The sequence below is a fragment of the Ceratotherium simum genome, chromosome 33, assembly GCF_057802395.1.
Source record: "Ceratotherium simum simum isolate JZ-2026a chromosome 33, ASM5780239v1, whole genome shotgun sequence".
Taxonomy (NCBI): Eukaryota; Metazoa; Chordata; class Mammalia; order Perissodactyla; family Rhinocerotidae; genus Ceratotherium; species Ceratotherium simum.
The window spans coordinates 15500989-15570625 of NC_141932.1; the positions used below are offsets into that span (position 1 = coordinate 15500989).

Consider the following 69637-nt stretch of genomic DNA (forward strand, 5'->3'; position numbering starts at 1 on the left):
TTAGTCCTTGTGGGCTCAGCTAGGGGTTTATCCTGAGAACACTGGGGGCCATGGAGTTGCCTAGAACAGGGGAAGGACACCATCAACCCTCCATCTTGCAAAGGAAACTCGGCCAGGGTGGCGATGGCTGAGCCCCACCTGGGGCCAACATGGGGAGACAGGAGGGCAGCCACCTAGACAGCCAGATGGGAGCCACAGTGCAGGTGCATTTATTTAGTCCATTCACAATGGTGTGCAACTGTCTCGTCTATCTAGCTTCAGAGCATCTCCATCACCCCTGAAGAAACCTCGTACCCATTAAGCTCACTCCCCATTCTCCCTTCCCTCCAGCCTCAGGCAACCACTGATCTTTCTGTCTCTATGGCTTTGCCTGTTCTGGATATTTCGTGGAAACGGAATCACCATGATGTGGTCTTTTGTGTCTGGCGTCTTCCCTTAGCATAATGTTGTCAAGGTTCACTGTTGTAGCACGTGCCAGACCTTCATTCCTTTTTACGGCTGAGTTAATATTCCATTGTATGGAGCTAGCACACTTTTTAATCCATTCAGCCGTGACGGACAGTTGGGTTGTCTCTGCCTTTTGGCGATGGTGAATAGCGCTGCTATGGACATCTGCGTACTAGTTCTTGTTTGAATACTTGTTTTCACTCCTTTGGGATGTATACTAGGAGTGGAAATTGTTTACCCTCGGGAGGAACTACCATACGGTTCTCCACAGTGCTGTGCCATCTTCCCTTCCCGCCAGCAATGCACGAGGGCTCCCGTTTCTCCCCGGCCGCCTGTCTTTAACGTACAGGCTGCAAAGCACGAGGCCCCTGGGACCTGACGCTGCCCCCTTACTCGGCCAGAGCTGGGTGCTCCCCTCACCCGTCCGGGCACTCCCCGGCTTCAACTGCTCCTGCCCACGTTCGCTTTCAAATTCCTCAAGCTGGCTCCCCTTTGGGCCTACAGCCTTGTGGTTACGTTAACTCTGGATTTAGGCAGCCCTGGATTCGAATCCTGACTCCGTGCTTACGCTGTGTGCCCCGGGACAAGTGGCTTCGCCTCTCTGTGCCTTTTTCCCCCATCTGTCACACGAAGCAGCTGTTGAAGGCAGGGCAGCAACAGGACATGGAGAGCAATTTGGCACATGGATCAGGTGATGATTCATTCTGTCCAGCACACCCGCTGTGCCAGGGGCGATTCTAGCACTGAGGACAGAAGTCCCTGCCCTCAGGGGCTGACGGGGCCCCTGTATTGGGGACACAGGCAGGGAACATGACCAGCAAACGATACAGCGTGTTGGAAGCTGGCAGGGGCTCTGGAGGAAGGCTGGGGCAGGAGGGAGACGGGAGTGCTGGAGGAGGGGGTGTCACCATGCGCCTTCTCTGAACAGAGACCTGAGGGCAGGAGGGAGATGTTTAAGCAGGTGAGAAAGAGCAAAATGGAAAAAGACAGAGCAAGTGCTAAGGCTCTGAGGCAGGCATGCCTGGAAGGTTCCAGAACACCAAGGAGCCTTGTAAGAATCTGGCTTTTACTAAGACAGGGCCACAGGACGGCGATGAGCAGAGGAGGAACCCACAGGCTCAGTTACCCCATCTGTCAGGGGCAGAGCTGTGTGTGTGTGTGTGTGTGTGTGTGTGTGTGTGTGTGTGTTTGTGTGGCAGGGCAATCTGTCACTTTGGCTGCCAAGCAGCTGATGTCCCCTGACAGGTGGGAGGCAGGTCCCCCCCTGTGCTGCGGAGAGTGGGGAATCTCTGCCTGCCCCTGGTGGCCAGGGCTTGGGCCTGTGACCTAATCACAGCCAATGACAGATATGGGGGGGCAGTACATGAGAGAAGACAGCTTGAAAGGGACCAAGAGAAAGGCAGACACAGAGAGAGAACCCCAGGTCCCGGCTGCCTGCGAGTCCCGGCTCTGTCCAGTGGGGCAGCCGCCTAGGTCCACTGCGGCCAGCAGGGGCAGGAGGCTTCTGAGACCCTTCCCAGTTCTCTGGCCTCTCCTGTGCGGCCATCCCTCACTCTAGCAGGCCCTCGTTGGGTGGTGGGGGGTCTCAGGCCCCCTCATTCATGCCCATGACTCCAGGGACCCCCGCATCCACTCCTGCCCAGACCCCAGGCCCTCTGGTGGCCTGTGACACCATCAGACATCGCGGTGTCTACACCTGACCTCAGCGTCTCCTGCACCCCTACCCGTGCGCCTTCTGTGTCCCCAGCCTGGTGACTCTAACCAGGGTGGTGTCCCCCATCTCAGCATCCCTGGATTTTAATGACCTGTTTCCATGGGCATCTCCTGGTCAAACTCCCTTTTAGAAGTTAGATGTTGTTTTTTTGTTCAGCTAACTGCCCTTAACCTCAGACCTTGACTCCTGTGTGTCCCTACTGATTCCTTCAAACGCACTGACTCAGAGATCTCTCACCCCACAAGGGATGTCCCTCCCCATTACGTCCCTTCTGCGCCCCCACCCCACCTCCACCACGTTGATCTGTTTACAGTTTCAGTTCTTGTTGTGAGTAAACTTTTTCTTTGTTCTTGACTTTTGTTAGGACAATAAACTTGACCAAGATCTTGATCACTGTACCTTCCGTGTCCCTCGAAGCATCTCCTGAATCGGCTTCTATTCTCATTTAAAAACTTCCTCCGATAGCCACTTGGAAAAAGATAAAATGAGATTGGTCTCTCACACCATGGACGAGAATAAACACCAAATAGACCCGTGATCTGGAAGTAAAGAATGAAATCGTACCAACACCGGAAGAAAACCTGAGGGCCTTTCCCTGAAACCCGGGGGCGGGGGAAGGTTCTAACTCTGACTCACTCCCAGAGGCAACAAAAGAAAACCCGATACACTTGCTTTCATGAAAATAAACTTTGGCATGGCAAAAACACCACCAGCAAAGTTTGAAGATAAAAGATTGGGCTATGATAATGTGGGAGATCAAAATTGGCCACCCTGAAATATGTCTCTTTACCTTATTTTCTCTGATGGACATTTGACCTCCCCCACTAACTGCCTAAAGGAATTTAACTCTGGGTATGGACAGACTGGCAGGGTCCTTGCTAAACCCATTCTTACTGAATTTCTATCTACCAAATATTTACATTTGTAAAGGTATCTCCCTCTGTGTAGTGGGAAGAGGGGGGGATGACCTTATCTGTGGAAACTCTTATCAGGATGGAAGGAGAGGCCTTATATCTACATACTCTTGATTACCAGAATTTCTGTCTCTCCAGCCACATTCTCTATAGGTGGCCCTGCAAAGAACTATCTGACAAACATTTACATTTCCCTCTCCATGTAAATTGTCTTCTTCCCTTCTGAAATCCCAAACCACACCCACCCCCCTAACATCCTCCTTTGTCTTTAGCTGAAGATAGTATTTAAGATGAAAATCTCCACCATTTGTGGAGAAACTCAGTGTCCCTGGTTTCTCCCATGTATACATGTTATTAAACTTGGTATTGTTTTCTCCTGCTAACCTGTCTTTTAATGATTTGGCCAGCCATAAGAACCTTAAGGGAAAGGGCGGAGAGGGATTCTCCCTCTTCCCCAACAATAAACTTCATGTGTTTTTACCACAATTATTAAAAAAGATAGACTGGGAGAAAATTATTTGCCACATTTATCACAAATACAGGGCTGTTAGTGCATCACTCACGTACTGTTGCAGCTGCAGAGCCACGCCCAGAGTCTAATCACGAAGAAACATCAGACAAATGCCAAACAAACCTTCTTCAAACAAAGGGGATGGGGAAGGAACGTATTCTTCACAGATGTCAATGTCATAGGACAAAGGGGCTGAGGAAATGCTCCAGATTAAAGGGGACTAAAGAGAGGGGACGAATAAATGTAACACAGGGCATCACTGGGTCCACTGGGTCCACTGGGTCCACTGGAACACAGGCGGTGGACTCAAATACAAGTGTCAGATCAACGTGAACTCTCCTGGTGGATAAAGTGGTTAAAGGGCCATGACCTACACGCTGCAGTTTACTCTCAAATGGCTCAGGAAACAAGCGTGTGTGTATATACACACGTACACACACACACACACAATAGGTGAATCTGGGTAAAGGATACACAGGTGTTCTTTGTGCCTTTCTTGCAAATTTTGTTACGTTTAAAGTTTTTTCCAAATAAAAAGCTAAAAAGAAACCATCAGGATTTTCTAGGGGACGCCAGCAGCGTGCAATCTGGAACTGAGTCATCCTTCACATCTAAAGCCAAGCAGCTGACAAATCAAATGCTAGCTGTGGGCCTCTTTCTAAAGGGAAAACTGCATCTCTGGGCTTAAAGTTAATTCCAAGCATCTTGAGATCAACAATAAATTTACTTTTAATCAGAAATTCAAATAACTAAGAAACTTCCTCTAGAAGGGTTGTCAGCATCGTGGTGAGGCCCCGCGTGGCAGGCAGGGCTGCAGTGTCTCCGTCAAGAGGAGCTGGGGGCTGCTTCCCGCCCCTTGAATCTGGCTCCGCCTTGGCGCCGTGCTTGATGGACGGAACGCGGCGAAGTGACCCACTGGGACTTCCGAGACCAGGTCATGAGGTCTTGCGGCTTCACCTGGACATCCGGGATGCTCCCTCGTGGGGCCAGGCTGCCACGTCGTGAGAAGCCCAAGCCACAAGGAGGCCCCGCGTGGGCGCCCCGGCGACAGGTCCCGCCAGCAGCCCGCACCGACCGCCAGGCATGCGAGTGAGCCACCCTGGACGGCAGGCCAGGCCAGCCTTCAGATGCCACGTGGCCACCCATGCTGAAGACTCAAGTGAGAACAGCACAGCCTCGCCCCCCAACCCACGGAACTGAGACAGGCGGATGGATACGCACGCGGTAAAGCCAGTGAGCTCCAGGGTTGTTTGCTGCGCAGCGAAGGGCTCTCCTGGCCCAGGTCCCGGGAGGGGCCCTCAGCCCTGGGAACATCTTCCCTGGCGAGGGACTTGTTTACTGGGGACCTCAGGCCACTCCAGGTGGCCGATACCAGGTGACATGTCACCTATGCTGGGGACCCTGGGCCACACGGCACCGGCTAGTCTCTCTGGGGACTAAGGTCAGCCATGTGGGCTGGGCAGTCAACGTGAGCAACCCCAATAAAGACCCTGGAGACAAGGCTTGGGTGAGCTTCCCTGGTGGGCGACACTCTGCGTGTCGTCACGTGACACTGCTGGGAGAGACAGCTGGAAGCCGGCGCCTGGTCTCCCGGGCTCCTCCCTACGCTCCTCTTCTCTTTGCTGACTTCAATCTCTGTGTCTGCTGTGATAAACTGTAACCATGAGTATAAGGGCTTTCCTGAGTTCTGTGAGTCCTTCTTGCAAATTAAGGAACAGGAGGGCGGGCTTGTGGACCCCTGGGCTGCAGCACCAGGTACCCCAACACCCAGCCTGCCCGGGAATGCTGCAGCTTCTCTGGCTGAACTCCACCTGGGGGCCTGAAGGACTCCTCAGAGCACTTCTCTCTCTCGGGGAAAATAAATGGTATTGGCACACTGGGCTTCACTCTGAACCTTGCCCACACCCCCCAGGAAGATGGCTCACTGTTACTGCAACGCCGACTTGCTTTAGGGAAGGCAGCCTCCCCAAGGGGCCTCTCTGAACGCCAGAAAAGGACAAGACTGTGATCCCCTCTTTTCTGCCCCCCTCTTCCCTCCTGCTCATTTCAACCAGGGGGTCAGAGCACTCACCGACTCCACCCTCCATCCCATGCCACCTGCCCACAGACACCACCCCGGGTCTACGTCTCCCAGGAAAAAGGTGGGTGCAGAAGAGCTCAGACTTGAAAACAGGAACCTCTCCCAAAGGCCCAGTCCAGGCAGAGCAGTGGAACAGGACTCAATCTTCACCGCTGATGGAGAATCAAGGGGGGGTGGTAGGAAATACCTCCGGTCTTCCTTGGTGGGCGGAAGTGTCTGCTTCGTGTGTGATGTAAGAACCAAAGCCAGGCCTGCCCGGGGGGGACAGTGAGCAGCCGACAGGGGGGCTATGCGGAGCAGCCTTAGTGAACACTTGCTGACAGGGATCGGCAGAGGGAAGGATGAGCTCCTTCCAGCTTCCATGCTGACCCACCTCACTGGCCCACTCTGCGCTCCATCCCGGTGTGCACAGAATCCAGTTGACCAGGGCTCTCTGTGTCCTGGGTGGCAGGACAACTCTCCCTCAAGAGCCCACAGCCATGGACAGACACGGGCTGCTTGGCTGGTGAGCCCCAGGCTGGGGCCCTCCAGGCTCCAGGGCGCCCCAGGGAGACGGGAGATGAGGGGGTGGGACTTTGTGGCACCCCACCCCTCTGGATCTCCTAATGAAGTGGTCACCTCAATCGCAGCAGCTCCACCATCTGAGACAAGCTGACTTACAATAATGACTTTATTTTAACATTTAATTACAGACATAAAATAGCTGGGGAAGGGGGTGAGCCCCAGCCTAGCCCCGCTCTGGGGCTGCCAGGAGGCGGTGCAGGCGAGGCCTCCCTGATGACCCTCCTTTAGGGTCTTCCTGTGGCAGGGGCCCTATTGCTTTAGCGGGGGAGGGGCCATGCAAACGAGGGGGGCGGGGAAGCCCCTGGGCCCCGCCCGACCCCCCGAGGCCCGCCTCCCTCCAGAATGCCCGGTAGGCGCCCCAACCCTGCCTCTCCACCTCCTTCCTCTTTGTCCAGGGAGCAGACCCTCTGGCCAGCCCCCGCCCCCTCTGCAAACCTAAAGGGGAATAAATACAAACTTTACAAAGTAAAAGGGGTTCCAACGCTGCCCTGGGCTGGCCTCACATCATCCCTAACTGCAGCAGCGTGCTGGCGTAGGCCATGGGCTTGACGTCGGGATGAGGCTGCGGAACCAGACGCACGCGGCGGGGCGGCAGAGACAGGCGGGGCAGCTTCAGCGGGAGTGTCTGAGCGCCAGACGCAGAACCCAGCCCTACCCCCCAGAGCTGCTGCCCGCCCTCTGACCAGGCCCCTCAGCCTCTCCCTCCCCAGCCCCAGGCCCGGGAGAGCAGGGGACCCCAAGGCGTGACTCACCACTGCTGTGAACTGGTGGAACTGGGGCCGCAGGTCGGAGCCCCGGAGGTGGATGTATGAGGCTTTATTCCCCATCTGGTCGCTGCGGGGACAGGGGCAGAGTAGCCGGTCACGGGCTGGGCGGGGCTGGCGGATAAAGAAGGAAGGGCCGTGCAGAGAGGAGAGAGGGAGGGAGCAAGGAGGAGGCTGGATGGCAGAAAGGCTGAGAGAGAAGAGGGAGACAGAGGGACAGAGCCCATCGCAGACACTGACAGAAACAGACAGAGACGTCGAGAGGCGGAGAGTCAAGGGCAGAGATGGACACAGAGAGAGACAGGAGTGGGAAAGAGGCCAACAGAGGAGGAGAGAGGAATCCAGACAGAAGGGGGCCTGGGATGGGGCATGAGAGGAGAGAGAGGGTGGACGCAGAGAGCACACGGGGAGCAGAGGGCCTTCCTGACAGGATGGCGCAGCCGCACGGAGGCTGGACTCTTGCCAAAACCCAGACTCCAACCCAACCACGCCCTGGCTCTAACCACCAGGAAACATGGGGACAGAGGAACGTGGTGCCCGGCACCCCGAGGATGGAATCAGCCTGGTCTGGGGCACAGCCAACTCGGCAGGACAAGGGGCCTGGTTTTCTCAACCAAACAGTGGCAAACGGGGTGGGTGAGAAAGGGACCGGGAACTCGAAGGTCAGGAGACTGGAAGTGTGGCCCTTGTGTGGGCCCAGCCCGGGAGAAACGCACCGAAGAGACATTTATGAGATGTGGGGAAGCGGAACTCTGGCTGGTTCAGGCGACCTTTCTTGAAGGTGTGACAGTGGTATTGCGGTTATGTACAGAAAAGAAGAGCTCTTCCTTTCAGGAACAGACGGGGGGCTCAACGGAAGAAAGAGATGGTGCCTGGGGTTCTTGGGGACGGGGGTGGTCAGAGCTGCGGAGATGGGCCAGAGTCGGCAGCCACTGAATCCAGGTGAGGGGTGTGTGGGCGTTCATTACACTATTTCATCTACTCTTGTTATCTGTGGAATTTTCTACCATAAAAAGTTAAAAAAGAAACAACCAGTGGGCTGGGAGAAGAGGCCTGGACGTGGGGTGGGGGCCGCACCAGTAGTTGGGGGCAGAGAAGACGGTGACGCAGCGGCCGCCATGCGCCACCTCGTAGCCCTCGGCCTTGACCTCGTGGCTGCGGATGATGTAGTCCAGGTGGTTCTCCTCCAGGAAGGCCTTGGTGACGTCAGGCCCGAACTGGCAGCTCACGCCGCGCTTGCTGACTGAGCGCCCGTTCTGGGGAGACAGGGGGCTCAGCTCGCCCGTCCGCCCCAGCCCGCCGCTCTGCCAACAGCCCACGCCCACCGCCATGGCCCCGGGCACACTGACCTGTGGCTGCGGGTCCGACCAGAGCAGGTCGCACATGGGACCTGGAGGGGAGCAGAGCGGAACATCAGGGACGGCCCGCCTGCTGGGGGTGGGTGCCACAGGCCCCCTCCCTGCCCGCCCCACAGCACAGCCGGGAGGGGGCTGGGCGGGGGACATCCACCTCGGAGGGGAGGGGGCTCGGGACATGTGAGCCAGGACCCTGAGCCGGCCACAGGCCTCTCCTCTGGATGGCGCCCCAGCCTCCCCGATGGTGACCTCTCCAGACCCCATTCAATCCATTATGGCCCCCTGGTGGCCTGGCCGTGGGGAGCTTTCAACATCACAATCCAGACCGTGTCCCCCTCACGCTCAAAGCCTTCGGTGGCTCCTACCGCCCTAGGAACAAGCCCCAGCTCCTCACCCGGGCCTGGGAGGCTACATGGGGTCTGGCCTTGTCAACCCCTTTCAAGCACTCCCCTGCTCACCCCAAAGCCACCGGCCTCCTGGCTGTTCCTCCCACCTGCCAAGCTCACCCCGGCCTGGGACCCCCAGTGCCTGCCCAGGACGCTCTTCTGCAAGGCAGGCACTCCTCCTCCTCCCCGTCAGCTCTAATGTGGTGTCCCCAGAGAGGCCCTCCCGACCACCGATCACCACACCACCCTATCCCCGCCCTTCACAACACTGCCCACAGGTGTGTGTGTGTGTGCACGTAAATACTGTCTGTCCCCATCACTAGCATGGGAGCCCTAATACATCACTCCAGGGGTCACACATAAATAAATGACCGGTGTGTGCTCCACGCTGGGGACACGAATGCGTCCTTGCCAGCACAGCCCCACGACGGAAGTGCACCGACCCAAGTTACAGGTGAGGAAACTGAGGCACAGCCTTGCTGTCCCTTGCTAAGGGCACAAAGCCCGTCTGGGGCAGGGCTGTGGTGGCAGCTCAGATCTGAGCCCAGGCCCCTCCTCTGCTGGAGACACCAGGGCCCCAGGAGGGAAGGGGAGTCACCCAGCCCACCCCAGCCACCTGAGTCTGGGGGTTGCCGGTTCCGCTCGATCTTCCTGATGTCATCCAGGGTGACGCCGTCTTCACTGAACAAGCCCCCGTGCATGATCTGGGGTTCAGGGAGGGGACAGCTGTGTGAGGGGAGGCGCCGGCCACACCCCCAGCCTGCACTGCACCGGCACGCCTGCCCACGTGTAGCTCCCAGGGTGGAGAGTGGGGGAGGGCGTGCGTGGGGTCCGGCTGTGTCCTCACCAGCACTTTGCCATTGATGCACTGGGCCAGCGGGAGCCACTCAAACACCTCACTGAACAGCTCATACATCTGGGCTGTGTACTTGGCCTTCACCTCGCCCTCGAAGCCGTAGATCTGGTTCATGTTGTCCGTCTCATGGTTGCCTGGCCGACAGCAGGACAAGGAGAAACCTTAACACCCCCTGCCTGGCTGCCCTCAGGCTCAGCGCAAGGGAGGACCGCCTGGCGGCCCCAAGCCAGTGACGTCCATGCGTCAGCTCAACGGCCCTCACGGGACCCTGACGAGGCGGAGACACTGCTGTCGGTCTACTTTTGGGAGGACGAACAGGCTGAGAGCCACACGTGGGCATGTGGCCACCAGGCCCAGGCCGTACTGATGGCCACGGGAGTGGCTGAGGCCTGGGTTCAGCCCTGGCCCAGTGGGCCTCAGGCCCCCTTTTGGAAGACCTGCCGTGCCTTCCAGCCTGGAAGTACCGGGGAGGGGGAGGTCCTGACAAAACTCGGGCCTGCCGCACAGCCCCTGTTATGCTTCTATCTTCCCACACACAACCTCACTCCTCCCTCTCGGGGCTCCCAGGGGAGACACGGAAGCTGCCCGGGCCCCAAGTCTGCTGAGTCGCACTGTGTGACTCCTCGGCTGGAGCGAGCTCTTTGCGGCCTCCTCCAGGGAGGCCCACGGCAGGTGCCATCAAGCATGTACCAGGTGCCGGGGGCTGCGGCGTGAACCCCCGGAACCTGAGGGTCTGCACTCAGGCCCCGGGAGCCCCTACCCAGCCCACCGCCCTCGCCCCTCTTCCTGGTTCTCCCCGCTCTCCCAGCAGCACCTCCCGCTTATCTCCCCCCATGATGGGCAGGTCCTCCCGGGTGGCCCTCACTCCCTGGTGAGCTCGTCTTCCCAGGACCACGTCTGTCTGCCGAGGAACCCAAACCTCACAGCCCCCTGGGAGCCCCAGACCTCCCCTCTCCCCCGGGCTCCTCATCCTCTGGCCACCCCCGCCTGTCCCACCTCCCCTCTGTTGGTGGCAGCCACAGCCCTCCAGTTGCTCCAGCCAAAACACGGTGTACCCCCTTTGGCCCCTTCCTCTCTCACTCATGCATCCAGGCCACCTACAGACACTCTGGGTTTACCTCGAAAAGAGAGCCCAAATCCAGGCACTGCTCCCACCCAGGTCCAGCCGCCACCACCAGCCTCCTTGCTCCCACCCTCGGCCCTTGCTCTGTTCCCCACACAGAGGCCCAAGGGATCCTGTTAACACCTGAGTTGGCCCCTCACTCTCCTCTGCTCAGAGCCCTGTTGTGACCAAAGTCTGCATCAAGGCCCACAGAGCACCACCTGTGTGAGCCACCGTGCAGTGCGCAACCTGCCTGACCTCACAGGGCAGCCCTGTGCACGACCTCAGTGAAGGCACAAAATAAACACAGCTGCAACTAGGATCCCTGCTGTACAGACGAGAACTTAAGAGGCTCACAGAGGAGAGAGTGAGCACCCTGCCCAGGGCCCCACACTGACCCCAGACCTTGCTCCCTCCCACTCACCTCGAAGTAGGTGAAAGTGTTCTGGATACAGGAGCTTAAAGCCGAAAAGGGTGAGGATCACTTCTACAGAGAAGGAGCCACGGTCTACGAAGTCGCCATTAAATATCTGCCCTGCTAAGGAAAACAGGGGGGGCCTGCTCCTTCCCCAGTCTCCACGCCCCACGGCTCCTGTCAGCACCTCCCTAGAAGCAAGCACGTCGGCAGAGCCCAGCTTTTGTCTCCTTCCTCACTGTGTGGCTCTGGCCCAGCAGCGTGGCCTCGCTGAGCCTCTGAGTAGGATGCTACTGATGTTCCCAAGCTCGCCTGGTTCTCAGGGAAACTGATGAGGGGGAGACACCGGGTGGTCAGCCTGCTTCAGCTCTCCCTAATACAGGCCCAAAGCCACAGGGAAATGGGACGTGGACTCAACACTGCACAGGCCTGGTGGCCCCACACAGGGGTCATGTTTCAAGCGATTATAGTAACATCAGCAAAGACTTATTTCCAGATGAAGAGAAGCCAGGGCCCACAGAGACAGTCACCCGCCCGGGTCACACAGCATGTGGAGACTGGCCCCGGCCTGTCTGATGGCAGAGCCTGGAGCACAAGGCCGGCCTGCCACTCCACCCGCGGCTCCGCGCCTGGGCAACTGCTCAGGCGTCTGCCTTCACAGGGTCACGCCTTTTTCTCTGGCAGGGTTTCCCCTCCCAAATCCAGGGGGAGGGCGGGGAGGGCCTGCTCTCCCGAGGAAGGATACGTAGGGGTTGTTCTCCGAGGGTAAACCGTTGAGCTCAAATATGTTGAGGAGGTCATAGAACTGGCCATGGGTGTCCCCGCACACTGTAATCTTCTCTGTCTGAAAGAAAAGAGGCCACCGGAGAGGGAGGGGCCCAGAGAGAGACGTGGGGAGGGGGCAGAGGGGGGGAGGGGCGAGAGGTCACACGGCAGACCGAGAAGAACCATGCACAAGACACAGGCAGGGGACACAGAGATGAAGAGGGTGGGACAGAGACGGAGAGGCCAGGAGAGGAGGGACATCCAGGGGGAGACACGGGGGGGGAGGAGGGAAGGCAGACCAAGCCAGGTGGGGCTGTGAGTTTCTGAGCTCCGTGGCCCCCCAGCCAGGGAGCCCCCCAGCCCTGGCCCCCCACCCCGCCCCACAGCGCGCACCTCTTTGAGCGTGGTCTCCACGAGCGTGCTCAGCTTGGACAGGACCTCTTTGACCTGAACCAGAATCTGGAGGGGGGGGTGGGCTGTGAGTGGGGCCGGCTGGAGGGCCTGCTGCCCGCCCCGGCCCCCGGAGAGCCTGGACTGACCAGGAGATGCTGCAGGGCTGAGGGAGAGGCGGGGAGAGGATAGGAACGGGCAGGGGGGCCCCGACAAGTAGGTGCCGGCTGGGGCCAGAGGTGGTCCCCAAACTGCGACCTGAGGGGCCTCTGCGGCGTTTAAGCATCAGAATTATCTCATGTGAAAACCGAGACTCTTGGCTTCTCTTAAAATAATCAGCATTGTGAAGAAACATATGGATGAATCCTGACGTGGAACATTTTATAAAACAACTGGCCTGGACACGTCTCAACGTCAGTGTCATGAAAAAGTCTCCTCAAGAAGGCATAAGACTGTTCTAGATGAATCTAGATGAATCTAAGAAGGCTAGTCATATGCAATATTTGATCCTTCAGTGGATTCTGGATTTTACAAAAACAGCTGGAAAGGATGTTTTGGGGGAAATTAAAATATTTGTTTGGAAATGTAGACAATATTAGTTTTTTTACTAATTGAAGATTAAAGATGACCTTGACAACATCATGTATAATTGACAGTGTTTCCAGATTTTATGCATGGCCTGTGGACTGTGAGCATTAGTTAGTGTTATTGTGTTACGCTAAATTTCTAAGGTGTAACAACTCAATTACAGTCATGCAGGAGAATGGCCCTATTATTATCCCCATTTTGCAAATGAGGAGCCCAAGGCAGGGAGCGGTGAAGTGACCTGCTACACAGGTCACACAGCCGGGAAGCGGTAATCCAAGAGGGCACCCAGGTGTGGGCAGTGCCAGGTGCTGTGTGTGTACGATCTTGTAGCAGCCCCATTTCCAGAAGAAGAGATACAGGTTTGGGACATACAGGTTATGATACAACTTATTCCCAAATGGTTCAGGGAAAAAAAAAAAAAAAGAAAAGAAAAAAGTGTGTGGGGCCGGCCCAGTGGCATAGTGGTTAAGTTCACGCACTCCACTTTGGAGGCCTGGGTTTCACGGGTTCGGATCCCAGGCATGGATCTGTACACCGTTCGTCAAGCCATGCTGTGGCAGCGTCCCATACACAAAATAGAGGAAGATGGGCACAGATGTTAGCTCAGGGCCAATCTTTCTCAGCAAAAACAAAAAAAAAAAAAAGAAAAGAAAAGAAAAAAAAAGAAAAACATGCATGTGTATACATACACACATATATACATACGCAGAAAGATAAAGTAAATGTGTCAAAATGTTAACCATTGGTGAATCTGGGGGAAGGACGTGTGCATGTTAATTGTACGGTTCTTTTGACTTTTCTGTAGGTTTCACAATTTTCAAAATGAAAAGTTGGGAAAAAAATTAAAGTGTTAAAAAAGTAGATGTCCACTTCTGATCAGAATGTAGAAAGTTATAAAAGATTTCCACTCTCACCCTAATGAGGAGAAGAAGCCAAAAACCCCACAAAATCAAACTTAAAAAAACACCAGCTGAGAGCCGAGGCTGCAAAGAAACCTCAATCAAACTGGAGACAGCGACAGGCCCTGCCTCGGGGGAAGAGACCGTGACGGCTTTCATCCCGGAGCGAGGCAGGAGAGCAAGGCCCGCCACCGAGAGTGAGGGGGAGCCAGCAGGACGTTCGTGCCGGGTGCGGGCGGGCCTGACAGACGAGAGCCCCCGGGAGCCGCAGCCACAGAACGCTCTGCCCTCACCTCCCGGCTTCACAGGAGGCTGGGCGCAAGGCAGCACGGAGGAGAGAGACCTCCTGAGACACAAAGGAGGGGGCGGGACTGGAGAGCAGAGGACTCCCCGGCAACCCAAAAATCTGGCAGCGAGGCCGAAAATCCGAGAGCTCCGCCACAGCTGCAAAAGCTGGAGACTGGACAACATAAAGACAGCCCTGGGACGTGGCCAGGGCTCCGATCCCAAGCCCTGCTTGAAGGGTGAGTCCTGATCCCACTCTGAAAACACCCGAGGCCAATGGTGAACCAACGCCAACAGAAGCTGCCCCGACCCGCAGAGCACAGTGACCCAGCCCCTCACACTAGCGGCTGACAGAAGACAGTCCTGCTAGTTCCTGCAGTTCATCTCCATCTCTACTGTTCTTTCACACAAAATGTCTGGCATATGATAAAAAATTATGAGACATGAAGAACCGACAACAGAAGCGGACCCAGGGATGACCCAGATGGTGGAATTACCAGACTTAAAAATAACTATGACAAACGAGTTAAAGGATCTAGTGGAAAAGGTAGACAACATGCATGAACAGATGGGACAGAGAGACGATAACTATTTAAAAAGATAACCATGGAAATGCCAGAAATAAAAAATACAGTCTCAGAAATAAAGAATTCATCTGCATGGTGCCTGGCGCACCACCCGCTCAGCAAGTGTTGGCTTCTGTGACCACCCTTCCCCTGAGCTGCCCTCTGTGGCTGAGGTCAGGCACCGCCAGCGCTGCGGCGCTGTCCCAGGGTCACAGGTGTGCAGCACCTGACAGGTGTGTTACCTGGTAGGCGCATTTCCGGTGCAGCTTTTTCTGGTCCTTGTACCACTGCATGAGCTCCTTCATGAAGGCGATTGTCACTTTGCCCTCCTCAAGCTTGGGCCCGCTGTACTCATCCTCGATGGCTGGTGTGTGAACGGGGGGGACGAGTTAGTGGTCACAGCCACCATGGGGGTGGGGAGCGGGGCCCGGCTCCCGGGCTCAGGGCAGACTTGGCTCTGGACGCACAGGTCAGGAGAGGGATGGAGTGAGGACGATCCACTCCCCAAGGCCCGCTCCTTCTGTTCAGTCGGCTCCGAGGCCCTCTCCCTGACCTCCCTGTCTAGTGTGCCCCCCGCTTCAGCACCCCATCTCCCAACTTGATTTTATAGCACTTCACACTGTTAATGCACTTGTTGACTAGTTAATCCTCTCTCTCCCAACCAGAACATCAGCCCCAGGAGGGCAGGGACTGTTCTGTTCACAGCTGTCTCCCCAGTGCCTAGAACAGTGTCTGGCATGCAGTAGGTGCTCAATAATTATCTGTGGGATGAATGACTGAATCATCCGAGCACCCAGAGGACAGAGACAAATCAGACGCAGGAGGCCCCAAGGGGTGGGTGGTACAGAAGCCAGTAGGGAGCTAGGCCTGGGCAGGGGAGGAGTGGCTCGACCCCCTCGCCCGAGAGGAGAACTCAAGCCCCACGAGCAGCAGGGGACGGGGACCAGAGGCCGCCCCGAGCCCCTTCCCCCCACCCCCCAGTGTCCACGGGGAAGGGAGAGGGCCCATGCAAGGATGTGGGACGTTCTGGGCTGGGCGTGACGGGGCCCCAGGCCTGACTCACTCATGCTCTCGATGTCCAGCGAGTCCACGACAGAGCGCTTGTGCTCATCGCCCGCGATGGCCCGCTCGAAGGCCTTCTGCTTCACGATCTTGTTGCACTCCTGGTACTTCACTTTGGCGTCCTTGTCGTGAGGCTTCACCTTCACCACCTGGGCGGGCAGGGGTGGAGGGAGGGACGGAAAGAGGCATCAACGCTCAGGCCGAGGAGGGCACAGCCCCCCTGGGGCAGAGGAGCAGTCAGGAGGCGGGGACGCCGAGGCCGCCCTCCACCTGCCCGGCCCTGAGAGACCCCCGGGCTGCCACGCACTAGGGTCCCCACAGGTGCTCTTCACGACTCTCAGCTCTGACATGGCCCCGTCTGAGGAGCACGCGCTCAGTCTCAAGCTCCTCGCTGGACCAGAGCAGGCGTGAGGACAGTGTCGGCCCAGGCACATTTCACCGATATTATTACGGTGGGGGCACAGAGAGGAAAGGGTGGGCTGGGTCTAAAGTCACGAACAGCCCAGACTCATGCGAATGACCAACAACTGCTGGATGACAGACTCCCTGAGCCTCAGTTTCCCCCTCTATAAAATGGGGAGTGATGGGCTCCACCCACCAGGGCTGCTGGGAAGAGTAGGTAACAAACTCGGGGCCTGGTGTGCAACAGGGCTCGGCAGCGCAGGCAGCACCGAGTGGCGTCCTGTCCCTTGTTCGACCTCGGGCTTTAGGGGAGACCCAGGACAAGTGATTTTCCCGTTTCCTCCTCTGAAGGGAGGTGGAGACTGTGGGCACAGACCCAGGCTGCTGGGTTCAGATCCCAGCTCCGCCCCTCATCAGCTGAGTGACGCTGGGCAGGAGAGCTTGCCCCTCTGTAAGAGGGAGGTGATGAGCAGCTGCTTCAGAGACCACAGTGAGTGAATGAGTGAACCCTGGCCAAGCGTGTGCAGCGGCGCCAGGCACGAATAAACCCCACACGAGCGTCGGCCGCTCTTCACGGTTCCGCCATGGGCTGCTGAGCTGATAAAAGGCACTGGGCACGTGGCTTTGCGACCCAGTAAGTTCTCAGTAAAAGGAGCCCGTCTCCTCCCCTCTCTCCACCTTCTATCCGCTTCCTACAAACTCAGATCCTCCAAGTTCAGAAGCAGACAGGGCTGGATTCAGATCTCAGCTCTGCCACTTACTTGCTGGGTGACCTTGGGCAAGCGACTTCACCACTCTGAGCCTCAGTTCAGTTACCTGTGACTGTGACTGTAACTGTTATTAATGGACCCTGCCGGCCCCCCCAGGAGTGGACCCCCAGAGCTCCTGCGCCAGGGGCAGAAAGGGAGGTGCCAGCGCTGGCCCTCGGGGTGAAGCTGCCCCCTGGTGGACGGCCCGGCAGAGGGAGTCAGAAGCCTGTGCAGAGGCATCCGCTAACCCCTGTGGGCCAGTGTGGCTCATCTACCCAGGGAACGGGTGTGCAGACCAGGCGGGGCGGCAGGAAGCTGGGTCTCGGCAGGCTCAGGCTAGGGCACCCTGCCACGTGGCTCCACCTGGGCTGTGGGTGTGGGGCAAGGCTGGGGAGGGAGGCAGCACCAGACCTTCCCAATGGGGAGAGGTTGAGTCTACACCCGGGATAAAGTCTAAACCAGCACTTGGCCTGCCCAGGACGGCCCGCCCGCCTCTCTGCTCTGTTTGCCCAGCCCTCCCCAGCCAGACCCAACTCTCGAGTCCCCAAAGGTGCCAGCTCCCTCTCCCCTCCAGGCCTTGCACAGGGGGGCCCCTGGCCCGGAACACCTCACTTCCACCTCTAACTCCTTTCTAGCAATCCATCCTCTCCTCCAGGAACCAGCCCCCCCCACCCCCGTCTCCCCACTGAAGGGGGGCCCTGAAGGCGGGGCTGAGCAGTGAACGAATGACCCTGAGGGGATGGATGAAGCACTGCCTCTCCTCTCAGCCAGCCACCTGTTCTCAGAGAGCACACAGGCTGGGGTGAAGCATGGAGACACTGACAAGGAAAAGAGGAAGACGAGCAGTAGCAATGGTGGCAGCAGCAACAATGACACACGGCTCATTTTCTGAGCTCTTACTATGTCCTGACACTGGTATAAGTAATTAACTTGCTCATTTCATCCTCAGAGCAGCTCTATGTGGTCTTATCACAATCCCTATTTGATGGATGAGGAAACTGAGGCCCACAGAAGTAAAGTCACCGACCCAAGAAGCCAGGATTCCGTTCCCTCCCGGCCTAGTATCCTGACTGCCACCTCCGCTCCCTGCCTGCTGCCACCGTCCTGTCCCCACACTCCCCGTACGCCCTCCCGGGAGGCAGTGTGGGGTAGTGGTCATGAGCGCCAGCTCTGGGGCAAGGCCTTGGGGGTGTGAACCCAGCCTCCAGGGCAGGCAGCCCCACCTCTTGAGCTTCCCTCAGCTCCCAGAAAGTGGGGAGGGTGCCAGCGCGCCTGTGGAGGGTTGGTGTGAAAATTTAACAGCAGACCCATCACAGGGCCTAGCAGCGAGTGAGCGCTCGTCCAGGGCCTGTGGCTGCTGTGGCTGCTGTGACCCGCTTCCTGGCTGGGGAAGGTGAAGCGGCCCTGGCCGGCTCCCGCCCCTGGGGAAGGGCATCTGCTCCAGCCCGGAGAGGCCTGGCGGGTCCTTCAGGAGCTGAGGCCCGCGGGGTCAGAACTCAATGGTGGACTTTTCTTTAGAAAGTGGCATCTGGATCATCTCACTGTCATTATCCTGACTGTGACATTGCTCTGTTATGCCAGATACGTCACTGGGGGAACCGGGAGAATGGGATCTCTGTAGTTCTCCTTACAACTGCATGGGAAGCTACAGTGCTCTCAGAATAAAAAGCTGTCTTTAAAAAGTCTATCTTCAGCCGGGAGTGCTCACAGGCAATAACGACAGTGCTCGAATCGATGGAACACTAACGCACGTTCGCAATCCCTACGCAAAGCTGTGGCGGCTGCAGCTGTGTGGGAAGCCGGGATTTGGAGGATTTTAGAGGGTGACACAGTGCCGTGCCACATGTCATACGGCACCCCGGCGGGTCCGAGCAGACCTGGTAATCACACACGCTCTCGTTTCTGCAGCATAACCTGCAGGCACACAACGCGGGAGCATGAACAAGAGACCACCAACGGCCTCCGATTAGCTCAGGTCGGACTTTGCCACCAAGCGAGCTGCCTGAACTTAACTAGAACAACTGTGGTGTTCAGAGCGGCAGCAAGAGCCAAGCCCCACGCTGAGTGCTCCCGACCTCAGGGGGCCCACGTGACAATCATGATTACTACGACGCACGGATGACAATATGCAGCCCAGAGAGGGGCCGTGCCACCCGAGGCACACCGACCGCGGGGGACAGCCAGGCTCTAGGGCACGCACCGCACAGCCACAGTCCTACGCACGACACCAGGGTTTTCGCCCCCCAGGTCGAGACCCTCTAGCGAATTAATTTAGCGAGCCATACCCAACATTCCTCTTATGATAAAACAGAAGAGAAGAGAGACCATCGGAGTGCACTGCCTGAGCCAAGGGTGAGCACTGTGCCAAGAAACTTTAGCCCAGAACATCACATCCGCCCAGGGGTCACAGCCTAACCTGGTACCAGGCTGTCACTTCCTGGCTGTGGAACCCCGGGGAGTGACCTACTCTCCAGGCCTCGGTTTCCTCATCTGTAAAGCTAGAAGAACAGCCCCCAGTGCGGGGTTGTCAGATCTCAGGAGTTAACGGCGGCATGAAGGTCACAAGCAGCCTGGCCCATGGTGCACGCTCCGGTGACTACCATACACCCACACCTTAGGTGCGCGGGCGCGTGTACAGGCGTGCAAGGCATAATGCACTTCTAACTGACTGCGCTGGGCTATGCTGTGAGGAGATACCCAAATGCAAACCATATCACAAACCCAACCCAAGAAATCCCAGGAAGGGGGTGGGGTGCACGCCTGGGCCCATGTGACCATCTGAGTTCCAACCATAGACAGGGAAGAACACGGGGTGGGGGGGCGGTTCTGAGAAGAGGACCCAATAAGCGGGTGGGGAATCCTGGGGCAGGGGTCCCCCTGAAAGGATGAACTTGGAGATGAGGGAGGTTGGTGGGGCATTCAACACGGACGGTGGACAGGGGAGATCGGTTCCTGCTGAGCGTCTGAGGCCTGGCCCTGGAGGGAGACACACCCAGCTCTCCCAGGCCCCTAAGGAGGCCCTGCACCTGCACACCGCCCTTCCTGTGGGCCGCGGGCTCTTGCCCCAGGCCCCCCAGGGGAAACTGCACCCAGAGCTAAGTGGGTGCCCTACTCTAAAGGCGCTGCTCTCAGTTAATCCTCACGGGAGACTCTGAGGCAGCCCCGCTGTTCCCCCCGTTCACAGATGAGGACACCGAGGCCGCAGAGCCAAAGCACTCGGAGCCACACAGCTCGTAGCTCGGCGTCCTGACCACAGAGCTGGTGCCGCCAACCCCTGCACCTGTGACCTTCAGACTCTGTGACTGTGACTCCCAGTAAGAGATATTTATTTGACATCACATCCAACGCACATCTAGATTCATGTAAAGGAAAAATATCTTTTCACAAAATACATACACACTTCCTCCAAACGAACTCTTTTTTTCTTCTCTATTCTATTTGATGGAGACAGAAGTGCTGGAGTCAAACCACTAAGGTGACTTCCAGCCCACGAACGGTTACAAGCACAGACTCTGGGTTTGAGTCCCACTCCTCCACTTCTCTGCCAGGCGACCTCGGGGCGCTAGGGGGGCTTCCCTCTCTAGACCTCAGTTTCCCTCCTGTAAGATGGCCTGAATTCATGTGTGCAGAGAGCTCACAACAGAGCTGGGCCCACAGTGAGCGAGCAGATGAGGAAACTGAGGCTGAGAAAGGAAAAGCCCTTTGCCGGCCCAAGGGCCAGGCCCGGCCGCTGAGAGGCAGGGCCTCGGGCTCCTTTGTTCAACCAAGGTCGTGTCTTGGCTCCGCCTCTGAGGCGGCCATGAACTAAGGGGGGCTGGGGACGTCCCCCGTGAAACTCTAGCAGGTCACAGGACAGCTCTGGAGGGCGGGAGGCAGAGACTCCGGATGGGGAGCTGCCCTAGGGCCTGGCCCCTCTGCCCTGTGCCCACAGAGCCTGCTGAAACGGGTCAGAATGGAGGAGGTGGACGGCCCGCAGGCACGTGGGTGGCCCAGGCCGGCAAGGATCTCAGGCTCACACGGGGACTCCCCAAAGCTGCTGGCAGAGCCTCCACAGGGAAACGGGCTGTGACAATTCAAATGCTGGGTGTGGCTCCACTTCAGGCTGGTCCTAAGAAGGCTCTGGATCCCCCAGCCCTCCACAGCGTCCTCAGGCCGGGGTAAAGCTCAGCCGTGGTCCGTCCACAGGATAGCTGGAACTGACCAACCCAGACTCATGGAGCAGACGGGGTCAGGCCCCGGTCTGAGCCAGAGCTGTGAGAACGCCCCTCCTCACCTTGGGGAAAGGCTTTCCTGCACCTCAGGAGTGGTGAAGACCCTGCCGCAGACCCGTGCTGGGGGCTCCTCTCGTCTTCTGCCCCGTCCCGCCTCCTCCAGGCCCTTCCCCAACTTGCAGCCCTGCAGAAAAGCCTTGCTCCGTCCAACCCTGACTGTCCCTCTGGGTTACTCATTACTGAGCCCTCCGGCCCCGGTGACCTTTACCCACACCACTCCACCAGAGCCCCATAGCCATCCACGAGGTGGCCCCCCTGCTGTCACCACTTCCCAAGCCCATAAGGACTGTTCTGCTCCTTCCCCCATCCTCCCGGGTGTCGCCCCAGCCCCCTCCTCCATTTTGCCCCTCAGTCTCTAAATTGCCCCCTCCTCCACGCCTTGGCCCCCACCCTGACACAGGTGTCCCCTGGCCCACAGCTTGGCTCAAGCCTTCACGTGGCCTGAAAGCCACCGTCCACCCCAGGCCAGTGGCCAGCAGCCAGCCCTGGCAGTCTGACCTGGCTCCCTCCAACCGCAGCCTGTGGCTCTCAGCCCCCCTGGCCGCCCCCCACTACACGACAGAAGCTGCTCAGGGTGTGGTGAATGAAATGAGAGGAGGAAGTGAGGGTGTGTACGTGTATGTGGGGCAGAATAATAATTCATTCAACAAACACCGTCTCAGCCCCTGCCGGGTGCAAAGCACCATCCCAACAAACAAAAGCCCCACTCTCAGGGAGCTGACTCTCTGAACGGGGGAGACAGGGGCTGGAGGACCAGGCTGCCCGGGTTCAAACCCCAGCTCTGCCACTTGCCAGCTGCACGTTGATGGGCAGGTGACTTAACCCCTCTGGGCCTCAGTCTCCTTATCTGTGCAATGGGGGCGATCACAGTCCCCACCCCTGGGGCTGCCGCAATGATTCACTCAGCCGCCCGTGTGAAAGGTATAGAACAGGCCCGGCGGGAAGGCGTGCGCTCTGTAAGTCCTCACTGCCTCGCTGTTATCACCAGAGCAGTGACAGCGAGCGGAGAGGCAGACGAGCAGTCAACTACTGAACTCTTGCTGCGCTCCAGGCCCTCTCCCTGGTCACCTCCTTACAACACGCCCCCCCGTCTGCAGTCCCTCTATAGACATCGCCCTATTCCCCTCCCTCCCAGGCATGCATCCTCATCCGCAATGATTCTGCTGACGTAGTCAACGACACGGTTTGTTTTCTGCCCTCCTCTGAATTATAAGCTCCACCAGAAGGAGGGCTGTGTGACTCTTGTTCACAACCAACAACAACAACAATAATCATAATAGTTAATTGTTCCACAACACTGACTATGTGCCAGGCGCTGTTCTAAACGCTTGAAAAGTAGAAACTCATTTATTCTTCCCCATTTCACAGATGTGGAAAAGGCACAGAGAGGCCAGGTAACTCGTCCAGGGTCACCAAGCGAGCGATGGCAGAGCTGGGCTATGGACCGGGGCAGTCTGCTCTAGGCCAAGGGGCCTCACAGGCATTTGGTGCATGAGTGAGTGGTGAGTGAATGCGTGAAGGGCCTCCTCACCCCGTCCCTCCAGCTCCAGGAGTGCACGCTGCGGCCTCCCTCCCCAGCATCCAGCTGGCTCAGGTGCTGGGCGCTGGCCCACTCCCCGAGGCCCGCTCACCGTCTCGTAGTCACGCAGGGCGGCCCGGAACTTGCCCAGGGCCATGTTGCTGGCGGCCCGGCGGTAGTAGCCCTTAATATACTTCTTGTCGATCTCGATGGCCCGCGTGGCGTCGGCCAGCGCGTAGCCGTAGCACTCGGTGCGCAGGTAGGCCAGGCTGCGGTTGCCATAGTAGATGGCATTGCTGGGGTTCAGCTCGATGGCCTGGCTGTAGAACTTGATCGCGTTCTCGTAGTCCTTGGCTGTGGAGATGCAGGAGAAGGAGGCAGCATGAGACAGGGCTAGGTGTTGGCCCAGTCTCCCCGTGTATAGACGGGGAAACTGAGGTCCCCGGCTGAGCTCGGAAATGTCTCTTCAGCCTGCCCCCCTCCTCTGTCGTGACCCTCCCACCCTAACCGAAATCACTTCCACACACCCGCCCACCCACCCATCAGCCCTCAAGGCCCAAAGCTGGGCCACACCTCTTCAGGGGGGTCTTCCTGAATCCTCCCCACAGCCGGAAGAGGATGTGCTACTGAGCGCCAGAGCTGACAGGTGAACCAGCAAATGTGAGTCTGCCCTGAGCCCCTGGGGTCTCCGGCCCCTCAAAGCAAGGAAACAAGTGCAAAGAGGGGCCTGGTAGGAGAACAGGAAGTGGGGGAAGGAGAAGGAACCTACTTAGGCCTCAAGGAGAAGGGGACATCAGCAGAGACCCAAAGAAAGCGACAAACCAGACTGGAGGAAGAGCATTCCTAACAGAAGGAACAGCAGGTGCAAAGGCCCGGGGCAGGTGTGTGTGGTGTGTGTGCGTATCTGTGTGCGCGCGCGTGCACGAGCACGCGTGCTTGTGTTCCAGGACCAGTGAGAGGCTGGTGCGGCTGAGGCGGAGTGAGCTGGGGAGGGCGGGAGATGAGAGCAGGGCGGCTGGCAGGACAGATCCCTCGGGCCCTGGCAGCCACTGCGAGGTCTGGACACTGATGTTCTAAATGTGACATCTGGCCAAGGGGAAAAGGTTGATTTCATGTGAAATGAGCTATGGCGTGCCCTGCACTTTCCATCTCACCCCACGGCATCCTCACACGTCCATGGCATTAGCATGGCCTGGAGCTCACTTTGCAGACGAGTCATAGAGGTCTTGTTCAATGTCAAACACCCAGTCTGGACCTGCAGAGCCAGGCTTGGACCCCTCCCACGTGCCCATCTGATAGGCAGGAGACCAAGGCTCTGAGGCTTGCCCGAACGGGGGTACCATGATGTGCCAGGTGTCATGTGGGGCTCTTGGTACACGAGTCCCTTCACCGAACCCTCACAACAACCCCGAGGACGGCCGCATGAGCCCCATTTTCCAGATGAGGGGACTGAGGCTCAGAGAGGAAAAGCCCATGTTGGAGGTCACATGGTAAGTGGCAGGGGGGATGCTGAGCCAGGCCAAGACCCAAATGCTTTCTCACCCCCCACGCCAGGTGGCCTCTGGGTGGCAGCCCGGCACAGGGGCAGGTGGCCTGGGCCCAATCCCCGGCTGGGTTACCAGCTGGGTGTCCTCGGGCAACTTACGTACCCCCTCTGGACCTGCGTTTCAGAGAGTCCTCCCAACACCCAGCTTAAAATGAGAATTCCTGTCCTAACTCCCACTTTAGTTTTCTCCAGAGCCATCCGATAAACCACGACTTTGTTTTCTTTGTTGCTTATAATCCATCTCCCCAATTTGAACCTGAGCCCCGTGAGGGCAGGCACTCTGTCTGTCTGTCTTCTTTGAGCCCCTGCCCTCTCTGAGGACACAGCAGCTCCCACCCAGCCCTGCCCTCCTGGGGCTCACAGTTCAGTGGGGTGGGGTGGGGGGGACACAGAGCGGTCCCCAGAGAGTGACGTCCAGACAGAGAGTCCCTCGAATGTTTAGGGCCGGGGCAGCCCAGAGGGGATGCTGCAGCTGAGACCTGGAGGATGAGAAAAGGTGAGTCAGGTGAAGAGAATGGACGAAGAGGGTTCCAGGCTCCATGAATGGTTCCTGAATGAAGGAAGGAAGGAAGGAATCAAGACAGAGAGACAGACACACTGACACTCGAGAAAGGAGAAGCAGCCAGGTCCTGGGGAGACAGCCAGGACCAATATAACAACAATTCCTTTTGCAGGCTAACATCTGGCAATCTTTCAAATGGCTCCTATGTCTCCGCCCTCAGGAAGCCCTCCTTGACCCCCAGGCTGGGTGGGGTACCCCTCTGGACTGCCCCAGTCCCTGGGCTCCCCTATTCCAGTTCTGCCCACTCTGGGTTGTCACCGTCAGGCGACGGGTGTGTCCCCTAGGACTGTGAGCACTGGAGGGCAGGCTTAGGACTTCCCCAAAACAAGCAAGGACAGAAGCAGGCAGCCCAAGTCTGACCGACCCTCCCTGGAACGCCAGCACCTTCGAGGACTCCTTCCAGCCGCCTGGCTGTGTTCCAGAGGCCAGCTAGCCAGCTCTCCTGATGGGCGAGGTGTTACTCGAGTGGCCGTCTGGCAGGGAGTGAGGAGCCTGGTGTCTCAGAGCCTGACATCTGGCTCTGCAGATCCCGACCATGAGACCTCGGCAAACAGCCTCCCCTCCCTGAGCCTCCCCACGCGCATCCGAAATGCAAGAATCACAATGGGCCCTGCCCCCATCGGACAGCTGTGAGGGCTAAATGGACTCACGTATGAAACGTGGTTCCAGCAGAGAAAGTGATCAGCAGACACTTGTAAGAGAAGTGAAGATGTGATTAAACGAAGGGAAAATGAGAATGGAGCAGAGGCAATGCGAGGGGCCAGGACTTCACGCATCTACCCAATCACACTGTATCCCGACCCTGTTCTATGTGCTTTACAAACATGAGCCCATTTAATCCTCAGGACATTCCCCATTTTAGGGATGAGGAAACTGAGGCACAGAGAGGTTAGGTCATTTATCCAGGGGTCACACAGCACATAACGGAAGAAATATGGTTGAACCCAGGCAGCCTGAGCTCTTAGCCATGTCTACAAACTCTGAGACCCGGAGGTCTTCTTGGGGGTTAAATACTGCCCCCCACCCCATTTTACAGACAGGCCATGAGAGGGAAGAGAGATGAGCAACACTGGGGACCAGGCTCTGCCCCTCAAGGCCTCTGGAATGGGCCTGAACTCAGAGGTGATCCAGCCATGTAGATGGGGGTGGGCGGTGGGGTCCTCTGAGCCCCTGAGGCCCTTGTGGCCCCCGTCAGGGCCAGGGTGGCTCCGGGTGAGGACTCGGAACGGGTAAAGGGTAAGGACTCTGAATGTAGGCGCCAAGCACGTGGGGAGGAAGGGGGATATCCGGGCTCTGCTGCTCACTCACTCTGACCTTGGGCAAGTGGTTTCACTTCTCTGAGCCCCGCTTCCTCTCCAGAACAGACGGGGTTGCTCCCATCTACCTCCCGTGCCCCAGGGAGGATTAAACATCGAGGTGTACCTGGCCACCACAGGGGCTCAATTACCGTGAGCTGTAATTATTCTTGTTATTGTTATTCCCACAGCCCCGGAGGCTGGGGCTCTGTGCTTGCCACCACCTGCCAGACAGTGAGGGGCCTGGACCAGGAGGGGCGTCGCCTCCGTGCCAGCTCAGTGCCAGGACCCCTGGCTGCCTGCCCAGCCCCAGGGCTCCGGAGAGCTCGCATCCCAGGTCCTGGGGGGCAAGGCGCCCCTCCCAGTGGCTGACTGTTTCCCAGAATTCTTACCTCGCCTCAGCATCACGCCCCATACTTGCTGTTCCTCCAGAGCCCCACTTCCTCGCCAGCCCCCAGCCGGAGACTGGGCCTTGTGCCGGCTGCCTCCTGACCCCGGTACCCCCAAAGTCCAGCAGTCACTGCGTTCTGTCCCGTCAGCCTCCTGAACATCTCTCAACTCTATTCATTCACTTTCACGCCTACAGCCCCACCCTGCCCCAGTCTGCCCTTCATCCTCCGCCCCCAGGTCTCCCAGCGCTGCCCCTCCTGAGGGGTCTTTTCCAAAGCACAAACCTGACCCTGGCCTCTCCCTACTCAGAACCATCCGTGGCTCCCAGGTCCTCAGCAGCAGGCTCAGGCTCCTTCCCTGTGGCCTCATCGTGAACTCCTCTCGCCTCTTACACTCCAGCCCCACTCACTCCTGGGTGCCGGGCTCAGCTCACCTTCGGGCCTCTGCCATCCTGCTCCTTCTGCGGGCAGTTCCCTCCCCCTCTCCAGGCGGCCGCTGTCATTTCCTCTCCGAAACATGCCTTGAGTCAGTTTCCGTCTCTCCAGCCTGGTTGGCAGCACCACCACCAACCCTCACCTGTCCACCATTCTAGTCTCCTTCCTGGTCTCCGGTCTCGCCCTGGCCTCCAATCTCTGCAAGGCAGCTGGGGGATCTTTCTCAAACACTAATCAGACCATGTTGCTCCTCTCTTAGAACGTTCCATGGCTCCCTATCACCCTCAAGATAACATCCACACTCCCTGCCCCGGCCTCTAAGGCTCGACCTCCACCTCACCTCTCAGCAGGCCTCTGACCAAACTTGCCCACTCTTCGAATCCGTTTGTGCTTCCATCAGAGGCCGACTCTCCACTAAGTCTCTAGACTCCTTCCACGCTGCCCTTCTCCAGGGCTTGGCTGCTGTACGCCTGCCCTCTCTCCGGCAGGATCAATTCTCCCCTCTACTGGACCACACTCTCAGTCTCTTCCATCTCCAAACACAGCAGCCTCCCCGCCCCATTTCTCCACTCCCCTTCAGAACCAAAACGCTTGTCGACACGTGCTGTCTCCAGGTCCATTCAGTCTTCAGGGCCCTCCTGTCTGGCTACCACCCCCATCGCTCCCCAGAAACTACTCTGCTCAAGGCCACCACCACCATTTGTTGAGCCAAATCCAATCGTCAGTACCCGGTGCTTGTCTTGGCAGCATCTGAGCTAGGGCACAGCCCCCACCTTCTAGAAGCACTCTCTTCTCTCCTCTTTCCTGACACCTTTCCTGATTTTTCTTCCACTTCACTGACCACTCCTCTCAGCCTCTTCTTCTTCTGTTCTAAACATTAGAATCCCTCAAGGTTCCGTCCTACGCCCCTTCTCTTCCAGATGACCTCATCCATTCCTAGGGCATTCTAGTCCATCCATAGGCTGATCATGCCCAAATTCCTCTCCCCGGAGCTCCAGATGGCCCATCTATACACTCGACGTCTCCTCTTGGATAGCTGAGTAAAACCCAAACTAGTTTTTGCAATGACTTCTGAGACCCTACATGATATGGCCCCCATCTTGTATCAGTCTCCCCGCTAACTCAATAAAGTTCCAGCCCTGCCAGTCTCCTTTCATTTCCTACCTCAGGGCCTTTGCACATGCGGCTCCACCCACGTGGAGCCCAATTCTCCTTCTCAAGGGAAATGTCTTCTCCTCAATAAGGCCTTCCCTGACCAACCTATCTAAAGCAGGCCCAACACTCCGATGGGGTGTTTTCAAAGCACTCATTACAACTTCTAAGTATTTTATCATTTATTTGTGTCTTTACTCAATGTCTGAGTCTCTGCTAAATTACAAGCCATGTAAGGGAAGGGCGCAACCGTCTCATTGGCTGCTATATCCCCCGAGTCTAGCACAGTCCTAAGCACATAGCACGTGCTCAATAAACACGTTGAATTAATGAATGAACAGATGCACCCACATCTTACTCTTTCCCAAGATCCTAAGTCATACTATTCCTGGGACTCCCCCACCTCCACTCCCAGAGCCTCCCACACATCCCTTTTCCGCGTGTAACCCTAAATCTCCTACTCCCTTGTCCTCCCATCTAATGATCTATTCCCCACCCCCACGATCCCCTACGCTATTGGGACAGTTCCCCCCAGCCTGCACCTGGTGCCACCCACCCCAGGGCTCCCCACTCGGTAGCGCCATCACTCCCCCGGCCCATGTCACTACCTGGTAGCGCCCTTTCCAGGTCTCACCATAAGCCAGCACCTCGCAGGGTCCCACAATGGGTAATGCCCTCATGCCCGTCCCCCCCTGTCGCCCCTTGGTAGCGCCCTCCCGCCCCCCCCCCCACGCCCGGTCACTTGGTAGCGCCTGCCCCGCGGCCAGGCTGCTGTCCCGCGTTGCCATGGTTCCGCGCGGGCCCGGCACCCCTTGACCCGGGCCGCTCTCCACGCTCCCTCGCCCCGTCTTCGGGGCGGGCGCACCTTTGAAGTAGTCGTTGGCCTGCGTCTTGAGCTCCTCTGCCCGCTTCAGAGCGCCATCAGCCGGGGGCTCGTCCCGAGGGGGCTCAGCACACTCAGTCCGCTCGCCCTCCGCCATCGCCATGCCGCAAAGCGACCCCCACCCTGGCAACCGCCGCCAGCGGCACCCGGCCGAATCGTCGCGAAGGAGCGCCGAGTGGCGCTGCCGCTGCCGCACAAGTGTCGTAAAGCGCGGGCCCCGAAGGCGCCCCTGGCGCGCCTGCGCAGCGCCCTTTTCTCCAGCGAGCGCGCGGAGGACAAGGTGACCAGCGAGCCCCCAGACGGCGCCCTTCCTAGAAGGAGCCAATGGGGAAGGCGGAGAGGTGCGAGCGGGGAAAACAGCCGGTCGTGGGCCCTGTTCCCCAAGTTATCATGTTCTGAGGCCGCAGAAGTTTCTCGGGGTCTTAAAGGGGGATATCCCCGCCGTCTTCTCGGGTGCTAGGTGCATTGTAGATGCCGCTGGTGGGTGTGGCTGTTCAGCAAGGCAGCACCGTGCCGGACGAGGAACCGGAGCTGGGAGTCGAGCCCTACTGTCAATTCCCCGTGTGACCTTGAACAAATCTTCCCATCCTCTTTAGGGCCTCAGTTACCCTCTCTGAAGAATGAGTGGTTTCTTAAACCAACCGGATAAAGTTCTAACCTGGAGGAGCAGGGTTTCTAAGTTACTAACTGAAGGTGCCTTGGATCCCCTACCCCCAAGCAAGGCTCAGAAGTTTGTTGCACCCATTCTCCTTTCTCCTTCCTCACTCCCCGGCTTTCCATGGCTCCCCAGTGCCCTTAGGAGAAAATGTAAACTCTTTCTGATGACCTAGGAGACCCTGAATAGTCTGGGCTCAGGAGACATCTCCAGATGCCCACCCGCAATCCCCACACACTGTATACCCTTCCAGACCATCCTTTCCAAGCCCTCAGCCGATACTCATGCTGAACGGTAACTCTGAATCCTTTAAGGGTCGGCTGCAGCTCCCATCCTGGAAGCACAAGCTATCCCACCCCCAAACCTTCTTGTCCTGGCAGTGTGACCCCACCACCTCCCACCATGGCCCACAATCACTCTAGAAGGCAGACACTAGCATCATCTCCATTTTACAGATGAGGACACTGAGATTCCTAGAGGTCAACACACTTGCCCAAAGTCACTCAACAACAAAGTGGCCGAGCCGGGACTTGAACCCATCCTGCCTAATTCCTCTGCTCTTAATTCCTGCTCTACTGTCTCTGTATGCTCCAGAGCCCACCTTATGGGTTAGATTTTTGAGATGTTTTGGTGTGTATGTGTGGGAAGGCTGCCGTAATGGCTTTGAATCCTAGATTTGAGTCCAGCTCAGTCCTTTCTTGCTGTGTGACCTTGAGCAAGTGATCATCCTCTCGGAATCGCAGTTTCACCCTCTGTAGAATGGGGATAATAACCATGCCTATTGTATAGGATTAGAGGAGAGTTTGATAAGATCACGTGAGTAAAGTGTTTGGCAGAAGGTTTAACACAGAGTAAGTACTTTTTATATCCACTCCATTATAAATACTCAGAGTGGGACAGAGTACCTAGAGCTGTGATGGGGTGAGGGGCTCTCAGGAGGTTGTGGGAGGACCTCACCCAGCTGGGGCAGACAAGGAAGACTTCCTGGAGGAGGGCATGTCCGAACTAAGATTTGAAGTATGAGCAGGAGATAACCAAGTGAGGAGAGAGAGGCATTTAAAGCAGAGGGAACAGCACGTGCCAAGGCTTGAAAGTGGTTTTCCTCCTTTGAAAAGATTCCTACGTGGTACATAGGAGAGGTGTTATGAGGGTGATACACAGAGATGTGACAACAGGCACACCCACCAGCACATGAATCTGTAAACAAGCGATCTCTCTCTCTGTCACACACACACACACTCAAGTACAGAGAGTCATGTCACACAGAGACATCAGGACACAGAACTATAGTGTCCAACAGTCCCATACATGTACACGGAATCACAACACCACATAGACACACACAGGTACAAAAAAAATATCACACCACCTTCCACACTCAGGAACACAGAAACCTAAAGTAACCAGAAACACACATAAGGCAGAATCATTTCACCCAGATACTAACACACACATGTAGAAGAAAGTACAACCCCCCACAGGTTCACAGAATTATGTCACCAAGACACACACACATACACAGAATGACATCACCACACACACAATGTTGCATAGACCTACATAGGAACAGAGTCTCTCTCTCTCTCACACACACACATATACACACACACAGAATCAAAGTGACATGGACACCCAGTCACCCAGTGTACCCACACTCCCTGAAGCGACCCCACAGATGAGTCAACACACAGAGCTCTGGTGCCAACCAAGGCGAGGTCTTTATGGTGGTATAGAGATTCGTGGGTTTCAGAGCCAGTATGGCTGAGCCAGTCCCTTCCCCTCCCCCAGCCTAGCACAGTTCTCCCCACTGAGGGCCCGGGTTACCCCCTGAGGGAGGGAGGGGTCAGACCCTTCTGCCCCCATAGCACCAATCTGGACAGGCCATCCCCTGATAAAACAGAGTGAGAACAGCCTTCCAAAACGGGGGTAAATCGGGTTGAGAGAGGGAGGCCTTTTCCTGTGGGAGACCAAGAGTAGCACCATCGTAGAAAGGGGGTTGGGGGTAAGGGGGACACATAGGTGGTGGCGGAGTACTCCAGGTAAGGAGTCCTGGCCTCTCTCCCACCCCGTGATGTGCATATAGGGCTGTGCGTGTCCCTGTGCGGCCGAGGAAGTCTCTTGGATTGTGAGGGAGCCCGAGGTCCCCCAGATACCTGGGGTAAAGTAAAGGTAAGTGCAGATCTGGAGGGCTGAGGTGGGGAGGGGAGGGGGGGTCCTAGGATAGAGAAATGTTAGGGATATGAGATTGAGAATGGAGAGGCTTGAGCACGAAGTCCTTTAGCAGATGGACCTGGAGGGTAGGGTTCTAGAATGGGAAGACTTAAGATAGAGAGTAGGAATTGGGAAAGGGTGAGTGGGAAGCCCAGAATAGAGTTAGGAGGGAGGGGTCTGGAATCAGGGAGTCAGAGGTCATAAGATTCAGAACCAGAGGAATCTACAGGGTGAGGTCCAGATTCTAGAATTGGAAGCATGTGGAGGCTGCGTTCTAGAACCAAAAGAATTTGGATCTGAAATCAGAGGCAGTTAGAGGCAGTTAGAGGCTATGAGGCCTAGAACCAGAGGAATTTATAGAGTAATGACTAGAATTCGAAAAAATCTGAAGACTGAGTTCTAGAACCAGAGGGATTTTGGAGTCATAAGATCTAGAATCAAGAGTTGGGAGTTGTAAGGTCTAGAACGAGAGAAATTTATAAGGCAAAGTCTATCATCAGAAGATGTTTGAAGGCTGAGTTCTAGACCCAGGGTAATTTGGAGTCAAGATCTGGAGTGAGGGGGAATTGGAGATTGTGAGGTCTGAAACCAAGGAGATTTATAGGATGGTCTGGAATCAGAAGACATTTTAGGCCATGTTCTATAACCAGAGAAAAAGGAGAACATCAGATCTGGAATCAGAGGGCTCTGGAATCAGAAGACATTTTAGGCCATGTTCTATAACCAGAGAAAAAGGAGAACATCAGATCTGGAATCAGAGGGTCCTGGAAATTGCAAGGTCTAAAGGCTGTGTAGTCTAGAACCAGTGGATGGTAGAGATAATGAGGTCTAGAGCAGAAGAGAACTGGAGCATGGTGTCTGGTTCTAGAAATACTGGTTATCAGATCAAGACATAAAACTCATTTTACTTCTTTTTGATGGGATGTTCCAGAGAGTAAGTTCTAGAACCAGAGGACTCTGGTGTTTGTAGGCTCTGGAGCCTGAGGGAGTTGGAAGTTGTGAGGCCTAGAACCAGACAAATTTGGAGACTGAGCAGTATGGAAATAGACAGAGTTGGAGGTTGAGAGGTCTAGAACAAGAAATAGCTGAAGATTGCAAGATCTGGCATTGGGGGTTTGGAGGATGCAAGGTCTAAGCCAGACCACATTGGAGGTTGTGCAGTCTAGAACCAGAGAATGTTGGAAGTTGTGAGATCCAGAACCAGGGAAGACTGGGGATTACACAGTCTAGAACCAGAGCAGATCTGAAGCAGTGTTCTCTAGAACCAGAGGAGGTCGGAAGTTGTGTAGTCTAGAACCAGAGAAGGTTAGAGGTTGTGTGGTCTGGAAACAGAGGAAGTTGAAGGCTACACCTGGCATAGGAAGACCACCAATGAAGTCAGTGTCCAGGTGAGGCTATGGGAAGCAGAAGACCAGAGTGGAGGGGGTGGGCAGAGCTGGGTGGCCGCTTGGGAGGCTAAGGGCTCAATCAGAAGTCACTGGCCCAGAGGCGCCCCCCCTCCATTGACACCTGGAGGGGGGAAAGATCAGAGCACCACATTCTTATGGACCCCAGGCAATTCATAGCAATTAAAAACATATCATGAACACAACAAAAATAAAAATAATAAAAGAAAGATGGATGGAAAGAAATGTGATTATGGTTATCAATACTCCCCAGAGCCCAGAAACACAGATCTGAACCCCAACCTCCCCCACCCCTAATTATCCAAAATAAAGCCAAGAGAGTTAGAGAAAGGGATGAGGTAACCAGCATGGAGACCCCCAAGGGAAGTCCTGAGAGGAGGAGGAGGGGGCCAGGGGCCCCCTCCCAGAGGTCACTGAGCTGAGACCACCCCAAAGAGCCCCCAGACGGGGGGGCAGAGGGGTGGGGGCTGAGGTAGGCCCGAGGCGGGCGAGGGCCACTGAGAGCAGAGAGGGAACCCCTCTCCTGGCGCCCCCATCCTGTGCGTTGGCTGCCGGCTTGGAGTGTGGTTGAAGGTCCTTTCTGGGGAGGAGAAGGGAGATGGGAAGAGGGGCTGGCTCAGTCGGCCTGGGCCAGGCCTGCCGCTGGCTGGAAGTGGCTCCTGGGCTGGGCGGTGTCCTCATCCTGGTAGGGAGAGAGCAGAGAGGGGCCCAGGCCTGTGGGGGAAGATGGAAGGTAAACCTGTGAAGAATCATCACCCCAACCTGTCTTCCCTTCCTGACAGTTAAAAGCATGGGTGGTGAGGCAGGCAGGCCTGGACTCAAATAGCAGTGAAATCCTGGGCGAGTCTCTGAATCTCAGGTGTCCAGGGTGTTTAAGGCAAGAGTTAAGAATCCAGATGCTGCCCGAGTTTTAATCCAGGCTCTGCTGTTTACTTGCTGTGTGACCTGGGGCGGGTGACTTTACCTCTCTGTGCCTCGGTCCCCTCATCTGTAAAATGGGCTAATACCAGTACCTCGCCCCCAGGGCTGTTATGTGGAGTCAGTGAGGGAATCCACGTCAAGTGCTTTGAACAATAACTAGCCCTGGTGAGTGCTCACTACGTGAGCTGGTGTTACCCGAAAAATAGGGATACTTACACCTGCCTCATTTATGAGAATTCACTCATTCAAAAAATATTTATTGAGCACCTACTGTGTGCCAGGCACGGGGGACACGGCAGTGAACAGGACGGATGAAGCTCCCTGCCCCTGTAGGGCTGACATTCCAGTGAGGGGATCAATGAGGTCACGTCCATAACAGATTTAACACAAAGCCTGGCCCAGAGGAAGTGCTAGATAAATATTAGCTCCTCATTTACAGATATGTACTGAGGGGCCTGCTTTGTGCCCAGCTGATGCCCAGCCTCACAGTAGAGGACAGCCATGACCAAGACAGGCCTGGCCCCTGCCCTCACAGGGCTCACACCCGCAGGGAGAAGACAGCCGATATCTGTCTTGATCCAGTGACACAAACACCTATATAAATATGGAGTGTGATGAGTGTTATGAGCCATGAGCTTAGGAAGTTAGGGAGGGCTTCGTGGAAGGAGTAATATTTGATCTGAGATCTAAAGGATGCAGTAATTAGGCAAAGGAGAGGGAAAAGCATTCCAGGCAGAGGGATCAGCACATGCAAAGGTCCTGAGGCAGCTTCCTCAAGCAAGATGAACTCAAAGTCACCACAATGCCCTACAGAGGCCCTGTGCAGTCTGCCCCTCACCTCTCTCCCCTCTTCTCTCTGCTTCAGCCACACTGGCCTTGTGTTTCCCCAAATAAGACAGATACCTTCCCACCTCAGGACATCCACGTTTGCTGTTCCGTCTGCCTGGAATGCTCTTCCCCCAGAAACCGTCATGACTCACTCCCTCACATCCTTCCGGTCTTTGCTCAAATGTCACCTTTTCAATGAAACCACCCCTGATCATACTATTTAAAACTGAAATCCCCCATCCCAGAACTCCTTTGTCCTTTGCGTGCATTTTCTTCCCAGTAGCACTGATTTTCATCTCTGGCACTCTTTATTGTGTTCGTTTCTTTGTTCCGGCCTGTCTTCCTCACTAGAATGTCAGCTCCATGAGGGCAGGGATTTCCATGTATTTTGTTCACAGTGGTGTCTCCAGCTCCCAGGTCAGTGCCTGGCACTTACTGCGTGTTCAATAAATATTCGTTACGTCTATGAAGGAAAGAATGAATCAAAAAGACAGTGACTGTGGCTGGAACGGAGGATGTGAAGCAGTGTGGTCTGAGATGAGGCAGCGGTCAGGCCCTGCAGAGGCTTGAGTCTAAGGTGAGGAACTTGATCTTTCTCTGAAGGGCACTAGGGAGCCATGTAAAGTTCTGAGCAGAGGAAGGCCAGGGTCAAATTTGAGCTTTGGAAAGATCCCTCTGTTTGTTGCCTGGAGGTTTCAAGGGGAGCTATGGCTATGGACAGTTGTGCTGGAAATGATAAAATGACAATGCAACGGGCACAGCAGCTTGCCTCACACCCTGCAGAGGGGCTGTGGAACCAACATCGCCACAGGACCGACAGTGATGGAGCATTTACTACAAAACAGGTCTTGTGCTAAGCTCTTCCTGTGCAGCATCTCCACGAGTCCTCAAAACATCTCCTTAAGGTAAGAACTATTATAACAGGCCCCAATCGACAGAGGGGGAAAACTGAGGCTCCGAAGCAGAAAGTATCTCCCAAAGCCACACAGCTGGGAATGACCGCGGTGGGACTCTACCCCAATTGGTTCAGGCTCCAGAGTGTAATCAGATGCAGGCTTCAGGAGACCTAGGCTAGGCTTCCGCCCCAAGGGGCAGCTTTGGCTAGCCCCTGCCTCCCTTAGAGCCTCTCTTTTCCCCGACAGTGCCCCTGAGAGGGGAGAAGAAGGGAGGCCTGTTTCCACCAAGGTCACATCTGTGCACTGACAACCCCCCGCCACCTTCGGGATCACTGCACTCCTCTCTCAACCATCCAAGGCACCTCTCACGGGTGAAAGGAACCCAGAACCTCTGTATACCCAGGATGCTACTCACCCAGGGGCTCATTCAGTTCTAGGAGATGGGTGCTGGGATCCTGCTGGCTCCCTGGGGCTGGTCCTCCTGTCAGAAGGAAACTCTGCAGGACAGAAACAAAGCTGCCACCACCATCATCACCATCACCACCATCATCATCAATATCCAAGGAGGCAGGATGGTGCAGTGGTTAAGGACACTGTGGGCTTCAGCAGTGGCTTATCGGCCATGTGACTTTGGGCAAATCACTGTCCCAGACCTCCTCTGTGTGTCCCTCCAGAACCTCATTCTCCCCTTCTTCTGTGCCTTGGCAGGCTGACCTGGGTGTGTGCACTCCATCAATGCACAGCCTTGCTCTGTGTGTTCCTGTTGGGTTCACGTAATGGGAGATAGCAGCTGGCAGGAGAAGGAAGAGGAGGGGCATCGGATCTTCTAGCTGCTTCCCTGCTGCGTCGTCGTGGGTTGGGTGTGCCCCTCCATGGAAGGCTTCAGCTCTTAAAAAGTGGACCCTACTCTGTCCAGGATCCAGTATCTACCCCTGCCCTGTGCCTTCAGCCCAGGGAGGGTGCCCGCTCCCCATGTTGCAAGCCGCAGGGCGCTGCACCAGCTCTTGTTGATTCCTACATGCTGCCCACACATTGGCCAACAGTCCTGTTACTAAATTCTCCTTGAGCTGGCCTGGTGGTGCAAGCAGTTAAGTGCACATGCTCCGCTTTGGTGGCCCGGGGTTCACAGGTTTGGATCCTGGGTGCACACTGATGCACCGCTTGTCAAGCCATGCCGTGGCAGCGTCCCATATAAAGTGGAGGAAGATGGGCACTGATGTTAGCTCAGGGCCAATCTTCCTCAGCAAAAAAAAAAAAAAAAAAAAAAAATTCTCATCACCCCATTTGAGCATGCTATCTGTTTCCTGCCCAGACTCCAATTGATACAGTTGCTTAACCTCTCATGTGTCAATGTATATAATAATAATAATATTTCAAGAGTGGTTGTGGGGATTAAATAATTTAATCATACAAGGCACTTGGTGCAGCAGTATCTGACATGTGGTAGACACTCAATAAATACAAGCTGTTGACATTATCAACAACACCCCTCATGTTCAAACAGCCCTGTTCAGAGTGAGGAACCAGAGACGCTGCTCTGGTTTGGTTTGTTTTTATTCCAGCATCTATCACCTGCCCGCAGAGGATCAGCTAAGGGCCTGATTTCGTTGGATCTCGTGGCCGTCCTGTGAAATGTAACTATCCCCACTTTCCAGATGAGGAAACTGAGGCTCAGAGTGGTGATGTCTCCTGCCCAAGGTCTCACAGGTACTAGGTGGCAGTCCTGGGACTTGAACCCAAGTCATTCTGACTCTGATGTCTGTACTCTAATAACGTCTAATAATGATGTCTGCTACACTAATAGTCCAAGGCCAAGACCTGTTCTAGGTTTGGGGGGGAGCCCCATGGGAGCAGAGAAGATCCCTTCAGATGCTAACCCTTGTCATTTCTCCCCTCACCCTGCTTAATTTTTCTTCCTGGTACTTACCACCAACTTACATATATTTGCAAAGCAATTGCATACCCATTACCTGAACCAGCAGATCAAGGTCCTAGCCCCAGCTGGACGAGTGACCGTCCATTTGACCTTCAGCCAGCCCCTGCCCCCTCTTGTTTTCCCATCTATAAAACAGTAGGTTTAAGACCGCTAGGTTCTGAGGGCCAGAGAATCCCACAAATCCCCATACATACCAGGCTGAGGGGAGGCAGCAGGAAGTTTTCGGGTTCTGGGCTGGGGGATCGTTTGGGGGGTCTCAGTCCCAGCAGCTCCACCCCCTCGTCCTCGTCCTCTGAGCTCTGGGCCAGGGCCCTGCGGGAAGACAGGCAAGAATCTCCAAACACAGCAAACCTGGGCAGGTGTGGGCACCAGTGTCAGAAGTGATGAGCATTCATTCACTCCCCCAAGCACGTATTTATTCCTTTACTCATACACCCACCAATCCATCCATCCATCCATCCATCCATCCATCCATCCATCCATCCACCCATCCATCTTACCATCCTTCCTTCCTCCCTCCCTCCCTTCCTTCCACCAATTCATCTTCTAATCCAACCATTCATCCATACATCCAGCCATCCACCAATCCAACCTCCCGTCCATCCGTCCGTCCGTCCGTCCGTCCATCCATCCATCCACCCACCCATCCACCAACTGATCTATCTTCTGATTCATCTATCCAATGATCCATCTCCTGCTCACTCATACAACCTCCATTCATCTATCCTTCCATTTGTCCACCAATCTATCCATCCACTACCCACCCACTTACCACCCACCATCCATCATCCACCTACCTACCTACCCACTATATTCATTAACTTCCTCTGTCCCTCATTTAATAAGTCTTTACGAGGCACCCACTGTATATCTAGCGCCAACCTGGGAGCCTTGGGAAATACCGAGATATATCTGTAAAAGACTCAAAAGGACAGTAAAGAGCCCACTCTGGAGACTAACTGGGCACATGCCTGCGACGTGGAGAGCAGAAACTTGAGTATTAATAATCTAACGTCTTTGGAGGGGGGACACGGACGCTCTGAAATTATATGCAAAATTGTGTGTCTGTATGTGTGTGTAAATTTTCTTGGGAAAGAGTCCATAGCTTTCAACAGATTCTCAAAGGTGTTAGGAAACTTAGTTCTAAACAGTTTCTCTGACACTATGGCAACATCCTCTTATACTGGCCAGATTTAAGTATGTTCCCAAGGAGAGGGCCTGGTTGACTGGTGGGATTTGGATAAACAATGAGAATAGTGGAGGGCACTCGAGAAGGAGGGCACAGCCTAGGCAAAGACGTAGAGATTGGAACAAACATGGGATGCACTGGGGATGCTGTGGGCCTGGGTGGCGCAGAGGTCAGGGTAGGAGGAATGATGAGGGATGAGGCTTAAATAGGAGGCAGGAGCAAGACAGGAGTCAGGGACCTTCTCTCCACTCCCTTTATATCCCCCTCTACCGTGGCTCACCTCTTCCGAGCCCCAGCCATGGGGGAGGATGCAGAGGGGTCCCCTCTGGAAGGGCCAGAGCAGCTCAGCCGGGGGTCACTCCCCCAGCGGGGCAGCAGGGAGGGCTCAGGGGTTGGGGGCGACAGGCCGTGGAAGCTCCGAGCGCGGGGCCGGGGGACAGCCCCTGCTGGTCTGTGGTAGGCCCTGGGTAGCTGCTCACTGGAGTTGAGCTGGAAGTCATCATCCATGGAGATGTAGGGGGCCAGCATCTCCAAATCCAGAGCATCGACGTCCTGCAGAGGGCAGGAGGGAGTTAAAAGGCTGAGCCTTGGCCTCAGGTGGGCCTGGGCTGGAGTCCCAGCTCCACCACTTCTGAGTTGTGTGCCTGGGGTCAAGGGTCTGAGCTTCAGTTTTCCCATCTGTAAAATGGGTATAAGGACTCTGTGGTAGCCAGTTGCCAAGATGGCCCCCAAGGATCCTCACCTCTTGGTATTCACGCCCTAGTGTAGTCCCCTACTACAGTGACTAGGGTTGAACTTGGAAACCGTAAGACATTGAGGACATGATGGTGCGTGACTTCCAACATCAGGTTATAAAAGATGCTGTGGCTTCCATTTTGGTGCCCCCTCTCTCTTGGATCACTTGCTTTGGGGGAAGCCATGAGGAGAGGTGCACATGGCAAGCAACTGAGATCTCTCGCCAACAGCCAAGTAAGTCATCTTGGAAGTGGATCCTTGGTCCCAGTCAAGCCTTCAGAAGACTGCAACCCTGGATGACATCTTGACTGCAACCTCATGAGAGACCTTAAGCAAAAGCCACCGAGCTAAGTGGCTCCCAGACCCCTGACCCTTAGAAATTATGCGAGATAATACAAAATTGTGGTAATCTGCTAAGTTTTAGGGTAGTTTGTTATCCAGAAATAGATAACAAATAAGATTTTGATACGGAGAATGGGGTGCCGCCATAACAGATACCTAAAATATGGGAGTGGCTTTGGCACTGGGTAGTGGGCAGGGGCTCGAAGAACTTTGAAGAGCCTGCTAGAGAAAACCTAGATTGCCTTGAACAAACTATCAGTCAAAATCTGAGCCATGAGCCTGCCAGCGAGGGCTTAAAGGGAAGTGAGGAACATGTTATTAGAAACCAGAGGAAAGGGGAGTTTTGTTGTGTAGTGGCTGAAAGTTTAGCAACACTGTCACCTGCAGTTTTCTGGAAAGTAGAAAATGTAACTAGTGAGCTGGGTGATCTAGCTAAGGAGATTTCCAGGCAGAGTGTTGAAAGGGATGCTTGATTTTTTATCCCTATGTGGAGTAAAAGGCAAGAGGAGAGAGAAAGTAAAGGAATGAATGTGAAACATGAAGGATCTGGGACTTGAAGGTGTTGAAAATTCTCAACCTCCTTGTGTCCCAAAGCATTAACTTTACACCAAAAAGAGGTTCGGCTTTTGTTCTGGCTCCTGGGAGGTAACCTCCAAACCCTTGGAATTTCCTGAGAGACTGGTGCGTCTTTGCCACCCATGGTGGGCCCCTTGGACCACACCTGAGAGTTTATGCTAACAAGATGACTCAGGATGGAGGCTGGCCATGCCAGAAAGGCCAACCATGTGATTAGAGGGTCGGAGCTTCAGGCTGTGTGAAATCAGCTGACCTCCAAGGAAAGTGTGTGTGTTGGGGGAGATGGAGATCAAGTTCAACTACATGGGCAATAACTCAAGCAATCAAGCCTACATAATGAAACCTCAATAAAAACTCTAGACACCAAAGCTTGGGTGAGCTTCCTGGCGTGGCAATACTCCCCACGCGTGTTGTCACACATCAGTGCTGGTAGACACATATCTGGGGATATGAAAGCTTTGCATTTGTGACTCTCCCAGTCCCAGATTCCACCCTATGCCTCTCTTCCTTTGGCCATAATATTCTTTTGCTATAATAAAACTGTAAGCATAAGTCTAGTGCTTTCCTAAGTTCTGTGACTAGTTCTAGCGAACTATTGAACCTGAGGGAGTCCATGGAAAACTCTGAATTTGTTGGCAGCTGGTCTGAAGTGAAGGAGGCCCTGGGGTCTCCAAAACTGCGGCTGATGTCAGAAGTCTTGGGCAGACTTTGCAGTCCGGAGGACTGCGCCCTTCACCTTGGGTTTGGTTGACTCTGGGAACTCCCCAGAAGGCAAATGATGCTAAAATTAGGACATGGTTTCTGTGTAAAGAAGGGCATTCCACGAAAGTATGGTCTAAAGCCAGCTGCTGTGTTGTGAGGACACTTAGGCAGCCTATGCGGAGACCAATGTGGTGAGGAACTGAGGTCTGCCAACAACCATGTGTGTGAGTTTGGCAGTGGATCCTCTAGCCCCAGATGACTGTAGCCCTGACTGAGAGGTTGACTTCAACCTCATGAGAGACTCTGAGCAAAACCCATCCAGCTAAGGTGCTCCCAGATTCCTGATTCTCAGAAACTGTGTGACATAATAAATGTTAGTTGTTTTAAGGCGCTGGGTTTTGGGGTAATTTGTTACACACCAATAGATAACTAATACATCAGGCCACTGTCATTTATCTGACCACTCAATCAATCATCAAAATATTATCCATCCATCTATCATTCATCCAATGAACCAATGGTCTATCTATCCAACTACTTATCCAAATAGCCATCATCCATCCATCCATCCATCCATCCATCCATCCATCCATCCATCCATCAAAATATCTGTCTAAACATCACCTATCCATCTATCCACCATCATCCACCTAATGAGTACAATGGTCCATCCGTCCATCCATCCATCCATCCATCCACCCACCCACCCATCCACCCATCCATCCAAATATCTGTCTAAACATCACCTATCCATTTATTCATCATCATCCACCTAATGAATACAATAGGCCATCTATCCATCCATCCACTCATCCTCTTAACCATCACACCACCCCTCTCTGAAGCTCAGATATGTCAGCCCCTAGAGCACAGAGGTGAAGACTGTTCTTCCACACTGGGCCTTACCTGAGCTATATCTAGATCTGTCTCCACTGCCTCAAGGTCTTTCCCAGAGGCAAAGACTTTGTGTGCATTCTCCACGTCCACAAGTAGTTCATCTGGGAGATCAGCCTGTGGGGAGAGTAGAGACTTAAGGAAATCTAGAGCCCAGGAGATGTCAACAGTAAGACAGTCTGGACATCTGAGCTCAGAGATAGAAGCAAGGGTCAAATGTCAGAGAGCTGGGACACCGAGGGGGTCAAATAGCAAATGCAAAGAAGTTCTGAACCCAGGTGTTCAAAAGTCAGAGTGCCTGGGGACAGATCGATAGGGCCAGCATCAAAGCTTTGAAAGACCAAAGTCTGAGGCCAAGCTATTTAGGTCCTCTGGGGTTAAAGGTCTTGGAGTCTGGAAGACAATGATGCAGACTCCAGCTGTCCCAGGGGAAAAGGCTGAGGTCAAAGGTCACAGTCTATTTCTCTGGTGGAGAGAAGATATTTTGGGGGGGCATAGGGCGGGAATGAGGAAGGTCAACACCAGATAATATGGACCCCTGAGTCAAAGGTCAGAATAAATAGTAACCACTAAGGTCTACTGAGCCAGGGACCAGGCCCCTCCTAAGTGCTGCTCATTAACGATCTCATTGAATCCTCACAATAACCAATGAGGTGGCTACTTGTTATTATCCTAATTTTACAGGTAAAGAAACTGAGGCCCCAGTGCCCAGGGTAACACAACTGGTGAGTGACAGACTTAGGATTTGAACCCAGGTTTCTGTAATTTAAGACATTAGATATTCTTGACTCTTTGAGGTCAAAGTTCAGAGATCCTGGATACTTGGTCACAAGCAAGGAGGGGATCACCTGTGCCAGTCCCAAGTTTTGGTCCAGATAACAGTCGAAGAATCTAGACTCTAGGTCTTAAAGGAACCCCAGATCTCATCTCATCTCAACCTTCCCACTACACAGATGGAGAAACTGAGGCCCAGAGCACAGCAAGGTTCAAGCCAACGGCCAAAGCAGCCTGGGTCCTGAGGGCCCAAGAGGGAGGGACTGCTTACTGGAAGAGGACTTTGGGGGCGCTGTGCGGCTGGGGGTGCGCTGGGGGTGGCAGCTACTGAAGTCCCGTCCAGGATAGGTGCCAGGAGGCGACGGAGGTCAGGGCTACAGAAACGACGGGGGTCAGCGGCCAGGGTGGCCTCGCTCAGGGTAGGGGGGTGCAGGAAGGCCAGGATCCGGGGGCCAGATGCGTCTGCAGGACACATAGAGATGGGGAGGATACACAGGATGGTCACGCAGGGCTGAGGGGCGGAGCCCTCCACACCAACCAGAGACAGCATAGTTGACATCGTCAACAACCAATCAGGGGGGTCACTGTCACAGTGCTGGGGAGCTGGGTCCTGGAGAAGCCCTGCTGGGCCAGGTGCTAACCCTTCAGTTGCCAGATGGTGGCGAGGCCCTGGGGGTTCTAGGGGAGGGGCCACCGTGAGGTGAAGGGCACACAGTAGGCTCAGGACAGAAGCAATTGCCCAGTGGTGGGGAAATGTTTTAATACTTAAAATCAACATGGCTGGACCAGGGCACATGACTGGCTCAATTCTCCAGTGGCACAGAACAGCATTCGGCCGTTCGGCTCTGGGGGGCTGGCATGTTATGAGAAAAGACTGGCCCAAGGCCCTCAAGGAGGTTCTAAGGTCCCTGGAGGTCCAGACGTGGCCCCAAGTCAGTTCTGAGCCAGAAAAGGAAAGGATACCAGTGACCCCCACACCACTCCCAGGAGCATGGGCTGCCAGCAACAGCTTGGAGAAGGTGAGGCCTTCAAGAACAAACAGGGAGGGAAGCTTGTCCAATGGGGGACAAGGAAGAGGTAGAAAGGAGCCAGACTGGGGAGGGTCAAGGTTGCTGGAAGCCAGAGCAGTGAGGTGGGAGCAGGGAACAAGCTGAAGGGGGAGGGCAATGGGGAGCCATAGCAGGATTCAGAGCAGAGAGCGACAAGACTGAAACAACCATCCCAGGGACATAGGAGAAGAGGGAAGAGAGAAGAGCATTCTAGGCAGAGGAAACTGCATGTGCAAAGGCCCTGAGGCATGAAAGAGTCTGGCATGTTCCAGGAGCACTAAGGAAGCTGGTGTGGTTCGGAGAGTAAGAAGGGGAGGGAGGCGGGAGTCACGTCCTGCCTGATGAGCCACATTAAGGCACTTGAGCTTTCTCCCAAGTGTCCTAGAGAAACAACCCCTCCCAGCCCCAGCCCTGCCCCATACCAAGGCTGTCCCCAGGATTAGGGCCATCCTGAGAGGGGATACCCCGCTGAATGGGTCTGCGAGAGTGTCGCTCCGTTTGCTCCAGGGACAGCACCACTTCGGTCTCTTCCACCCGGCTGGGGTACAGGGCAGAAAGGGGAGTAGGAGTCAGGGAAGGTCCTTGGCCCCAGCCCAGGCAGCTCCCTCAGATGATGCCCTGTCTTTGGAGGCAATCTCATCCAGGGCTGGAGGGCATTGTGCTGAAAATAATTTGCCACATTTACTTGTTTCTATTAAGGATTTAATATTTATTGAATGCTTTTTATTATAACAGCATTTTAAAGAAAGTTAAGTGTGTTTTCAAGATCCTTCTTTGGAAGGAAAGAGAAAAAAAGAGTTGGCATTTAGCAAATCCGGGTAGAGGGAGGAGACTGGGGGCGGGGGGGACCACGGGGCAGAGAGAGGGGGAGAGTGAAAGGGGTAAGAATTAAATATTTTCTTCATAGATATTTACTTAGAAACAAATTCTTATAAATGTATTGATGAAGAATATATATTTAACATTCTTATGTTACCAAATATGAAGAATTCATAGGGATATATTTTAATGAATAAGATTTTATTTATGAAGATTCTATTCACAGACATTTTTCATATTCAAGGGAAGAGATTTATAAATACATCCTTCTTCTGTCCCCCGAGCCTCCCCTCTCCCCAGTCTCTAGCTGCGGAGACAACCCAAATGTTCGCTGGGCAAACTGGCTCTTGGGGAATTGGTCTGGGGCTGAGGACCAGCCCTCATTTGCATGACTCTCTCCAGGATGGAATGTGGGTGGTCCTTCCGCCAGCTCTTTGAGAAGCTATGACCCTTTCCCACCCTCACCAAACCCCTTCTGGGCTGGAAACATCCCAATTTAGGTTGGACCAAAGCCACCTCCCCACCCCCTTTGAAAAACACAAGCACACACAGTCACACACGTACACACACACGGTACACACAGGCACAAACAGGAACACTCATATATGTCCAAGTGTATACACGGACAGATAGGGGCACGTACTCCTTCCACTCATGCTAGCACATGCATACATGCCACACGGAGTCCACTCACTCATTCATTCCACAAACACTTCCTAGAAGACCAGTACTGCTTAGTGGTTAAGAGCAAGGGCTCTGCAGCCAGTGGCCTGGGTTCGAATCCCAGCTCTGCCACTTATGAGCTGTGTGACCTTGAACATGTGGCTGAACCTCTCTGGGCCTCATTTTCCTCCTCTGTCAAGAGGAAATAATAATAGTACCTCCTCCTCAGGTTGTTATGAGGCTTAAAGGAGTTAATATATGTAAAGTGGGTAGAACTGTGCCCAGCACAAGGTGAGCTCTGTGTAAGTATTTGCTATTACGGTTTATTGAGCAACTCCTGGGTGCCAGGCAGTTCTAGGCACTGGAGATTCAGCAGTGCCCCGCATAAGTGAGTTTTATTTTTGTGAAGCAATCGCTCACTGCACTGAGGGAGGCTCAGGTGTGGAAGGGGCGGGGTTTTCATGCTACAAAGTGTAAGCACCTGAGCACACACGAATAGCCACACAGCTGCACACTACACAATATGTACCCAGCGCGAACGATGATTCACACCATATGTTCCTCATTTCACTGTTACTAAGTAAACTATTCATTCCTCACCCATTTTCTGCCAGCAAAACTGAACTCTCCAGGCCTGCTCTTTGCTTAGAGTGCAAAAGATTGAAATCCCAGGGCTGGACCACAAAAAGGCAAGTCATAATGAATAAAAGGAGTTTCCAAAAGTGATGGGGGCAGGTCCCCTCTCCTTTGCAGTGACAATGGAGAGACCTCTCTCCATGTCTACAAGTTATTCAAAGAGTCTGATTTGAAAAGGCGTTAAAATGAGAACTTTCCAAAGATGACCAGTTTTGTTTTCCTGTGCAATGTAAAGACTCATACAAATATTCCTGTTACCGACCTCTGTTTTCTAATAGAATCTGTCCTTGATCAAAAAGACCTGGGAAAACCCCTCAAGCTTTAGAAATTGATGCCATGTCCTGGAAGATATTCTTCAAAGAAAAGCCGTAATTCTCTCTGTCTTATGTGACAATTTGCTGCTCTCCTCACAATGCTGTCATGGTGAAAAACTTCTAAAATGCACGATGGGGAGGGAGAAGCCTATGATTTACCACTACACATCCATTAGAACAGTTAGAATTAAAACTAAACAAGACAAAACAGACAATACAAAATGCTGGCAAGGATGCAGAGGAACTGGAACCCTCATACATTGCTGATGGGAACTTGAAATGGTACAGTCGCTTTGGAAAACAGTTTGGCAGTTTCTTAGGAAGTTAAATATACACTGACCATACGACCCATCCACTCCACTCCTAGGTGTTTACCCAAGAGAAGTGAAAACATATGATCTCACAAAATCCTGTAGGAGAATGTTTACAGTAGCTTTTTCCGTAATCACCCAAAATAGGAAACAGCCCAACTCACCAGTCCTCCAACTGGTGAACGGAAAAACAAACTGTGGTCCATTCATATTCATACCACAGAACACCACTCAGCATTAAAAAGGAACCATTGATACACACCACAACATAGATAAATTTTAAATATATTACGCTAAGCGAAAGAAGCCAGACTCAAAAGGCTACACACTATAGGATTCCACAGACATGACATTCTGGGAAAGGCAAAACTCTAAGGTCAGAGAACAGGTTAGTTGTTCCAGGGACTAGTGGTGGGGTCCATCACGAGAGAATTTTTTGGGGGTGATTAAACTATTCTATAGCTTGATTGTGGTAGTGGTTACACAATTCCATACATCTGTCAAAACTCACAGAACTCATTCAAAAAGACTGAATCTTCAATATGTAAATTACACTTCAATTTTTAAAAAGCAAAAAATAAAATTCCCATGATTCTGCTAGGTTTCTTATTTTAAGTTGAATACAGAGTCCTTTTAATTTCAATTAACAGTATACACATCCACGCACATTTGTGTGTACATGCAGACACGTCCCACATACATGTACACGTGCACGCTCCCTCACACACGTGTGCACAATACACGTGCAGGCTTGTGCGCGCACACACACACCCCCGTCCACACACATGCAGACCAGACCCACGCACACAGCCACCCCAGCCCCTCCCACTTACCTGATCAGGAAGTGGACACAGACGATACTCTCAGACTGGGGGCCGCGGCCCCCCGACACCACTGTGGCCTGGGTCTGGGTCCACAGGTAGCCACCACTCCGGGCCAGGAAGCGATACTGCCCTGTTACTGCCTGGCCCTTGCTCAGCACTGGGGAGGGGGACATGGAGGGGTCAGGGCCACAGAAGGGGCAACTGGGGAGAGGAGGATCTGGGGGCAGGAGGTGGGTATGAAGGGGCCAGGGAAGAGAAGGTTCCTTGGGGCTTGGGGAAGCAGGGAGCTGGTGTTGGGGTGGGGAGAAGGAAGGCTCCCTGGGGTGTGGGGACCTGGGGGCTGGTTTAGAGTGCGGGGGATAGGTTCCCTGGGGAGCAGGGAGCTGGTGTCGTCTGGGGCCATGCAGCGCCAGGCCCAGGAAAACGGACTCTGAACACGTACAGGTGTGGATGCTCTGACCCACTGCGTCCGAGTCCAGCGCGTGGATGTACTCGTAGGCGGAACAGCCAATCAGGTCATCGGGGCTGTAGCCGGCGACCTCTGCGATCCTGGGATGGGGGCAGTGAGGCCTGCTCAGCTCAATTGGCTGAGGTGGAGGGTGGGTGGCGGGAAGGGGCGGGGGACACAGGGAGGAAGCCAGCAAGACAGAGAGGGACAGGGTTGCAACAGAGAGACAGGGAGAGAGTAAGACGGAGAAAAAGAAATGTGGTCGGTTGAATAACGGTCCCCATAGATGTCCACGTCCTAATTCCCAGAATCTATGAATATGGCCACTGGATTATCTGAGTGGACCCGATATAATCGCAGGGGTCCTTATAAGAGGGAGGCAGAAGATCAGAGTGAGAACAGATGTGGTGATGGAGGCAGAGGCTGGAGTGATGTGCTTTGAAGATGGAGAAAGGGGCCACGCGCCGAGGAACATAGAAGTCTCCAGGAGCTTTTAAGGCAAGAAAACGGATTCTTCCCTGGAGCCTCCAGAAGGAACACGGCCCTTGATTTTAGCCCCGTAAGACCCATTTCAGACTCCTCACCTCCAGAACTGTGAGAGAGTGAATCTGTGTTGTCTTGAGCCACTAAGTTTGTGGTAATATGTTACCATAGCAACAGGAAACTAATAGGATGGGAGAGAGAGGGTGGAAACGGAGGAGGGAAGAAAGAAAAAGAGAGAATGAAAGAAATAGGAGAGAGGAAGAGAAAGTCACAAAAAGAAAGAGAAGAATGAAAAGAAATAAGAAGTAATAATGATGATAATGATTAAAAAAATACACATTTCTCTAGTGCTTGGTACCAGGCAACCCACTGAGTGCTCGGAACGACCGTTTGAAGTAGGTTCTGTTATCATTCCATAGGACGGATGAGGAGAGTGTGGCCCAGAGAGGTGAAGTCATTTGGCCAAGGCTACACAGCCAGGATTTAAACCCACACAGTCTGAACCCAGAGTCGCCTGCAACTCCAGGATGAGAGAAAGAGGGAAGACAGAAAAATGAAGGGAGGAAGGCAGGGAAAGAAGGGCAGAGGGGAGAGAAGGAGAGAGAAAGGGAAGGATGGAGGGAGAATGACTATAATGACAGTTTACCGAGGGCCTACTGCATGTTGGACACTGTACTCCCTGCTTTACAGGAATTGACTTGTTTAAGGAAAGCAACAGAAGGACCAGGAGAGAGAAACTACGAGAAAGACTCTGAGAGAGACACCATCAAAGATAAAAAGACCCACAGAAAATTCAGAGACAGACAGACATACAGAGACAGAGAGAGATGGAGTCAGAGAGACAGAAACAGACCAGAGAGAGAACTCGGGCAGTGGGAGAGGGAACAGAGTGAGCGAACTCGGGCAGGAAGGATGTGGGGGAGCGGGGCCGGCCGGTGGGCAGCTGGGCAGCTGGGCTCCTGCCCACCTCTCGTCACAGTAGGTAAACTTCATGTCCAGGCTGTGGCGGCTGAGGAAGGCCCCCCGGCCCAGCGGGGGCTCCAGGCTGCCCGGGTGAGGGATGGCTTCACAGATGAGCACCAGGCATTGCAGGGGGGGCTCCAAGGTGGGGCTGCCAGCTGGGGAAGGCTGTGCGGGGGGCTTGTAGGCCCGCATGTGTCCAGAGCAGTGCAGCACCTGGTGGGGGCGGAGCAAGGCGGTGCTGCACCTGGGCCTGGGGCCGCCCACGGGGCTGGGAGGCATGTCTCTGTGGCCCCACGGGGAGCTGAGGAGAAGAAATCCCTGAGGACTCCAGAGGCCCAGCTCAGAGAGCTCTGAGGACCCCCAAACCTCAACCCCATGCAGACCCAGCCTAAAGAGGTTCTGATGATCCCCAGATTCCAGCCCCATGGAGGCTCCAGGCTGGGGCCTGAGGACCCCCAGCCCCACAGAGATCCAGCCTAAGAAAGGATACAGGACCCCCAGGCCCCCAACTCCACAGACCCCCCCCAATCTCCTAGACACCCAAAGGACTCACTAGACCCAGGCTGAGAGCCCCACAGGATCCAACCCACTGGACTCCAACCCGCTGCGAGAATTCTAGGGCTCAGGCCCAGCCCAGCAGGCCCCCAGGCCCCTCGCCATCCTCAGGCCAGGCCCTGCCCACCTTCCAGGTGGCCGCCTTGAGGTTGAGGGTGCGCCCGCGGCTGGTGAGGGTGCTCTTCATGCGCAGAGAGAAGCGGCGCTCCGTGGGGGCCTCTGGCTTCTTTCTGGACAGGCCTGGGGAGGGCCACGGGGGTGGGGTGGGAGGAGCAGGTCACCGGGCGGCTTCGGACAGAGCCCAGTTCTCTCCAGCACCCTGGGGCCTAAAGTCTCCCCAGCTGCATCCCCAAAACTCAGACCCGGAACCAGAGAGGGGCCGCCAGGGGTGGGATTTGCTCCTCAGACCTCCCAGGGCAGGGCTGTGCCCCCTGGGACTCCCGGGCAGGGCCGTGTCCTCCTCTCCCCATTTTTCTCAGTCCAGTATTCCAGACGAGGGGGGGAGATGCTGAGAGAAGGGTGAAGCCGCAGTTTCTGTAACCTGGGGACAGAGGCCTCCAGGGAACTCACTCTGCGGGGGGGTCAGGGCGTCCTGGAGCTCCTCTTGGTCACAGGGATGGATGAAATCAAAGATACTGTGTCCGATGAGCTCCAGCTGCAAGGCAGGGAAGCAGAGGGCGTGTCTGGGAGGAAAAGCACTCTTACCTGGGCCTCTGACCCATTTCCTCCTTCCCATCCTCATCACCCCTGCCCTAATTCAGGAGCCTAGATTACTTCACCAGTCTCCCTATTCATTCATTCATTCATTCATTCCTTTCTTTCTTCAGCATACTATTTTCAGGCCCTCTTCTAGATAGTGTGGGCACAGCAGTGACCACACAGACAAAACCCCTGCCTCTTAGAGCCTACTGGCTAGCTGAAGATATACAATAAACAAACAAAAACAAAAAGAAAACAACACACATATATAAAACAATATAATAAGTAATATGAAGAAAACGAAAGCAGAGTGAGGTGATGAAATGATGGAATGCTATCTTAGAGGCAGAAGTCACGGACAGTTTCTTTGCGGAGGCGACATTTAAACAAATTGCTAAACAAAGCCAGTGAGGTGGTCTTGTGGTTCTCTGGGGTAGAATGTTCTGGAAAGCGGGAACAGCACGTGCAAAGGCCCTGAGGTGAGACCTCCTCGCCCATTCAAATCCCGCCCGTTTGGCAAGCTGAAGAGCAACCCGTTGTTTCAATTCAGGAAGTGAGGCTGGTGCTGGGAGGAGGGGCCACAGAAGAAAGGGGACCCACAGAGCTCACAGCCCAGTGGTGATGCTGGAATAGAGGCTGAGTTCTCCCTCCTCTGACGGCTCCGCTTGTAGCTGGATTTGAATCCTGGCTCTGCCACTCCCGAGCATTTGGGCCTTAAGACATTCACCTCTCTGAGCCCAAGAGCTCAAGTTAACAGAGATATTGGTACCAAGAGCCGGGTAACGAGGCAGGAAAAAGGAACAGATGCCAGCTATGGAGGCCATTTATGGGAAACAGATAAAAGAACGGTAGCTGTCTCAGGGGGCTTGCTGTAAGGATTAACTGAAACTAGTTCTGCTCCCTCAGCGTCCCTTGTCTTCCCACCCCCAAGGCCCCTACTCCTACCCCTCTTCTCCCACCCAAGGCCTTGCCTTGGGGATCCTTGGGGATCTCCCAGCCTCTAGTCTCACCCGCTCCAATTCTATTCTGTGCAGCACCCAGAGGGATCTTTCTAAAATGTAAATCGGACTCTATCTCTCCCCTGCTTAAAATCCTCCCATGGCTGCCCAGTGCCCTGGCAATAAACCTTCTAATTTGGCCCTAAAGTATCTAGCCCCTGCTGACCTCTCTAGCCTTTTTTCTCTCACCTTCTCCCATTGCACTCTGCACCTAGCCAGGATAAATATCTTTATTTGCCCCAAATGCTCTGTTTTATCTCACCGCTGGGTCTTTGCATATTCTGTTCTCTTGGCCATGTACATTCCCAGTCTTCACTGGTCCCATCCATTCCCCGTATCCTTTTACTGGCTAAGTCCTTCAGGTTTCAGAACAGATGTCTTCTCCTCCAGGAAGCTCTCCACTCTCCCCCAGGCTGGCCCAGGTGACCGCCATCCCCAGGTTTGCACAGCCCCCTAGGCTGCCCCATCCCAGCCCTGACCGTTCTGAGGCTTCCTGTCTGGTGACATGTCTGTCTCCCCTCTGTACTGTGAGCCCTGTAAAAGCAGGGCTAAGGTGGTCACCTCTGCATCCCTGTACCACCTGCACAGAGCCAGGCACAAAGCAGGCTGCTCCTCTCACCTGGCTGAGGCCCAAGTGTTTGCTGACATTCTCCGACAGGTAAGCCATGTCTCCCTCGGCGGTTAGCACCATGACGAAGCCCTCCAGGGCCTTCAGGTAGCAGGCATCCAGCGCTTCTCCCCCTGCTCTCACCTGGTTCCACTCCCCTGGTGTCCGGGCCAGGGTGGACGGGGCGTCTCTATTCAGCCGTGGGCCTGCCCTGGCTAGCCCCCCTGTGCCTTCCCTCACTCAGAGGAACTTATGGGTACCCCCAGGTGAGGCGGGGCACATCCCAGTGGCCTGGAGTCCCAAGGAAGAGGGCAGGGCCAATAATGATTGGAATTCTAAGGGAGCAGGGCCTCCCAGAGGGATAGAATTCTAAGGAGGTAGGGGTCTCCCAAGGGAATAGAATTCTAAAGGGTCCTCCTCTCAGGAGGACAGAATTCTAAGGGGACGGAGTTCCGAGGGGTCAAAATTCTAAGGGGCTAGGGCCCAGCAGAGTCGGAATTCTAAGGCAGCCAAGCCTCCCAGGAGTTCAGAGTTCTTGGGGAAGGACTTTGCAGATGGGCAGAATTCTAAAGAAGTATTGACTCCCAGGTGACAGAATTCTAAGGGGGCAGAGCATCCCAGAGAAGTAAAATTCTATGGGACAGGGAAGTCTAATGGGCAGAGCCAGTCTGAAGATGACTCTACTTTCCTCATAATAAAATCTTTTCAGGGTCCTGGGATTCCAAGGTGTGTGTGTGTCAAAGCCTCCTGCAGAGTGGAATTCTAACTGGTGGGAGTTCTAGGGGATCTCTACTAAAGGGACAAGCGACAGAACTCGGCGGTTGAGGAGGGGAAGAGAGACGCTCTCAAATAATTAAAAATTGGGCAGCGAAGCCTCCCAGGGGTATTCATTAAAAGGGAACGGGGCCTAGCCAGGAAGGTCTCCCAGGGCACCAAATCCTGAGTTGAGGCGCCTCCTATTCCTCAGAGTCCTAACCCCAAGGAGGCGGAGCTTCCCAAGGGCGCATTCGAAAAGGCGGGGCCTCACAAATGATAGACTTCTAAGGGGGGCGGGACCTCCCTGGGAACTGGGCTCCGACTGGCCCGGAATTAGAAGGGGGAGGGGCCTCGGTAGGGAAGCGGACCCCCCCCAGGGGGCGGGGCTCCGGCGGGAAGACGTCAGGGGGCGGGGCCTTGCCGGGACTAGGCTTCCCGGAGGCGGGGCCTCCCTGGGATGTAGCTTTCCGAGGGCGGGGCCTTGCCGAGGAGGGACTTCCCGGGGGCGGGGCTCACCTGCGGCGCAGAGGCGGTGCATGCGCAGGTAGCTGATGGTGAGGCGCATGATGGAGGCCTTGTCCAGGTGGGCGCTGACCCCGCGCGCGAAGGGCAGCGTGTGCGCCAGCTGGTACAGCACCTCGGTCTCCTGGCTGCGCCGGCTGCGGGCCGCATCCCGGGACTTCTCCTTGCGCAGCTCGGTGCTCGACCTGCCGGCATGGGCAGCGTTCACGGGCGGCGCCCCGGGCAGGGAAAGAGGTGCACGGGACAAGCACGTGGGGCGCTGCCACATGGGGCCTGGGCTCACAGAGAGCAGGGCCGCGACTGTGCAGGCCTCGCTGTGTGGCCCGGCCGAGTTTCCGGAGCTCTCTGGACTGGACCTGGGAGGGTTATGTTCTGGAGCCGCTCCTAGCTTCGGGTTTTATCTGTCCCCACGCCAGCCCATGCTGCCCTCCAGCGCCTCACTCCTCTCCGAGGCGTGCCCAGAGCCGCTGTGTCCCCTCCCTGACTTATCTGCTGTTTATTCCCCGGGCTTGGGACGCCTGGGGGCCAGGGAGGCCTCCTGCTGGGGGGAGGGGGGGGGGTGGCTGGCCGAGCTGGCCCAGAGCCAAGGAAGGGAGGGAGCATGAAGAAGATGCCTGCAGCCTCCCAGGCCCCGTGCCCTACAGCTCCCAGAACCCCCTCTCCTGCCCTTTCCCCTGCGCAGCTGAACTGAGTCCTCAGAATCTTGGAGCACAGATCTCAAAGTCCAATGACCCACCAACCGGGGCCCTGTCAGGGTGATAGCAAACTGACCGGAGGATTCTGTCTAGCCAACAGCTAACCACTCAACCCTGCCCTTTAGTCCACTTCAAATGGCCGAATTCTGCACGTGGGGTGGGGGTGGGGGGTAGGATGAGTATCATTGTGTCAGAAATATCTGCCACTTATCCATCTTTTTACTATTATGTCAGTCCCTGTGCCACATCTATAACTTACATTAACCCATTTGGAGCTCAGACAACCCTAGAACGAAAGTAATAACAGTATCCCCGTGGAACAGATGAGGAAACCGAGGCACAGAGAGGTGCAGTGTTTGCCCATAAGGAGTGAAGCCAGGGTTGGAACCCTGGTCTGCCTGAAATCTTCAATTTTCTCTGTTCTGTGGCCCTGGGTGTATCTCCAGGTTTTAATGCTTTTCCCTATTTCTGCCACTGTCTTAAAAGTCAAACTCCAGGTCTGTCTGAATCCAAACTCTATAGTTTTTGGGAAAAAAAAAATTATAGAGGATATTACATATAGTATACATAATTTGATCTATATTTATAATATTGATAAAATATTAATAAGCAGCTATGTTTGCTAAGCATTCATGTGTCTGGCACTGTACTTGGTACTCTGCCTGTGTGTACTCATTCAATCCTAGGAGACCCTAGGCGGGAGGCACTTTAAACGTCCATTTCACAAAGGGGAAACTGAGGCTCTGAAAGGTGAAGTCCTTTGCCCAAAAAGTCACAAAGCCAGTAACTGGGAGAGCTGGGATTTTAACCTAGGTATTGAGGGTCCAAAGCCTTTATTCTTCGAGTTCCTTCTTTGTAACCTGTCCCAGGGAAGGAGAACTCTAGGAGGGGAGGCTGTCTCTTCCTAAAAACCAGAGGCCATTTCTAGGGGCTGGCATCAACCTTGCCCCCAAGCAGGAGACCTACAGCCCCACCCAAAGGCCCGATGGGGAGAGGCAAGGAGACGGTCTGGCTGCAGAGGGAAACAACTCCGCAGGGCAACTAGGTGGCAGGGACAGAAGAGGGCAGGCTGGGTGGAGCGGTGGAGGGAGCCAGCAGTCGCCCCCATCTCCTCCCTCCTGGCTGGTGGGGGCAGGGGCCTCCAGTCCCGCTCTGCCCAGAGGACATTCCGTCCTGTCCTGTCCCAGCCCTGTTTGTCTTCCTGCCCAGAGGGTGGGGGTGGGCGGGTCTCCCTGAGCTGGGGGCCTGGACTGAGGGAACGGGGAGCGGGAACAGGAACGGGGGTGGGGCCGGTCCCCCCACCTTCCAGGCAGCTGGCCTCTGTAATCCTCTGTGGCAGACTTCTCCCTCCATGGAAGGAGCCAGCTGGTGGCTGCAGCGGGACCCTCCTTCCAGCTCCCAGCCTGATGTTCTTCTGACAGGAAATGTGGGCCTCTGGCTTGCCTCACGGACACCTGGGTCTCTGGCCTTTCCCTTTAAACAGAGTAGGGGCTAGTTCCTCTGGTTCAGGGTTCCCCTCTCGACTCCATTTCTTATTAGCTGTGTGACTCTGGACAAATTGCACAGCTTTGCTGTGCATCATCACAATATAACCTCATAGTGTTGTTTTGAAGATTAAGGAGCTTCTTGGGCACTGGAGAAACCCGTGGGCTCTGGTGGTAACCCCATGGTGTGGCGTGTGTGTGCAATTACATACATGACTTGTACACAAGCACTTTGGGAAGAAGACTAAATAATAGTGATCATAATAATAACGATGGCTTTGGTGTATTGAACACTCATGGATCTGGAGACCCCATTAAATCCTTTCAACAACCCTATGAACCAGAAGAAGTGGTCTCCCTTTCAAAGAGGCAGAAACCGAGGCTCTGAGCAAGGGCATCTCTGGCCCAAGTAACCCAGCTGGTAACCCAGGCCCCCACCAACTATGCTCAACGTGTCTCAGTCCCACTGTGTATCTACTTCTGCCTAGAACTCTGACTTGAACACAGCTCATTGCACACCTATGGGGTGCCGTGCCCCAAAATCTGTTCCCTCGCTGCTCCTCAGCTTGATCTGGTGCAGGGAAGGGGAGGTATGACCCCCATTTTCCGGGATATGAAACTAGGCTCAGAGAGGAGGTCACTGGCACAAGGCCAGACAGCCAGGAAGTGGGCGAGCTGGGATCTGAACCCTGACTTTGGGGCCTGTGCTCTTAAATGCCATGCCTTGGCAGGGTGCCCACCCAAGAGGCCCCTGCCTTGTCCCTCCTTTGTCCAGTGGCCTCACTCCTTTCTCCTTGTCCCACTTCTGCTGCCTCTGGTTTCCTTAGCTGGCCAGTCTCCCCAGCTGGCCGCATGCCCAGCCCTGGTCCAGCCCCCTGGCACTCTGCCCAGCTTGGGACGTGCGGCTGGAACCCTGCCACCCTTCCTCTGTGTTCCAGCAGAGTACAGGGGGTGGGGCCAGGGCTTGGAGGCCCCAGGGTGAGGCCTGGGAATGGGGACTGGGGCCTGGTGCCCCCCCAACCAGGAGAAGAAGCCCACTCTTCCCGGTCCTGAAGAACTTGCCCCCTGTGAACAAAGGCATGGAGAAAGTGGGGAGACCCTGGCCCACATTCAGGGCTGCTCCTGGGCCTCTCTTCTGACACTCAGCTGGGTATTGGGGGTCTTGCAAAAAATGTTGAAGATTTGGGGGGACTTAGGCTGTATCTGGGCAGGCACCCCTGTTGGCACTGAGAGGCCAAAGGCAGGTTTTGGATTTGATAAGAGACTTAGGGTGGGGGTCGGGGGAGTCTCTCTGCCCCCAACTCTGCTCATTCCCAAGGGCATGGCAATCCAGTGGGGTGCCTGTACCCAAAGTCCTATCTAACCTGGAGGGGGCGCCTGGGGCAGTGTGTGCATCAGGAACTTCCCAAGAACATCCCTGCCTGGGGTGGGATGGCAATAAGCCCCAGCTGGAAGGAACGAAGTGGGTGAGGAGGTGTGGGGGACCCACTCACCATCTCCCAGGCCCCTGCTGGCCCAAGTGCCATCCTAGGGGCGCAGGAAGGGATGGAGCGTGGCCGGGATCGGGTGCGAGTTATGAGTGGGTGGCGCTCGGGGCTCCATGACACCACAGGAAAGGGCTGGCCTTGGGTGGGGAGGGGGGAGCGCCCCAGCTCAGCCAAGAGGGGCCCCCACCCAGCCAGAAGGGGGCGCTGGGAGGGGCTGGGCTGGGCTGGGGGCTGGCCCAGAAGGGGTGGGATGGAGTTCCCTGGTGGGCCCACAGCCAGAGACTGGAATAGAATTGGGAGGGGGTGGGGGCCGGCTTGGGTGGGTGAAAAACATGGGGGTGTGGAGGGATCCAATCAGACCTGCGAAGCCAGAGAGGAGGGAAGGGGGTGAGGCTTCCTGGACACCTCAGATTGGACAGGGGGAACCAAGGGCCTGCGACATTTTCCAGGGTCCCATGAAAACATGGCCAGATAGGACCCCCTGTCAGTGGATGCAGAGCACTGGTTCCCCGCCGCCCCAGCAGATCTGCACCTGCTGAGAGGTGAACACAGAAACCCACCTTCTGCCCAGGATGACCCCACTGGGCACTGTGGCAGGGGGTGCTCCCATCACCGCTTGCACTGGATCAGACATAGCCCCCTCCATGGGGTCTTCCCCAAATAGGGCTGGGGTGGGGCCCCCCCATCCCACTGTCACAGGGACTGGTGGGGGTGGAGAAGTGAGATAAAGTGCTAGACTTTGGGAAGTGGGTCAGACTGCTTCCCTGTTATTAAGGGGGTGACCCTACCTTCCAAAAGGATACAGAAAGCCCCTGGGAAGTGTCCCAGGGGGCTTCTGACAGGGGATGCCCTCTGCCTATTTCTAGGGCACTCAAGGTTTGGGCGACTGTGTCAGGGAGGGTCCAATTAAAGGAGATCTCTCTTCTCTGGAACTCAGGAGCTGACTCCCCATTCCAAGGGACTCTCTAGATCTGGGAAGGCTCAATTTGGGGGTACCTCATATCCCCTAGGATCCCAGGGGTCTGGTGGCAAAGAACAATCTCAAGTCTGGGGCTTCGGAGGCCCAAAGGGTCCATCTGTGGAGGAGAATGCCTCTCAGAAGCCCGGGAACTGCTCGAAGGCAACCACCCCCAATTCCGTGGGGACCCCGAGTTTCACCCCCAACCAGGAGGGGAAGCGAACCCGGAGTAACATGAAATCGGGGGTCACGACCCCCGAAGTAGCTCCTGGCTAGAGGGGCGGGGCAGCCGGGGCCGCGGGGAATCCCCCCGCCCTGCGATCCCCTGGGGCGGAGGGTGCGGCAGGGCCGTGCCTCCACCCGGGCGTCCTGGGGCGGCGGTGGCTTGCACCCGCGTGTCCCCCACTCGGCTCAGGGGTCCCTGGAAGGAGGGCCCCCGATCCCCATCCTTCCTGCCCCCGAGCCCCAGTACCTTGCGCGCTGTAGCCCCAGCGCCATGGCTCGCCCGTCGCTGCTCCGGAGCCCTCGGAGGCCCCCAGCCCCCAGCCCCGGCCGGGGAGCCCCCTCCCCAGCTCCTCCCCCGCCGCGCGGTTGGCTGCGCCGCGCCCGGCCCGCGGCTCCAGTTGGGCGGCCCGTCCGTCACTTCCGAGAAGGAGGCGGGACCAGAGACGGAGACTTGGAGCGCGGGGAGGTGCGGGGGGGATACCGTGAAATACACACACACCCCCCCCAGCCACACCCCTTGCCGCGGACTTAACCCAAAGCAGCGGCGCCCGCGCGGTCCGCTGGCCGCGCGCTCGGGCCCAGCCTCTGCCGCGACGTGCCGACACCAATGCTCTTCGGAAGCCACCCAGGTCACTCCGTTCCTCACGCCCCAGCCCCCGCCCTCTAACCCCCACCCCCGTCTCACCCCTCCACAGTGGCGCCCCTCTGACCACCAGTCCCACCCTCTCCAAGTCGCCCAGCCCTGCCTCCTCTATCTCCTCTTCCTTATCCAACGAGTCCCCCACCTCTTCTCGCCACCCCGCGACTCCCAACCGCACCCCAGTTCCACAATCCCTCCCCCTCTGCACCCCACCATTCCCTCTCAGTCCCCATCCGTCCCGTCCCTCCATCCCGTACCCCCATTCCTGCCGTCTGGCACCCTCTGTGCCCCGGCGCCACCTCCTTGCCTCTCTAACTCCCTTTTCAGGTTCCCACTGTTGAATGATTCAAGTTATGTCAAGTAAATATGTAAAACTCCATCACACCCACTTTTAAAAGGAGCAGAGACAGGGTATCTTTCCACCAGTCCGGTAAGAAGGGAGAGGGACCAGCTCACCAAGGAGTGGCGAAAGCATTACAATTGGATAAGGAACAGGGAGTGTGTGTGTGTGTGTGTGTGTGTTGGGGGTGGGGTGCTAAGGCACAGCGGACCAACATTCTGGATGCAGCTTCGAACAGGGAAGAGGACACTACAGCAGAAGTCTGTGGGTTTTGCCCACCCCAGTATCCCACTCAATTTTCTTTTGGGGGAACCTCTCAGTCTATTTAAATTGAATAGGGCTGGCCATAACCCTCCCCTCACCAGCTCCAGGCACATAGGATCCAGACCTAGCCAATCAGTTTATTCTGTCTCCCTGGTCACCGTGATTGCTTCAGGGAAGGCATGTGACCTAATCTAGCCCAGTGAGAACCAACACTGAGATATTTGCTGCAACTCTCAAGAAAGAGATTCTTTATTTCTGCTGGAGTTGCCAAGCTCACTCTGTCACCAAGAAAGGAGAGGTTTTATGAGACAAAAGTCGTTACAGAGGAAAACAGAGATGAAAGTTTGTGAAACACAGTCTTGACATCCAGCACATGCTGGATCCAGCCATACCTGAACTCCACTTTAATCTTGGAACCATTATGGTTTTTTCGGTTGTTCCTGTTTTTAAATATTGCTTTATTCATTTACTTTGTGCTTAGATTCTTTTGAGTTGATTTCAGCTGCTTGCACCCAAAAGAATTTTGATAAACAGAGAAAATATCTCCCGAGACTCAGTGTGGAGGCAGGTGGAGTGTGAGAAAATGAGAGGCCTAAATTACAAAGGGCTGCAGGGGAAGCAGTCTCCTGTCCACAGAAGCAGGGTCTATCCGAGTCACAGCAGATAGCTAATCTGAGGGATTTACAGTGCCCCGCAGAAACTGGCACTTGTTAAAGAAACGTTAAAACAGAAATAAAATTTACATATATGGATGCACCAGGCATCTATGATCTAGGTTAGCATTAAACCTCACTTGGTGGTTCCTGGCAGCTAAGGCAATAGGGGAGATGTGTTTGTTGAGATGGTTTCCGATTTTTGCTACAAGGATATGTTCTTGTTTGTCTGGAGAGACAAATTTTGTTCCTGGAACTGAAGTTTAGGGGAGACCTTTTTTTTTTTTTTTGCTGAGGAAGATTGGCCCTGGGCTAACATCTGTGCCCATCTCCCTCTACTTTATATGGGACGCCACCACAGCATGGCTTGACAAGCAGTGCGTAGGTCCGCGCTCAGGATTCAAACCTGCGAACCCCGGGCCACGGAAGTGGAGTGCACGAACTTAACCTTTTTATTATGAAAATGTAGAGTGTTCGGAGCCGCCAGGAATTGTGGGAGCTCGGTGGAGGCGCCTCACCCAGCCCGTGGGGGTTGTCAAGAAGCTTTCCTAAGAAGAAGACATTTGAATGGAGACTTGAAGGATGAATAGGAGTGAGGCAGGTAAAAAGAGAGCTAGGGAAACGTATTCTGGGCAGGGAAGAGCAGACAATGGCTTAGAGGCAAAAGAGAGCTTGGTACCTTGAGGGACCTGAAATGTGGATTGTGGCTGCAAACTGGAGTGTCAAGAGAGGAGGTGGGAGGTAATGGTGGGGCGGTACATGCAGGTGAGATCAAACTGGGTCTGGAAGTCATTAAAGAAGCTTGGGCCAGCTATTCCACTGTTGGGTATTTATGCAAAGAACTTGAAAACACCAATTTGCAAAGGTACATGCACCCCTGTGTTCATTGCAGCATTATTCACAATAGCCAAGACTTGGAAGCAACCTAAGTGCCCATCAAGGGACGAATGGATAAAGAAGCTGTGGTATATATACACAATGGAATACTGCTCAGCCATAAGAAACGATGAAATCCAGCCATTTGTGACAACATGGATGGACATTGAGGGCATGATGCAAAGTGAAATAAGTCAGAGGGAGAAGGTCAAATACCGTATGATTTCCTTCATTAAGTAGTAGATAATAACAACAATAAACAAACACATAGGGACAGAGATTGGATTGGTGGTTACCAGAGGGGAAGGGGGGAGGGAGGAGGGTGAAAGGGATAATTCGGTACATGTGTGTGGTGATGGGTTGTAATTAGTATTTTGGTGGTGAACATGATGTAGTCCACGCAGAAATAGAAGTACAATGATGTACACCTGAAATTTTTACAATGTTATAAACCAATGTTACTGCAATAAACAAAAAATTAAAAAAAAAAAAAAAAAAAGAAGCTTGGGCAGTCTCCTGGGAGCACTGGGGAGCCATGGCAGAGTTTAGAGCAGGACAGGAACACGTGTACCTTATAAAGATTCCTCCGGTTGCTGTCTGGAGAGTGATGATGGGGGTGAGACTGGAGGTCAGCGCACAGGAAGAAGGCTGGGGTGCAGACCTGGGAGGAAGGACGAGATGTCTGGGGGCCGGCCCAGTGGCGTAGCAGTTAAGTGCACTCGCTCCGCTGCCACGGCCCAGGGTTCGCAGGTTCGGATCCCTGGGCGCTCACCAACACACCGCTTGTCAGGCCATGCTGTGGCGGCGTCCTATATAAAGTGGAGGAAGATGGGCACGGATGTTAGCTCAGAGCCGGTCTTCCTCAGCAAAAAGAGGAGGATTGGCATGGATGTTAGCTCAGGGCTGATCTTCCTCACCAAAAAAAAAAAAAAAAAAAGAAGAAGAGATGCCTGGGCCAGGGAAGGGGCCGTGGGGGTGAACGAGAGGGACAGATTGACAAGATATTGCAACTCACCCATATATCGACATACCAACAGATCAATGTGGAGAAACAAACTGTGGTGCACCCATACATGAATACTACTCAGCAAGAAAAAGAAATGAACTGTTGATCCACATACGACGTGGATGGACCTCAAAATCATTATACTGAAGGAAAGAAGCCAGACACAAAAGAGAATATACAATGTGATTTCAACTATATGAAGTTCCAAAGGCTAATTTATAGTGGAAAAACAAATCAGGACAGTGGTTCTTTATCTTGATAGAGTTTGCGTTACTCAGCTCTATGCATTTGTCCAAACTCAGTGAATGGTACTCTTTAGATCTATGCATCTCACTGTATGTAAATTTTACCTCCAAATAGAAAATACGAAGAGTAAACAAATATTGATAGACATGCTGAAGGACTTAAGGGACAGTATACTGATGTCTGCAACTTTTATTGAAATGCATCAAAAAATACACTGGAGTGATGGATGGATGGATGGATAGAAATACGATAAGGTAAATACAGCAAAATGTTGTTGGTAGAATCTAGATGATATGGTATAAGTTCACTGTAAAATCTGTCAAATTTCCTGTATGTTTGAAAACGCTCATAATGAAATGTTGGAAGAAACAAGAGATATTGAGGAGGCAAGAGGGACATGGTTTGGAGATTTTTTTGATTATCTGGTTGTGGGGATGAGAGAGTTGTTTGTTTTTTTCAAGTATGTTCTGCTTTGGGCAAAGGGAAGCCTTTGTGTTTTCAAGGTGAGTTGGGGTCTTTTCCAGTCCTCCTCCTCTTTCCCACCGCTGGATCTATTTATCCTACAATACACCCACCAATTCATTCATTCATTCAATTTATCCAACAAATATTCACAGAGTGACAAACACATTCAAGGCACTGTTGTAGACACTGGGGATACAGTGGCGAACAAGACAGGTAAAGGTTCGTGACCTGCCCTCGTGGAACTTACACTCCAGTTGGGCAGAGAGACTATACACAAGAAACGTAAGTGGAATATATAGTACGTTCAACTGTGATAAGTGCTAAGGAAAGATGTAACCCAGAGAATGGAGATGGATAGTGATTTTTTGTGGGGAGAGAAGCTGTAATTTTAAATGGTTTGGTCATAAAAGAGCTTAATGAGAAGGTGACATTGGAGCAAAGACTTGAAGGTGAGGGGGAGCCCAGTGGATTTCTGGGAGAAGAGCGTTCTAAGCTAAGAGAACAGCAAGTGCAAAGGCCCTGAGGTTGGACTTGCCTGGTAAGTTCAGGGATCAGCGGGGAGGCCAGTGTGACTGGAGCAGAGGGATGGGTGGGGAGAGTGGGAGATGAGGTCAGAGAGGTGATTGTGTTGGGGGGATGGACAGTGGTGTAGGAAGAACATGTAGGATGTGTTTTTAAGGTTATGTGTGGACTTGGGCTTTTACTCTGAGGGAGATGGGAGAATGGGAGGATTTTGAGCAGGGAAGTGACGTCTGAGTCAGGTTTGAATGAAGTCCTCTTTCCCCTCAGGGAAGCTCTCTAGTTTACAAAACCACCCCAGTGGGAAGATTTACTTTGCTCATGAATCTGCAGTCTAGGCAGGGCTCAATGGGGATGGCTCATCTCTGTTCCACTTGGCATCAGCGGGGGTGGCCCCAAGGCTGTGGTCTGGAAGGATCTGAAGCTTCCTCACTCACCTGCCTGGCAGCTGATGCTGCCTGTCAGCTGGGACCTCACCTGGGGGCCGTGTCTGCAGCATCTACATGTGACCTTTCCCTGTGGCTGCTTGGGCTGCCTCACATTATGGCGGCCGGGTCCCAAGGGAGGCAGAGAGTGAGCAGAGAGATGGGCAGAAGGCATGTCTCCTTTGTGACCTAGTCTTGGAAGTCATGCAGTGTCTTCCGCCTCATTCTTTTCATCAAGGCAATCACAAAGTCCTGCCCAGACTCCAGGGGAGGGAAATAGACGGCAACTTCTTGGTGGGAAGGGGCAAGCTTCCCCAAGGAAGAGCATATGGGACTGGAAATATCACTGTGGCCATCTGGGGAAAAATCTGCCACACTCTTCATAGGACAATGTCCTGGAGCTCTGCCTGTGAACAGCACCATGGAAGTGGAGTCTCACGCCTTGGGATACTGGAGAAAAAATGCTTGTTTTATCAACAGGGAAATAGGGTTGAACCACACAACCCCAGAGCTGTGCACACACCCACTTCTGATAAGTCGGCGTCTCTGGCTGCTGTCGCCTGTGCACCTGCTCAGACGTTTTACTTGTGATGCTCACCTCTGCACGACTCACCTCCCTCCTGCCCAAGGCGAGGGGAAATTGCTCCTCATCTCTCTGCCTCTTGTGATCTGATTTTATCTCCATTCTCCCTTCCCTTGACTCTGACTCCTAATAGTGTTTTTATGAAGGCCAGCCAGCATTCCTGGAACACTGCCAGGGGCAGAAAGTCCCTCCAAACTCAAGCCAAGGTCAACCTGGAATCAGGTGATGGAAATAAACAGCACGATACCTAAGCATCATGCACGGGTCCTGTGCACGCCCGCTCTTACTGGACCATCAAGACAGCCCCATTTGGTGGGTTCCATTATTCTCCTGGAGTGTAGCAGTTATGATCCAGGGGTCTGGTGCCAGCCTGCCTGGGTTCAAGTCTTGGCTCCATCCCTTGCCAGCTGTGTGACCTTGGGCAAGTTACTTAACTTCTCTGTGACTCAGAGAGTCATATCGGAAAAATGCATTTGATAAAAAATAATATCCCCCGTGGTAGATTGGAATATTGTTTCCAAATCTCCCCTTCCTCCTTGTCACAGAGCTATACATCCATGATTTTACCAAGTGATTTTGCAGGCCCCCCCAAGTAAGTCAATACATTCCCTGGCCCACTGATGTTGACCCTGGTCATGTGAGATGGGAATGACCTTTGGCCAGTGAGATGGGAAAGATTCTATTGTCCTCTCGCAGGCATAAAAAAGAGCCAACCAAACTTGATGTGCCCCCTGGTGGAAGGACACAGCACCTATGAAATATTTTCACCAAAATAGTTGAATCTGATTAAGCTTCCAGATGTAACTACCAGTTTACAGGAAAGACAGTGGACAGAGGAACATGTTCAACAACACCACGAAAAAACAACCAGCCGCATATAGACTGTGGGAAACTCCAGACCAGCGTTGTCCGATGGAACTTTCCATGATGAAGGAAATGTTCTATATCCGCCCTGTTCAGTGTGGTAGCCAGCGGTCACACGTGGCTATTGAGCACTTAAAATGTGCTGTGTGACTGAGGCACTGAATTTTTTATTTTTATTTTTTTGTATAGTCTTTCTTTTTCTTTTTTTTTATTGAGGTGAAATTCATATAACATGAAATGAACCGTTTTAGAGTGTATGATTCAGTGACATTTGGTAGATTCATGATGTTGTGCAACCACCACTTGTATCTAGTTCCAGAGCATTTTCATCCCCCTGAAAGAAAACCCCAGTCACTCCCCAGCCCCGCCCCCTCCAGCCCCTGGCAACCACCAACCTACTTTTTGTTTCTGTGGATTTACCTATTCTAGATATTTCATATAAATGGAATCATACAATATGTGGCCTTTCGTGTTTGGCTTCTTTCATGTAACATAATGTTGGCAAGGTTCGTGCAATAATCCATGTTCTAGCATGTATCAAGGCTTTATTTCTTTCTATGGCTGAATATTATTCCGTTGCATGGCTGTACCACGTTATGTTTATCCATTCATCAATTGATAGACATTTGGGTTGTTTCCATCTTTTGGTTATTGTGAATGATGGTGCTATGCACATTCGTGTGTGGTATTTGAACACCTGTTTTCAATGCTTTTGGGCAAATGTGTAGGAGGTGGAATTGCTGGGTCGTATGGTAGTTCTGTTTAACTTTTTGATGAACTGCCGAACTGTTTTCTACAGCGGCTGCACCATCTTATATTCCCATTAGAATGAACGAGTGTTCCAATATCTTCACGTCCTCACGAACACGAGGGCTGTGGATCCATGTTGATGGGGGAGGGAGAGGGACCCTCCCCCACCTCTTCTGCTCTAGAGTTAATTGTCCCCTAGACAACCCCCTGCCTTCACGGGGCCAGAGCTACCACCTTGTACAAAACTTCTGAGCCTCATTGGGATAAAATGGTCTCTACCTCTTTTCTCCTCTTTGAATTGATGGTAAAAGGCTGCCTTCTGTCCTTCCAGCTTGCTGAGTGCCTGCTTCGGAAGGATGGTGGTGTGTCCAGGAAATAAGGGAGGGGCTGGTCCCATCACAATTGGGACGGGCCAGTGGTTAGGAACACTCGTTTTGGAGTTTGGGAGACCCGAGTCAAATCCGGGCTCTGCTATTTACCTTTGTATGACTTTGGTAAAGTTACATAGTGTCAATGACTCAGTTTTCCTCATCGGTATAGTGGGTACATAATAGTCCCTGCGTCATAGAGCCCATGGTATGGATTTAATTATCAGGAGTGTGAATGCTTAGCACAGGGCCTGGTGGGTTCGCAGTATTGACTGTCATTCACTCGTTCATTCACTTGCTTATTCATTCAAACGTTTATGGTGCATCTATTCTCTGCCAGATGGGGGCAGCACCGAACATACGGCCAAGGGGCTCCAGCCTAGGGGGTGCACAGACAAGGCTCAGCCAGGCACTTCCACTACCCGCGTGTCCACCTACATACATGTCCACGTGTGTGTTGATGTCACACACATAGGTGTCATATAACAGGCTTCCGTTAACACACAAGTCAGTTATCTACCCATGTGGATTCTGACAAATACACGTGTGAGCACACACCGTAATATCCAGATTTATATCTTTGCCTTAGGCACGCCTTGCTATTAGCATGTTTGTTGATGCTGGCACCTGGATGCATGTCGGTGCACGCACTGATAGTGACATGGGTACATTTCTGGGTTATGTAAATAAGGGCGCCTGTCGTCAATAAAATACGTGAAAGCTCACACCCATGTCTATGGTCACACGTGTGTAAAAGTCTCATGCGTGTCGTGGTTTCCTGTGCAGATGCTAATGTATAGGTCGGTGTTGGTGCAGGAACTGCCTGGGACATCGGTGTGATGGAGACTGTCCCCAAGTCCCCTGCTCGAGTCCTCAGCTCTCTGGCGCCCCCTGCAGGAGACTTGCTAGACTCTGGGAGCCCGGAAGGCACCTCCTAGGATACTGAGTCCCCCGCCTTGCATGCACAGACCCGTCTCAGAGCTCAGCGAGCAAGTCTCGGGAGCTGCGGCCGTCTGCGGGAGGTGCATGTAAATCTGTAGGGCTTCTGGCAATTGGTGGCTGAAGCCAGGGACTTGGGGCTTCTTGCGATGCACTGCGCAGCCCTGACAAGGAGGGGTTTCCTGGGTCCTGCCCGAGTCTGCATGTGCAGGGAGAATCTGTTACCCATCGGGAGACTACAGCCGCTCCCGTTTTACGTATAAACAGCAAGGATTTTGCGCTATTTTAATACACTCTGAATTTTCCAGGAAAGCTACATGTGAATCATGAGAAGATCATATCCTGTTCCGGGCAGAAGTCGGTATTGGGATGTTCACCATTTCAGAGAATTATATCACCGGTGTCTCCCCTCCTTGCGGTATTTGAATCCCAGACAACCTGGCCGGTCCCTCTGCTCTGGCTTCTCTCATAATCTACATAGACATGTGAATGTTCTTAGCCCTTATTTCAAAGTGTCAACTACGTATAAAGAAAAACAGACATTTGACTGAAGATTGTCTTATCACCTTAAATCTAAACATATAATCATCAAATTGGGAACACCTGGCTCTCTTAGGTCTGTGGGCATTGACCTATGGAACACCTCTTGTTTACTATAAATTACAGGCTCACCATCAGTCATCCACAATTCCAAGATCCAAATAACTAGGAAAAGGAGAGACTGTTGTCTAATTTACTTGATGGCAATAACTTGACCTGACACAGGCTATTTTGGTAATCTGCATTTATCCAGGTTTGGTGTGAATAGCCCACATTTCACTGCAGACATATGGATGTGTTTGACTCCAGGACCCGCTCTGAACCCATCGGGGCTGTTCCATCATATGTGCCATATATATGGACCATCCTTCTAAAATCCAAACACCTCCTCAATTCTTAAACACACATGTCTGGTAAAGGGCTGTAGACTATATTTTTCTTTTGTTTCTTCTCCACATTATAGATATGGTATTGCAATGATTTTAGATTAGAGATTATATACAGGGACAGGTAAGTTATACTGTATATGAATTTCATTTCATGGTGATAACAGGAATATTGTAAAATATTTATTATTTTTTTAAAAAGTGGGGTACTGGATTGAATAGAGTTGAGAACAGAAAGTTGAAGCCAGGGGTTCCCGAAGTACGGTCTACAGACCCCTAGGGGTCTCTGAGTTCCTTTCATGAGGTCCACAAGGTCAAAACTATTCTCATAAAGATATGAAGATGTTTTTTGCTTTGCTTTTCTTCCCAGTGTAAGGTGAAGTTGTCCAGAGGCTACGTGATATGTGATGATGTCATTGCTCTGATATTAACGTGTAATGGATTTATTATTGCTATTTTTAAATAAATAAATAAATCTTTAAAAAAATTCTCAGTTTAAATTTATATGAGGTAAATTTGAGTAGCTATCCAACGGTGTGTTGGTGCCAGCCCTTACTGGTATAGGAGAGTGAACTATTAAATTTTCAGGATCACTGTGAGCCAGTTGTTAAACCTTTGGTAGCTTAAAATGGGCAGGAAGTGGGGCTGGCCCGGTGGCATAGTGGCTAAGTTTGCGTGCTCTGCTTTGGCAGCCCGGGGCCCACAGGTTCGCATCCCTGGTGTGGACCCACACACCGCTCACCTAAGCCATGCAGTGGAGGCGTCCCACATATAAAGTAGAGGAAGATGGGCACAGATGTTAGCTCAGGACCAATCTTCCTCAGCGAAAAGAGGAGGATTGGCAACATATGTTAGGTCAGGGTTAATCTTCCTCACCAGAAAATAAATAAATAAATAAATAATAAAATGGGCAGGGTGGGAGTGTTTACACCATCGAAACACTATATTGTGGGTTTTAATATTCTTTCAGAGAGCTGGTTTACAAGTACACCGTATTGTATATAACGCACCTAAACATACCTCTTTGGGGGTCCTCAATAATTTTTAAGACTATGAAGGAGTTCTGAAGCCAAAACATGCGAAAACCACTGGTTTATCTAAACTAAAAAGCAGTCAAATATTAACCTGAGCCTGACGCGCCCTCTGGTGGTAGAAATTAGGATGGATGTGATGATATACACACAAACATACACATCTAAAAAACGTGTGTGTGTGTGTGTGTGTGTATTTGGTTGTGAAGAAATAACAACATACAGATGAAGGTCACGTTGGTTACATATTTTTAGTGTCTTGACTTTACATAATAAGAACATCTTCAATTCAGTGAAAGATTATGTGCCAAGAAT

General features: G+C 53.9%; 2 protein-coding genes and 1 long non-coding RNA gene across 12 annotated transcripts; 1 reads left to right on the forward strand and 2 right to left on the reverse strand.

Moving 5' to 3' along the window:
• Nucleotides 1–6318: 6318 nt before the first annotated feature.
• Nucleotides 6319–29007, reverse strand: PPP5C (protein phosphatase 5 catalytic subunit). Its single transcript, XM_004440178.3, has 13 exons — nt 28849–29007; nt 22717–22958; nt 15665–15812; nt 14844–14965; nt 12267–12332; nt 11854–11952; nt 11118–11223; nt 9583–9725; nt 9352–9439; nt 8344–8384; nt 8072–8250; nt 6983–7064; nt 6319–6792 (listed from the first exon to the last, which is right to left on the reverse strand). Exons 1-13 carry the CDS (start codon nt 28967–28969, stop codon nt 6730–6732), a joined length of 1500 nt encoding a protein of 499 aa, XP_004440235.1. The 5' UTR covers nt 28970–29007; the 3' UTR covers nt 6319–6729.
• A 2208-nt stretch (nt 29008–31215) lies between these two features.
• On the reverse strand, nt 31216–58742 carry HIF3A (hypoxia inducible factor 3 subunit alpha). Of its 9 annotated transcripts, XM_087421486.1 has the most exons (16): nt 58675–58742; nt 55576–55746; nt 53573–53763; nt 52313–52458; nt 50567–50651; nt 50124–50236; nt 49446–49654; nt 47990–48096; nt 47557–47704; nt 44403–44518; nt 43203–43393; nt 42170–42274; nt 39189–39460; nt 37914–38031; nt 36199–36280; nt 33624–33852 (listed from the first exon to the last, which is right to left on the reverse strand). In XM_087421486.1, exons 1-16 carry the CDS (start codon nt 58698–58700, stop codon nt 33755–33757), a joined length of 2178 nt encoding a protein of 725 aa, XP_087277612.1. In that variant the 5' UTR covers nt 58701–58742; the 3' UTR covers nt 33624–33754. The 9 variants fall into 9 exon arrangements, with proteins under 9 accessions (XP_087277610.1, XP_087277611.1, XP_087277615.1 ...); XM_087421484.1 differs by lacking the exon at nt 36199–36280 and having other exon boundaries at nt 31216–33852; XM_004440176.3 differs by lacking the exon at nt 55576–55746 and having other exon boundaries at nt 58675–58730.
• Nucleotides 31558–37423, forward strand: LOC147912842 (uncharacterized). Of its 2 annotated transcripts, XR_015549468.1 has the most exons (4): nt 31558–31690; nt 35286–35464; nt 35671–35792; nt 36030–37423. It is a non-coding gene; the product is annotated as an uncharacterized LOC147912842 (long non-coding RNA). The 2 variants fall into 2 exon arrangements; XR_015549469.1 differs by lacking the exon at nt 35671–35792.
• Nucleotides 58743–69637: the final 10895 nt, after the last annotated feature.

Excerpts from the sequence above, each read along its gene's own strand:
- PPP5C (XM_004440178.3), bottom strand. The coding sequence starts at position 28,969 with ATGGCGATGGCGGAGGGCGAGCGGACTGAGTGTGCTGAGCCCCCTCGG. Across the intron at positions 22,959-28,848 it reads GGCCAACGACTACTTCAAAG|CCAAGGACTACGAGAACGCG; the intron begins GTGCGCCCGCCC and ends GCATCTCCACAG. Across the intron at positions 11,953-12,266 it reads TGGAGACCACGCTCAAAGAG|ACAGAGAAGATTACAGTGTG; the intron begins GTGCGCGCTGTG and ends CTTTTCTTTCAG.
- HIF3A (XM_087421484.1), bottom strand. The coding sequence starts at position 58,700 with ATGGCGCTGGGGCTACAGCGCGCAAG. Across the intron at positions 47,705-47,989 it reads GGGTCAGAGCATCCACACCT|TGCTGAGCAAGGGCCAGGCA; the intron begins GTACGTGTTCAG and ends CCCCCTCCCCAG. Across the intron at positions 33,853-37,913 it reads TGCTGCCTCCCCTCAGCCTG|GCCTGGGCCCCTCTCTGCTC; the intron begins GTATGTATGGGG and ends CTTCCCCCACAG.